Here is a 60,948-nt window from a genome sequence, read left to right as displayed (position 1 = left end):
ATTCGGCCGTTACCATACCTTGTCCTTTACTAGATATGTTTCCTTTGTCAAAAGTTATGTTTTTATAATTTTCAGTAATATTTCTAGTATAAATACATATACCAACAAATGTTACCTCCAAATTATGAAGACCCTACTTGAGGATTGTTCTTATGTCGTATGTAACCCCCCCCCCCCCCCCCCCCGTCAAAACAGCTATTGAATTATTTGCAAGCGAGGAAATGTGGGAATTAAATGTTTTATTTTTAAGAGGAAATACTAATTCTTTCAATTTACTTCTCCCTCCCCGTCAAAGTTCCTAAATCAGCATTTTAAAAAAAATATTGTAATGACTACACACGCTAACACTAATTCCCATTTACATTTTACATCCATTTGATTAAATATTAATGGGAATTTGGCCATTAAAACTTGTTTGAATGCAAAGAAAAGTTCATTAGTAATGGATTGATAATTTTAAAACCAGTGTCAAAAAGTTAATTGCTCTTATTTACAACTCCTTTCGTAAGGGGGGAGGGGGTTAGAAAATTTTATTAATTGAAATCAGGCTTCAAAACAACACCAGATTTTCAAATTCTCATGGAAATGGATAAATTATCATTAATGTTTAACTTATGTAAAATTCAACATATCAGACATCGTCGCAAACAACGACTAAAATTTATGATCCTTTCCCGCCGTGGAAAGAGCTATATGCGGACTCCGAATCGTGGCTTGAGACGAAGCATATCAGATTAATAAAGTACATTTTTTACTTGTTATCTCATTTGAAATTGGTAATAAAATACATGTGACTATTTTTATTGTTTTTGTCTGTAAACATACCCCCCTCCCCCGGGAAACAACAAAAAACCCTTTGGTATGAGTTTGTGAAAATAACAATTCATAATACCTGTAAAAACATATTGTTGTTTCACGGGGGGGGGGGAGGGGGGTAAATCTCCGTATTCCGTTGATTTGTATGGTGATAAACACAAATTTTACCAAAATTATAGACTTAACTCTTCGATTTTCCAAATAAGTTATTTTTAATGAAATTTCACATAAATTTCTACATAAATATAAAAAAAATCATTCAAATATGTCATAGGATTTATTCAAGCATGCGTATTAAAGATATTAAGATATGAAAATATAGGCAATATCATCTATAAGCAGTAAGCAGTTGGCAGTAAGCAGTGAGCAGCTGGCAGTATTCAAAGCAGTTGGCTGTCGTATACGGAATTCCATATAATTTAACAACTTTTTAAGTGTATTTAAAGTAGAATCAAAATTTTATTAATTTATTTTACATTTAACAATCGGAAGACAAGCTCCAATGCTAAGGAAAGGCTATTTTGTCAAAAGTCAACATTGCAAAAAAATGGTTTCTTAATTCTGCTTTATTTACATACATAGATCTACTGAATTGCTTCACAAGTCAGCAAGGTACTAGATTCGAGATGATGAAAAATTTTCGCGCATCTTTTTTTCAATGATAGGGAGGAGAATGGAAAAGAAAAGATGGTAGAAGACAAAAATGAAATCAATTTGGAATATGAGGCGGTGCCTTAAAAGTATCGCCTATTAATAGCAGAAGGTAGACTAGGTATCCTTATAAAATTACGTGTGCAGTTCCTGTCTTGAAATGAATTTTGCTCAACAAAACTTGCATGAAACTACAGCAATTATTTTGCTCACTTAAAAATGAATTATACTTTAACCGATTTTCGAAGTTGGTTGTAAGCTGAGAAATCTTCAGTGAACTAGAAGATAGATTTATTGGGTACGAAATTGTTAAGGGACAACTTAATACCAAATGTAGCAAGTACGCATGCGTATCCATTGTAAACATGGCGAACAGCAGCAGGGATGCAAGTTCTGCCGAGGAAAAATATTATGGAACGTGGAAGGCATGGCACAAGTTAACTCATATCCACATTCTCGTGATAAATTGAAAGTTTTTTTTTTAAATTGCATTCTTTTTCTCTTGCAGATTGTTGAATGCGTGTCTTTGGCAGGATCAGTTGACACCAGTGGAATAGAAGGGTGCGTTTATTTATAACAGCGTATTTTATTGATTTTTAACCTATTTTTGTTTATTTCTTTTGTTTATTGTGTACTTTTTATTAAATTTTTAAATTGTTAAAGATTACAAAATTTATGTCTCGAAAAAGGGATAATGAGTCGTATCTAAAAATAGAACATTATCTATGAAGGTTTAGCGGGAAAATTGTAAACATTACCTTTATGACTAAGACTTCCGTAACAGTATACTTGTTTGTAAAATTTAGGGAGTGACAGCTTTAAAGCTTACTTTTACTCACCTGAATTTAGTTATGGCACTGAAATAAATGAAAGAAGTTGCAAGCCCATTATACAGTTCACAAGGACTTGGGATAGTTATCAGTTTTCTAAGAAGTTACCATTTTTGCCAGGGAAGAAAATAGGTTACACAGAAATATTTATTTGATATCATCTACAGCAGTTTTGCTTGAACATAACTCAATAGAAACTAATGGTTAATAAAATCAGTTGTTTCACTTGAAAGAATATTTCAATGTAGGAAAAGAATGACAGGATCTAGATTCTTTAGCCCAGTATGGGTTATCTAAAATGATACTATTATTGTCAGAATTACTTACTTATAAACATACAAAAACTAAAATCGTGTTACATGTGTGTGACATTTTCATTGAAATAGAAAATAAGTGTATCCTTAAAAATGGCTTTAGATGCTCAAATACAAGACATTACATATTAAAATTCTATGATAAAAGAGTAAATACATTTATAAAATGAGTTTCTGAGAATTTGCCCATGGCATATTTGTGAGGAAAATGAATGATTACAAAACTTCACCCTGCCCCAGCCTTTTCTGAGAGAAGGTTGAGTGACCCAAGTATAAATTCATTTTATTAAAAAAAGATCTTTGGAACAATTTTACATGTACTTTACATGATGCTTTTTGATCCTTTTTTAGAGGATAAATGTATATGAATTCAGTCTCTCGGCAATTTGAAATTTTTGTGAAAGTGGAAGGGTGTTGAAGACCAGAAGTGTTTATGCATTGATAAGGCTCAAGAATCCCTATCCTGTCTTAAACAATTTTTATGCTCTAAGATAGAAGATTGGGAGTGAGGGTTGGGGGTGTATTGGTTGTTGTCCTGTCTGACCACCTGTCATTCTTTTATTCTTTGAACCATGGAATGTAGAGATTTTATTTTTGACAAGCTGAGTGCATTAATATTTTTCATCAAAATTTTAACTCACCCATTTTTCTGGAGAAGAAAAATTATAAAATGAATTTTAATTTACATCTGGATTGACATGCTATAAGAGGAGTTCACATGGTTGATACTCTACGTGATTATACAAATGGTAGATAATTGCATTCTTCTTATCTAAATCATGATTTATCTCACTGCTTTGGATGGTCTTTGTTGTTGTTCACTTTATGTTGAAATGTTAATCAGTTGTAATTACTCCGTCATTTCCGAGAACGAAAAGTAAATTTGAAAGACCGAGTAGGGGTAGTACCAAAGACTTAACATGTATGTCTCTTGTTGAACATTATTATTTTTTGTGTATCATAAGATGGTTTTTTCATAATGAATTTATAAGCATAATAATTATTGATTTGTTTTTTATGACATAAATCATCACTGTGGTAAATCAAAGGGCCTTGGTAGTTATGTATGGCACTGTTCAGTGCAGTTTCATACAGAGATTCAGGAATTTTTCAAATCTGGGGGAGGGGCCGGGGGATTCCTGCAACATTATTACAACAAGGAAGGTACATGCAACTAAGGTATATGTGCCATGTTTTTGCTAGGTATAATGGAAATTCCCCAACCATATAGACATTTCCACTCTCACTTATTTTGTAATTTGTTGATCTACTATATTACACCATGTTAGATATGAATATTTCTGTGTATCAACTTTTAGTGAATAGAACTAGTATTATTGAAATAGAATAATGTGATATTAAATTCACTTCATACTGCAGCTTGATTTCAACTCTGATATTGCACCATTCTGGTCAGTATGGGGAGACATACCCTATTGCTTGCAATAATAAAGTTTCTAGTTTGAAGTTGCTTTTGTAAATCCCTAAAAACAAAGCAACTCTTTGTTTGTCACATTGTTCCTTCACATTCAGTGACTTTACAAGTCTTCAATATTTTTTACAGGTGTCAGTTTCATTTGTATGAAAACAATGATGTTTCATGGAAGGTACCAGATGGATCAGAAATCATGCCATTCTTTAACTCCGATACTTACGAGGTTTGTAATCATTTTAATACATCTGAAATATTTATTGATAATATTATACTCATATTTACAATGTATTCTTAAATTAGAAAGAAAAACACTATATGCCTATAATTCAGATTTTTTTTTTTAATGGCTTTGTCATTATAGTTTGTTAAGAGAATTAGGCCCATAAAAGGGAGGCATGAATGTGATGTCATATCACTGAAGTTTTTTGGAACCTGTGCTGAACATGTCATTGAATTCAAAGTGGAAACATCAGAGGATCTGATGCTGCTAACATGTGAACGATGTTGTATTCTTCAGTGTCAGAAGGTATTAGAATTATATAAGTTTATAAAACTTAGGAGAAGCAAAAAACTTGATTGGACAATGTAAACTAATTCTTATGGATTTTTTTCTGTGTACCATTGTGAATGTGTTACATTTCTGTCAGATCTGTATTAAGTTATAACAGAGTATTAGTCTAGAATTAAATAGTGCAATTCATATAAATGTATTAGTGCTTTAATAAGAGAGAATAATATTCTAAAGATGTGGTAAATATATTTTCAGATAAAATCAGAAGATGTGGAATTGGACAGTTCCTATTGTTTTATGCCTGCTTTGGAGGAAGGATTCTTCTCTGATCTGGTGATTAAATCAAAGAGTGGCAGGGAGGTAAATAGAATTTCTTAAAGACTTCCTTTTCGGAAGGGACTAATTTGTTAATTTGGATAGAATTGATAATTTTTACGTGATATATAGGATCTATCACTTTATTTCAGCTTAAGTACTTTGTATAATCCCGAATCTCTCTTTCAATTTAATTTGCATTCTGTAATCCTAAATATGTCAGTACAATAATGTAAAATATTCAGTATCTCTTTATTTCAGTTTTAAGTTACATTCTTTAATCCTAATTACAGACCTGTTTACTCTTACGATTTCGCCATATTTTGTACGGATTTTGAGTCCAAAATACGTCTCACGTCTTGCAATTATGAAAATACGGAAATCGGAAATCCGTTCATTTGGATTTTTAGCAGTTAGTTCTCGTTATGATATGTCTAAGTTTGACGCTTTTTAATAGCTAAAAAAGAGAAATATTTCAATACACTTCAGTGTTGTCGGGTTTCCAGAACGCGGTGATTTAAATAATGACAGAAATGGTAATCAGAAATGTAGTTGTTCTCTAGCAATGTATGTAAAATCGGTGGAAAGTGAAATCTTACTCGCAAATGCCAAATCTCACGGACAAATCTAATAAAAAATACTGAGAGACAACAATATGGGTAAACAGTTCCGTAATTATGACAGTACAATATTGTAAATATCCAATATACATGTCTTTGTCTTAGTTTAAATTACATTCTGTGATCCTGAATCTATCCATCCCTCAACATGACTGGAATTCATCTCCTCTTAATGGTATGGCTGACAATATTTTGACCACCATTTTCCATTATCTGTACAATGAATGTTTGCCTTCGGGATTATCGGAGGACACAGCAAAGGATTGTATCAAAGTGCTGGAACACATGCCAGAGTTTAATGCTTTCACTGTTCTCTGTCAAACATTCTTACGGAATACAGCTCTAAAACATCGTAAGTTTATAAATGTCATTGCCAGGTTTAAAACTAATTATACATATGTTTATATACAGTACTGTAAATGTACTTATTATAGTGGTAGTCATATTTTAGCAGCTTTCTTGCTGTTTTATGTTCGCTAAGTCATGTACACACTAAGAGTGCAATGATAAACCGTTTGACGGTATATCGTGGTATATTTTTCCACGATTCAATTCACGATACACTAAACTGATACCGCGGTTCGGTTCAATCGGTCCAGAATTATCCGAACCGTCCGTTTTTTTTCCTTGTTTACAATTTCAAAATGGCTTCCGCGCAAAACCTGAAGTCGGCATAACGCATTAACGGCAGTTAAACTCACCTCCAGCATCTTACAGACCTCGGATTTAACACGGAGAAGGACTTTATATGATTAAAAGTTATAGATGTTAAGACAAATGATAAACCCTTTAGATCTAAACATATTCTTTGGTAATACACGATATCTCATCACGCGTGTATTTCAATGAAAAATCGCTGTCTTGTTGACTAAAACGTGTCAACACCAGAAATATGACAACTGGTTTTCTAGGTAAATAAAAGGAATAAAAGAATGAATGTCTTCCTTTTTCATTCCAAATTAAAAGGAAGACTATTAGGAAAGGTCCCCGTAGTTCCATGTAAATGTTCATCACTGGTCTAGAATATTGTCACAACTCAAAGATCTACCTTTCAATCAAGATAACAAAATGATATTTTAATTATTATCAAAAATATGAACATTTGATATAACCCTGTCAAGTTTAAAAAAATATTATGTCAAACTTGAAAGACTTTTTAACCTTTTCATGTATCGTGATACGTATCGTATCGTGAACTGAATACCGTGATACGTATCGTATTGTGAGGTTAGTGTATCGTTGCACCCGTAGTACACACTAATACATGATTTAAACTCCAACTTGCTGTTTTCAAAACTCGAGTGAGCAAATTAATGAGTGCACTAATATGTTGAATAGGAGAATTAATATGCTAAATTTCGTATGCGCTTATTTATGTTCGTTGACTGAAATATAACCAATTGTGTAAATTTTAAAATCTTGCATATCCTTTTCTCTTTGCAGAAATAGTAAGTCTAATTGATGATATGCATGCATGTGCCAACAGAATCATAGACCTTTTCAAATGTAAGAAGCCTCATAGTAAAGGAGTGATGCCAGAGGATGCCTTGGTTGCCAATCCTCAGAAGTTGTGTTATGTTATCAAACAGACAACCCGAGAAGGGGCTGTAGGTGAGAGAACAATCACACTTATCATGTGTATTTTGATAATTCAAGTGTAGTATACATCCAAGCATTTGATGTTAATGTAACAAGAATATTGCCTGCATAATTTTAAATAATTTAACATGGTTACTAATCATTACAGATGATTTATCGCATGTTTCTCAATTACTTGAAATTAAAAGTGTATCATGTTCCTTATGATCACAGTTTATAAAAGTTGTGTTTTTACTGCTGATACAGTGCAGTAATTAAACACTTGCCGAGTCAGATGAAAACCCCTGAATTAAAAATCCAAGTTAATTAGATAGCGATCACTTGATCGTGTGACTTCAAAGGTGACATTGGCTGATCAGCTGTTTACATTTATCTTACTTAAATATACATGATACAAACTAGCTTTTCTATGTTCTGGACAACCAAAAATCACTTATTTTGTTGATATGAAGTTGGATACTAAGCCTTATATATTTGAAATGTCATCAATAGAAAATCTGCAAAATCTGTAAACATGACAAAATTAAGAATGATGATAGGAAGGAATACATGGCGAGGACAAATAAACTTGCCTTTACAATACAAGTTGAATTGTCATCTTATCACATGTATAAAGCTTTTTCATTCACAAATTTAGCAGATAAAATTTATGTTAGTGTTTATTTATAATATAATTTCAATTTATACAAATATAATGTTTATTTTTTAAAGGATGGCAGTCTGGAAAAATAATTTCCCCCTCACAAAACATTACTGTTATCAGAGCTGCAGGGATAGACATTTTAACTTTTAGATTCACTTGCCCGAAGGGCAAGTAATCTCAAACTTTGACTTGCCCAACTGCAAAACTTGGTTGCCCAAATTTAAGAAAGAAGAAAATAGCTTAAATCATTGCTGAAAATTCTCTATGATAAGAAAAAAGTATGACCAGATACACTAACTGTCTATTTGGCAGGTTGAGCTACATGAAAAACAATTCAATGCTATGTTTGTACATGAAATTCAATGTTTACCACTGTCCTTGTCAATCTAACCTGGAAACACACACTGCCATCCAGCAAAAACCCAACCCCTCTTGTTAGCTCTTCTGAGCCAAAGGCTCAAACAGCTAATGCTATGGCCATTTGTGCGGTGTGCGGTGTGCGGTGTGCGTAAACTTTTTAGAATATGGGCCATAACTCAAGAACCCCTTGGCCAATTATTGTCAAATTTGTCACAGGGTATCCTTGGCCCAAGGGCTCCCTTTTATACTAAAACTGGGGTTGTGACCCTTTAACAAGGGGAGATAATTAGGAAAATAGAAAAAAAAGTACTGGTTGCTAAAAAATCTTCTTCTCAAGAACCACTGGGCAGATTATCACCAAACTTACACAAAAGGATGAGGATATGTTGTAGATTAAAATTTGCACGGGGATTTACCCTGGGGCAAAGGGCGTGGTCTCAAGGTCACTTCAAAGTTGACCAAAAATTACATTTTATTAAAATGTTGATATTTTGCTTACTATAAGGACTAGGATCATCAAATCTTGTCAGTTGGTGCATCTAAGGACCTCATATCATGTTGACTCAAAAGTAGGTCACGGTGACCTACTTTTTAAATTTTGTGGCCATTCTTTTTCAAAATGATTTAGAGGCATATTTTGAACAATTTAAGGCCTATGATCATCAAACTCTGTCAGTTGATGCATCTTGGGTCCTCAAAGTACGTCAACTAAAAAGTAGGTCACCTTGACCTACTTTTTGAATTTTATGGCTAATCTTTTTTAAAACACTTAAGGTCATTAATTTGAATACGGGGAGGCTTAGAATCATTAAATCTTGTAAGATGATGCATCTTGGGGCCATAAAACATATTTATTAAAAAGTAGGTCACAGTGACCTACTTTTTGAACTTTGCAGGCATTCGATTTCAAAGTGTTTTAGAGGCATAATTTGGACATTTTAAGTCCTATGATCATAAAACTTTGTAAGTTGATGCATCTTGGGTCCTCAAAAAAGGTCAACTGAAAAGTAGGTCACCATGACCTACTTTTCAATTTATATGACTATTATATAAATAGTGCATGTTTTTGAGGGTAACAGTTGAAATTGACACCCCAAGGAAAACCATTGTCAACCGACGCGTCAGCGGAGGTTGACAATGGTTTTCCGAGGGGTGTCAATTTCAACTGTTACCTTCAAAAACGTGCACTATTTATTTTATTATACTGAATGTCTTATTGATTTCGGATGTCAAAAGAAAAATTCGGAGATCGTCGTTGAGTTCACGCTTAGAAAGCTTTCAAACTCCCCGCTTCTATTTTTCTCAATAAAAAAGCTTCGGAAAAGATTTACCAACCTTTTTATTGTTTGTTTGCTACTCAAAAAGTCCTTTATCGTCTAAAGTTTGCATTCGCAAGGATGTTTCGTCTGTCGTTTGTTGTTTTCAAGTAAGCTACATCGGACGCAAGCTTTTATTGACGTCATTTATTCGGCTTCTTTCAAACGCACAACTGACGCTTTGAGAATTCTACGGTGAACCGTACGCGCATGATTTGAACGCATGTGATATTTTCGTAATGTTACCCGTTGTCAAGTGTGTTGCTAACGCTGAGGGTAACATTACGGATTGTTAAATGCGTCTAAACCAATCAGATTTTAGTATTTAACATGAAAGTATAATAAAATTAAATATTTCAGGTACTAATTGGCTTAGAATCATCAAACTTTGTCAGTTGATGCATCTTGGGTCTTCGGAGTAGGTCGACTAAAAAGTAGGTCACCGTGACCTACTTTTGAAAATTTATGGCTTTAATTAGATATTTTGGATACTAATTGGCTTAGAATCATCAAACTTTGTCAGTTGATGCGTCATGGGTCTTCGGAGTAGGTCGACTAAAAAGTAGGTCACCGTGACCTACTTTTGGAAAATTTATGGCTTTAATAAAATATTTCGGGTACTAATTGGCTTAGAATCATAAAACTTTGTCAGTTTATGCGTCATGGGTCCTCGGAGTACAACAACTGAAAAGTAGGTCACAGTGACCTAGTTTTGAAAATTTATGGCTTTAATCAAATATTTCGGGTACTAATTGGCTTAGAATCATTAAACTTTGTCAGTTGATGCGTCTTGGGTCCTCGGAGTACAACAACTGAAAAGTAGGTCACGGTGACCTACTTTTGAAATTTTATGGCTGTATTTAATATTTTCAGGAATTATTTGGCTTAGAATCGTCAAAATTTGTCAGTTGATGCACCTTGGTCCTCGGAGTAGGTTGACTGAAAAGTAGGTCACTGTGACCTACTTTTGAAAATTTATGGCTGTAATTAAATATTTTGGGTACTTATTGGCTAGAATCATCAAACTTTGTCAGTTGATGCGTCATGGGTCTTCGGAGTAGGTCGACTAAAAAAGTAGGTCCCCGTGACCTACTTTAGGAAAATTTATGGCTTTAATAAAATATTTTCGGGTACTAATTGGCTTAGAATCATAAAACTTTGTCAGTTTATGCGTCATGGGTCCTCGGAGTACAACAACTGAAAAGTAGGTCACGGTGACCTACTTTTGAAAATTTATGGCTTTAATCAAATATTTCAGGTACTAATTGGCTTAGAATCATTAAACTTTGTCAGTTGATGCGTCTTGGGTCCTCTGAGTACAACAACTGAAAAGTAGGTCACTGTGACCTGCTTTTGAAATTTTATGGCTGTATTTAATATTTTCAGGAATTATTTGGCTTAGAATCGTCAAAATTTGTCAGTTGATGCATCTTTGGTCCTCGGAGTAGGTTGACTGAAAAGTAGGTCACTGTGACCTACTTTTGAAAATTTATGGCTTTAATTAAATATTACAGGTACTAATTGGCTTAGAATCATCAAACTTTGTCAGTTGATGCATCTTGGGTCCTTGGAGTAAAACAATTGAAAAGTAGGTCACTTTGACCTACTTATAAAATTTTATGATTATAATTTTAAAAAACATTTTAGGTATTAATTGGCTTAGAATCATCAAACTTAGTTGATGGGTCCTCAGAGAATGACAAGTGATAAGTAGGTCACCATGACCAACTCTCAGGTACTAATTGGCATAGAATCATCTTGGGTTCTCAGAGTGTGAATTGGAATTTCAAGGGTTTATGTAAATATACAGGATACTTCGAAGCTTCAAATAGAAGTGATAGGTTGTACAGTTTATCAAAAGAGCGATTCAAGGCCCATGGGCCTCTTGTTTTCTTTACTAATAAAATTTATACTTGTAAAAATTATTTTTGGGAAGATCCTTCTCTGAATTTGGATTTTCGAGATAACTAAAGGTAGACACTTGCTATGAAACATACATGTCTTGATCAGGATACCTTGTGTTACTTATATTCTTTGAGTGAATAAGTAATTTTAATATTTGCTAATAAGTAGGCAACAGAGTTGTTAGACATAGAGCATAATTACCATGAAAGAAAACAATAAGAACCCCACTTTTAGATGAAATTATAATATAGAATGCTACCGAGGGATTCCAAATGCAAAAACAATGTCAGGCACGTACCTGGTGGAAATCAATTTTTTAATTAATTGTTTTATTTATAAGCTAATGTAATCTACATTTCTATCAGAAAAATTCACTTGCCTGATTGGACAAGTATGTTGACATTTTCACTTGGCCGAAGTGAGATTTTACTTGCCCTGGGCAATAGGGTTGGATACCGGTACTTGGTACCAATATCGTACCGAATAGTTATTTCAAAAATACCGGTAAAATACCGTTTTATTTAATACCGGTACTATAACGGTATTTCTTAATCTTTGAAAGATTTTAATACATTCAAAATGAATTTTAAAAAAAGAGATTCCAGACTCGCTAAAATAAAATTCCCCGCGCATTGAAAGGGTAGGCTAATTAACGAAATGGATGCTTAGTACGGTACTTGCTTTTGACTGCCGATATTCGAGGTAAATCAATACGTATATTTAAAAAAAAAAATCACATTAATCTTGTTTTAATTTTATTTATAAAAACTGATAATAATTGTAACTAAAAAATGCAAAATGTCGCAAAAATGTGATGTGCATCTCTATCCATTTTTAATGTTTCGTCGTTTAGTGCGAACAAACAAAATGGGTCCTGGCAAGAGGCAACCGGGTGAAGCGGTCAGCTGTATCTAGTTAAATTAATTTGTTTGAGATTCAATTTATTTGTTTTGTTGATGATTTATTAAAAGATTGAAATATAACATAGTTTATAGGGTCATTTTAGATTATAACATCGAATGGTTGCGGATTGGTGAAAACACATTTGTTATAAAATGAGCCCTCATTCTCATTCATCGAGGTAAAGTACCGTATCGTTAAAAATACCGTATCATTTTAAAAATACCGGTATGGTATCGTACCGTTTCATCCTTAACGGTATCCAACCCTACTGGGCAATCGGACAACCGTTATGTTGATCCCTGAGCTGGTGATGCAAATACATATCGGGGGCTGCAAATAACCACTGGCCCAATAGCAAATGCTGGTAATCTTGTCTGTGGACAAGTTATCGAGGATGCAGTCGCCCACATGGCTAGTAGAAATTTTATCAAAACTTTTTTCAGAACACGACCATACCTTGGTTGTACAATTACATGCACTCTCATTTTCCCTGTTTCCTTCCTACAAAAAGTTTTCTAGACTGTACCACCTCAATGCTATAAATTTGAGAAATAAAGGAAAACAAAATTTCATGCAATTTCATTAAATTATCATGGAATGAAAGACTGTAGAGATTAGGATACAGAAAGATCGAGAGATTTTTTTTGTACTAACTGGTGAGAAAATTGTGGACCTCAAAATATCAATGTGGGCTAGTAAAATTTGTAAAGTTGGGGGCCAGTATGGCCCCTAAGGTTTTAATGTTATTTGCAACCCTGCATACTATAACAAAAAGAAAAAGCAGAATAATTTATAAAACTACTAGATTCAATAAAATGAAATAAATTGAAAACTAGTTTTTACAAAACATTAATTTTAATCCATTTATATTGTAAGTAGGGGACTGATTCATCTTCGATTTCAAAGGGTATTGTAGATTCTAAATTGTTCAAATCATGGCCCTTTGGGTTAAGGTGGGGTCACAATAGGGGATCAAAGTTTAACATTGGATTATTGTATATAAGAAAAAAAAATTTAAAAATCTTTGTAAGAACCACAATAGAACCAATAATTTGCAAACATTCTCAACTTGTGTGGATTGAATTTGTCTTCTCCTCAGATGATGGACCTGGAGTTGGTTAAAATCAGAATCAAATTTTATGTAATGCTTGTATACAAGAAAAGAATTTTCTTCTGCAAAGCTGCACGGCCATGTAGTCATATTGATATTGAAGCATCCCAGTGTTTTGTGGATTTAGAGATCTGTTGGGGCTAGTAGGCAATAATATGGGGATCACAATTTTTAATGGGAATATAAAAATCTTTTTAAAAATCTTCTGAAGAACAGCAGTGCTAAAAGTTACTTAGGTGAGCATTGTGGCCCATGGGCCTCTTGTTTTATATGTAGTTCTTTAGATAGCCAATTTTAAGTTACTGAATCATGTTTTCACTATTACAATAGTGGAATGTAATGAATTATAATTTTGACAGCATGTTCTAAGCTGGTGATTCTGTGTGACTTGTTTGCCAGGAGAAGTGGGGAACTACCTCAGGAAGAAAGACATGATATCATTAAATATGCACATTCCAGGTAATAAAACAGGACTTTCAACTGTACAATTGAATTTTCATATGTAAAAGACAGAATACTTACATATACTTATCTCCTTCCAGATTACCAATGTTTATTAAACAAGTACAAGAATTTTTTGAAGTCTTTGAATACCAGTTAATGCTGATGGGACCAGATCAAAAACAAGATATAGCAACTTATATATTACCAGAAGTAAGTGATCTTATCTATCTTTGTCCTAAACTACTATTTGATAACATTGAAAACTATTAAATACTGATATTCAATATCTGTTGATTACAGATCGAGGAGTCCCTGACAACTCTAACCAATTTTGTGGAGGAATTCCAAACTGCCCTTGATGTTGCCATAACAACAAACATCTCAGAAAAGGAGAAATCCGAGAAAAAAGAGAAGCAGAAGAAAGAGCATGTGAAGGATGTACTTAGTAAAACACTGAAACATGTAAGGATTGGTAGGATCACAGGGTACAGTCCCTGAAACGTTCTACTTTCCCACTTGAACGGTGAGCGAACGCTGAACGAACGGTGAACGAACGGTGAACGAACGCAGAGCGAACGGTGAGTGAATGATGTGTGAACGCTGAACGCAACTTGGTGAACGATGTGTGAACGGTGAACGGTGAGCGAACGCAGAACGCGAACGGAGCGCAAACGCGAACGCAAAGTGAACGGTGAACGAACGGTGAACGCAAGATGAACGATATATTCGGAATGCCTCTGATCTTTTCCTTGCATTGAAACTATTTTATTGTATTATAATGTCAGGTGCCAAAAAAAAAAAAAATAAAATAAGTAAACCAATAAATGAATGAATAAATAAGTAAATAAAATAAATTCGAATTCTCCAAAATTGTCCTAAGAAAGACGATTCATGCACATAAGTTTTTAATCACACGATTTTTAACGCATTAAAACATTGCAATTGTTGCCGAACGCTAAAGTATAAAAGATATTTTTTTAGTTGGAAAATAAAAATGTTTATTCTTATTTGATAACAAATCAGAAAAAACTTCTGACTTATAGAATGAATTAAAGCGATTGTAACATCTATTCATATATGTATCTCCGTGTCAAGGCGATTTCATGTAAAGTAATAAAAAAATTAATTACAAAGGTCAGTGGACGTTTTGCATTTATACGCTCGTATTTTATATTTTTTATACAATAATATATTATGTGTCATTTCTATTTTTTATGATGATTTATTTAGCAGACTTCAATTTTCCAAACTTGATATTTAAGTAATATGCTGTTATAATTTTTATCAAACAGACAAATGAGAGAGAGAGAGAGAGAGAGAGAGATAGAGAGAGAGAGAGAGATTCCGTTTTAGCCCCCCCCCCCCCCCCCCCTTCCTTTCAGGCTTCACTAAATGTTTGCACCTATATCAAACAATAACTCTGATATTTTTTTCTAAATATATTAGACAGTGAAAGTAACTTTTTTTTTATCAACAAATCATATCCATCTGTTTGACAGTATTACTCATTTTTATTTTCCTGCTTGAAGTTCACACGAAGTCCACGTGCTTGTCCTGTCAATCAAAATCATTCGACACTGTGCAGGTGTGAAAGTTTCGTCACATCGAAGACGAAGTGCGAGTATTTCCAACAAGTTATAAGATTTATTTTTATAATTTCTAGATTTGATACCAACATTTGAATAATTAGTGAATAAAATATATTGGGCATTAACACTTGAATTTGAAACATACTCTCTGCCAATTTCAAATACCACCGCCAACACGTGTACATTTTGAACTACTATTGTTTTGTGACTTTTTTAGATGCATGTTTGTTTTGAGACTGAAATTTTTGTTCTAAAAAAGACCTTAACTTTTTTTTAACAGGTTAATTAAAATTTTCTGGAAATACAGTACTGACTAAGAAACCGATTTAGGGGAAAAGGGGGGAGGTATTAATCATATCGAATAGCAAACATATAAAGTTACGGTGAAGAAAGATTTTTTTCTCTATAACTATAGACTTTACATACATGTATTATAGTAGCGAATATTCTGTAGTGCATTACATTTTAAATAAATATTTCCTTTAAACACACTATCAATTTAATTCGCTCCAAAGATAATAAATTAACAGGATATCCGCAGTACTATGTATAACTCTCAGAACTAGTTCTATCATATTTTCTGTAGTAATTGAATAAAAAAACACGTTAGAAATAAATATTTTCGTAATTTTGCTGCGTAATTATTTGACTTGGATAATTATATCTCCATTAACGTTTTGTCGTCTTTAACAAAACATCAAAATGTTGCAGTGCTTGAAGTATTTGCACATTGGCCTTAGTTAAATTTAATATTTCAGCATCGTTCTACATAGGTACAGGATGTGCTTATAACAACATTTTTTTCCAGAGTAATTTAATAAATAACCTAATAGCTAAGTTAGAATAATAAAAATATATATCTTAGATATTTTCCCCCATGAAATAATGATTCTTCAAACACGATATGTTAGTATTAAATTAAACAATCTGTAACTCCTTACCTACAAAAAGATAAGTCCTTTCACTTGGGAGTTCCGAATGGCAATGACAACTGAACGATAGGTGAACGCTGAACGCAATGTGAACGGAACGAAGAGCGAACGCTGAACGCTTTGTGAACGGTGAACGCGAGCGCACGGTGAACGGTGAACGCAAAAGTGTGAACGGAGAGCGAACAGTGAACGCACGGTGAACGAACGGTGAACGCACGCTGAACGAACGGTGAACGAACGGTGAGCGAACGGAAAAATGGGAAAGTAGAACGTTTCAGGGACTGTAAAACATTGTAACATGTAAGGACTGGTATGATCACACAGTAAAACATTGAAACTTGTAAGGATTGGTAGAATCACAGGGTAACGCACTGAACATGTAAAGATTGGTAGAATCACCTTGTAAAAAACTGAAACATGTAAGGATTGGTAGGGTCACACAGTAAAACACTGAAACATGTAAGGATTGGTAAGATATCACCCATTAAAACTCTGAAACATGTAAAGATTGGTAGGGTCACACAGTAAAACACTGAAACATGTAAGGATTGGTAGCATCACCCAGGAGGGTTTCTAGTTCCCACAATCCTGTATAACATAAATAGTTCTCTCTCTCTCTCCCTCTCTCTCTCTCTCTCTCTCTCTCTCTGAGAGGGAGAGAGATGCTTACTACACTTACTCATAGTTACATGTTGTATCTTACTTATGAAAATTTTAACCCCTCTGTATCTTGTTTTGAGGGTATAATTTATGTTGTAGATTTTAATATAATACTATTTGTGATGAAATTTTGTGTTATATTTGTAGGCTCTTCATGTGCGAGAATTGAAGAAGCTCAGAAATATGCATGAAGCTGCATCTGTCAAATTGGAGATGTTCCTTAAAAAGTTGTAAGTAGCATCTTTACAGTAACTGATGTAGACATCTGTTTACTTTTATCTTAAACATATCTGGACATCTTTAATATAAGACAGCATATGCTTTTTAACTTATTTATTTTTTATTGAAGCAGATATAATGACATTACAATACATGTGTGAATGATTGTATTCCTGGAAAATTCTTGTATACAGTTTTCTGGCATGTTTAGGCCTACTTCATATAACTTTTGTAATGTAACATCTTGAAATATAACTAGATATTAGATATACAAATAAAGATAAACAAGCAGCTAACAACATACTGTATGTGTACTTTAAAAAGTGGGCTTCGTATTTTAGTGGCTTTGGCGCAAAGACTGATGCGCTAATTCATGATTACCGTTAATAAATCAGATACAACATGATGCTTTCATTCAATCCGCCATTACTTCAGGTCTCGGACATAGAGCCTGATTTAGTTGTTGCGTATTTCACCAGACAATGTATAGATACTTGTAAATATAAGATATCCATGATAAATTTTTTTTTTTTAAATCATTACAAATTCAATATAAAATGAGCTTGTTACTTGGACCATTCAGGTATAACTGTGTCGACCCGCATAAGTTAATCATTTTAATCATGTCCACCTGACAATGTAAGGTATTGGTTATGCAACGTTATTCTAACATATAATTACACACGATTTACCTCCCTGAATCAGAAAGTCTTAAATTAATTGTTTTTAATTACCAGGTATACGGTAATTATAAGTAACTGAAAGATTATTTTGTTAAAACAAAAAGTTTAAAATCTTTATTTTATAGCAGTGTCAATCTTTGTAAAATACAGGTACAGTGAGCATGATGAGTCATAAAATCCACCTCTGCTCTCTAAAAATTGGTAAACACACTTAAAATACTGATTCGTCCTTTTTATGGTCTACACACTTTTGTAACTGCATCCAAAATTCCAGTTTTTTCCCAACCACACTTAATTGCTTCTACAGAAACACTTTGGTTTGCAGTAACAAGCCATTTGGCATGAAGTGGCTTCATTGTTGTGAGACGAAGATCAACCTCTATCTCCTCCAGGGATTTACCATTTTTTTAACGAATCTTCAACACATTCTGAATACCACTCTTGAAACTTATGTTTTACAGAGTGTTTAAAATCTTCGTTTCCAGACAAATCTAGGGGTTGAAGTTCACTTGTGCAAATTGCCGGTACATAACGGAAGTTTATGCCGGCTGATCTAAGTTTTTCTTGAAAAGCATCGACTGTGTGTGCACAGTAGACATCAAATAAACACAGGGCTTGTTGATCGGATCTGGACAGTGGTAGCTTTTCATGAATATCTTCCACGTACGGGATTAAAACTTTTTCCAAGTATTCTAGCATTGTCTCTGAATTGCTCCAATGATTCTTGCTGTGATGTGTCCCCCATATTCCGAAAGGAGACACTTATTTTTTTTTTTAATTACATGTATTCCTTTTGCAGCACCAATAATGATTGGAATGGTCACAACACCTTCCATTTCCCTTAAATATTTAATGTAGGTCTGTACTTGCTCATCGTACTCCCCTAATAATATTGGTTTTCCTCTTGGCACTTTTTCCAGCACTGAGGGCTCCTTGCCAGTTACTTTTTTCATGGAAATAAATTTTTTCTTCAGATTATGAATATTTACTATTTCAGCATTTGCAGATGCATTGATTTCTGCATCATTGTCAGAGCCTGCTGAACGGGGATCCGGTAATAAGGGAGAGGGAGGGCCAGAGCTCTTTGCCGATACCAACCACCTTCATAGCATTTTGAGATTCAAATAAATAGTTTTATTAGACCTAAAGAACTTTGAAACAATGTTCACCGAAAATCTGCTCAAGAACCAAACTACGACCGTGCAATAAATACCTTAGGGCTATTTTCAGCCAGGTGGTCACGCTAATTGAACAGTAATAATCTAACACGATATTTAATTTTGTTTAATATATTAAAATTGTACTAAAACTCCTAGAACAACTTTTTATTATTTTTTTAGCACAACATGTGAGCGCTAATTCATGACTACGCCAACCACTCCATACCTGGAGATTGCGCTAAATTTTGAATACGTTAATTCATGTACACATACAGTAGTCTTTGTTTGTAAGGCTCATTATTAAAAATTACATTTTAGATCAACTTGGATTTAATTCTGCAAGTGGTAATCCAAGTTATAGTTCCTTTTCTAAGGAAGAAGTTCTTCAAAATCACATGTCAGTTTTAAATATTTTAAGATATTCCTTACAACCAAATTGATTTTAAATTACCATACCTATATTGGATTCCAAAACTTCATAAAAATCCTTACGAACAGAGATGGCAGGATAGTGGGATCGAGCAAATGTTCTACCAAGCCTCTTTCATTACTTCTCATAAAAATGTAAACAGCAGTAAAGGAGAAACTTCAGCAGTACTGTTAAACATCATATTCGTGAAATGAAGTTGATCGTATGTAGATGCTTTAAAACAAAGAACTTAAAGAAAATTTGAAATCAACATTTTACCAGAATCAATAGCATTAAAATGTGTGACTTTTCAACACTTTATACAACTATTCCCCGCAATAAATTAAAGACCAGGCTTTTTGACATCATCAACAACTGCTTTTTAATAAGAATGGAACTTGCAAATCTTCCTACCTTGTCATTTGTCATCTGCAGACTTTGTTAAAACACACAAGTAAATTGAAGTTGCTCTTAAAAAGGTGCATGAGTATACTTGATGCATTGACAATATGTATGTAATCTTTGAGGACTATGTTTTCTAACATTCTGTTGGAAATCCCATGGGTATTAATTGTGCCCCATTATTATGCAGACCTGTTTTTGTGTTCTTATGAAGCAGAATTTATTTGCAAACCTCTACATGAAAAGAAAAAGTCTCTTGCTGTGGCCTTCAATTTGACATTTATAAATAATGATGACCTTTTAACAGTGAACTTACAATAATTATTTTCACTCATACATTGATTCAATATATCCAACTGAACTCATGGGACACCACTGAGTCTGACACAATTGCTTCATATGTAGATATTTTACTAGAAAAAGACATTGATGGCAAACTAACTTATTTATGTAGAAATATACCATTACTAGTTGCATTTCATGGGTATATGTCTCGCAGTTGATTCAAAGTGCAAGAGGATGTTCTTCATATGAACAATTTCTAAAACAAGCCAGTCTGCTGACAAACAAGCTGATGATATGAGGGTATCCACAATCTCATTGTATGCCAACCTTTCACAAATTTTGTGGTTGATACAATGACCTTATTTGCAAATACAATCTGTCTTTTCGTCAAATGTTGACTGATGCCTTTCATACAAATTGTTAGGCCATTATTTTCATACTGTATTTAATATGGATTTCTCTTTTTACCCGATCATAACAAAGAGCACATGGTGGATGTGAACCGGTCAATAAGGGATGCTTACTCCTCTAAGGCACCTGAACATACTTCTGATTTAGAGGTCTGTGTTCGCTCTGCTCACAGTTTGCATTTTTCAATAGACTTTTGAGCATTACTCTTTGTACGTGTGTCATTTTTTTTCATTAGTGTAAATTTTTTTGCTGTCACTTCATGGAATATTAAATCGAAAGTTTATCTCTTTCAATTCTTTTTTTTGTTTTTTAGATTTTAAGATATTATTCATAAGTCACTTGATGGTGTAGATTCCAGAAGAGTTCTTGAATGTTATCTATCATTTGTGTTGTAAGCACTTGATGGTGAATTCTAAAGAATTCTTGAATGTTACTGTCATTGTTTTAGGCATGTATTCAGCAAGAAAACTGAGGCTGAGAAGATTCCCCTAATAGTGTATCTACTGGATGCCCTGAAGAACAGTGAGGTGGGTGGATTTATTTGTTGTGGTCTTTTGCATATAGAACACAAAACAATAAAAACTGGAGACCAACACCCTGAGGTTCAAATTGCGGAAGATTCTCACGTGTGGATACCGAAAGGTATTCAATAGGGTCTGTACCTAAAGTTATAAACTCTTTTTGCATATAGAAACAAGTCTAATGCATTTCTAGCATACCAGAACTATAGGACCAATTGATGGCTCAAATTCGATCTCGAGAAGTTCTTGATTTCTTGAAGTGAGTCTCTGGTCCCGATTTACTAAGCAAATTTACTCTTCATTTCTCAACTCTCAATCTCGAGAAACCCTTGAACTGTGGAAGTCAACATGCAGTCCATTATGCATATTCTATTGTAATTTACCCTTGAATACCTTTAAATTGCTATATATATATATATCAAAACTTGACCTAATTAGCACCTTTACCTGGACAATGAAATGCTCCAGACATAGACAGGCGACACATGTACTGGGATGTTTATACAAGTGCCACAGCACTAGGACTGCAGGGTGACAGTAATTATCAGCTAATTATCACCTGCACTTAAAATAATTAATATCAGAATAATGAAGATAATTTCAAAAAGAAATTTAAAAATATTAAAAACATACATATTAAAAGAAAAGGCGCTAATTTTATTGTGTACTTTGAATGACCATGATCAAGGCAATCAACTTCTTACTAGTTATATGTAAATGCAAAGAACTCAAATAAATGTCATAATACATGACTCTATTTATGTGAATATTTATGCAATGTAAACTGACACTTTATCTTTTGAATATTTAATATTTAATGGTGTTTGATAGCAAACAAACAATGTGACACTCTTTTGTCATTTTATTGGGAGTAAATACAAATATACTTTAATATGAGGAATTAATGGATAGAATAAGAATAAAAATTTATAAATTTATTGCCACATCTGTGTATTCACATTAAATACAAAGGAATGTTAAAGTAAACTGTAAAATTTTATTACCGTTGTGTATGAGAATAAATTAGTTACAGTTCAAATAATATAAAACCAATGAAGAAACTGGGTATTTCCACACTCTTTAAATGTCAAACTCGAGATTTTGAGAAGTTTTGTCCATGGTCCCGAAATCTTTAAAGTATTGAGAGTCGCCTGTAATTTATGCATCAAACCTAAATATACTTTGAATTATAACTGGTGAAATCATGGATTTTGTTGCAGGTGACAATAAGAGGTTTCTTTTATTTTCATATCCATAAGAGATTGCTGACTCAGGTTAGCATTATGACCCATGGGCCTATGGTTGTGTTTTACTCCTGTTGACAGCTTGTTAGTTTTCAGTGCATTTATTCATGTACATTGACATGTTTAATATTGTAGGCTCCTTTGTTTGTTGATCGAATGCAGCACTTGGCTCTTGTTTTAGAGGAAAAATACAAATGGAAAGAATGGAAGTATATGTTCAAACTGAGTTCCTCCAAAATAGTAAGTTATCTACAGAAAGGTATGTTTTACAGGTACTTATAATTCCATATCCAAACACAGATTAGGGGTACACATAGCCAAACTACGAATCTTACTGAAATTAGTACTCGCATCGCACATCGCACTGTAAGGAGCAAAAAAAAAAAAAAAAAAACTGGTAAAAAAAATCCTTCTTAATGTAGGCATGGGGTGTACACAAATTACGCAGCTATAAATCAACGCTTTCCAGTAGTATAGAACAGATGGTAAAACTAGTCAACAAAGAAGAATTCACGGCCACCCTGGCAGCTCTGGGGTTGTGGGACAAGGGAGAAACCACCTCCACAGTAGACACCAAGTATGCCAGGGTAAGATCAACTGTTTTAAACAGTTAAACAGGCTTAATTGACAACTCTTTTAATAAATCTGTTTTATATATCAGGCCCCAGGATCATGAAGCATCTTAAGCTTAAGTAAAAATAATGTATATGGTGCTTAAAATATGTAAAAGTAAAGCAGTTCAAAATGAAAATGCTTTACAATTTTGCATCATCAGACTGCTGTTAAATGCAAATTAAGAGTTTCATTTCACAAGTATGAAACATTTTATAAATGATTGAAATTTTGATTAAAGTCTAAATCTGTTTCAGGATCCTGGGCCTTGGAGAAAGTTTTTTAAGTGATGTTTTATTAAATGGGAAATTTGGAGATTTAAGCTTATGATTAGATATTCTGTTTATAATTATTCTGTAGATCAAGAACATTTTGCATTCAGACATTGTATAAAATTTTTAAAATCTACTTCAGTTAAGTTCTGTGGAATCTTTGTGCATTCCTCCTCCATCAAAAAAGTGTATGCTAGCACAGAATGCATTGGAGTTATTCAGGAAGAAACGGAATACTGACATGGTCTTTGAAATCATTCTTGTTCGAGGTCAGTAGAATATTTACCTCACAGTGTGGTGTACAACCTTCAGACTTGTATCAAAGATTTATAGTCTGTAGCATATTTAAAATCAAACATTACAGCATCTAAAATTGAAGTTAATATCATGTCTGTATTGAAAAGGTAACACAGGAAAGCTCCCTCTTACCTTTGTAAGTTTGAGGACTCATTTGAAAAATACCATTCCATGAATTAAATACAAGTGTAAGATAAGGAATCATGAATAAATTGTATATCTGTAGATATGGGAGACATTGTGATTGACCATACTCATGGAGATCCCATTGAGAGACAAGAGGATGACCATGATGTGGAGATCCATCAGATTCCTGCCCACTGTGTCATCTTAGCAGCCCGCTGTAACTGGTTCTCAAGGGCTTTACTCAGTGGGATGAGGGAGTCCATAGACAAGTAAGAAAAACCCAGCAGCCCTCCATAAATGGTTATCAATGGCTTACTTGGTGGGATGAGGGAGTTCAATGGCTTGACTCAGTGGAATTAAGGAAAAATTCCACAGACATTCTGAATATAAGATATTGGCTCTTTCAATTATGATAGAAAAATAAATTTAATCGTAAAGGGATTTTTGTTGGAGGAAAAATGAATTTTTAAAATCACAAATGGCTTTCTTTCTGCATCAAATATAGATTTAGAATTATAACTTTTCCTGATGTACTACCATGTTTGATGAAAGCAGTTCTCTTACTTTTTAATTTCTTGATGAACAATTGTTGCAGAAAAATAACCATCCACGATACAAATCCTGAGATCTTCACCATGTTTTTGGAGTTTTTGTACAGTGGTGGCATTCAGTCTGATTCCTTGTCGACAGATCAACTAACAGAGTTACTTACCTTGGCAGACAGATATGAGGTAATTCCACACTGAAAGCTTGAAATGAGTAATTGCATTTACAAGGAATTGATGTATCTGTATACATTATTTTTAAAAAAAAGTGGAATTTGTTGGGCTTATTCAGAAAATAGATTTACTGGGTTCAGAAATGCTTGAGTTCTGAAAATGGATATACATTGTAAAACATGTTTGGTATTTTTAGCTCACCTCGACGAAGTCGAGATGAGCTTATGCTATACCCCCGGTGTCGGCGTCGGCGTCCCGGTTAAAGTTTAAGGAGCAAGTCCCATTCCCAAGTAACTATAAGCCCTACCTGGACCAAACTTGCATGGATAATGCATCTAGGGACGGACACTACCACACTTGCTTCAAATGCTGGATCTGACCTAGATTTTCCAGATGAATGACCAGGTTAAAGTTTTTGGAGCAGGTCCATTCCCAAGTAATGATTAGCCCTACCTGGACCAAACTTGCATGCATGATGCATCTAGGGATGGACACTACCACACTTGCTTCAGATGCTGGATCTGACCTAGATTTTCCAGATGAGTGACAAGGTTAAAGTTTTTGGAGCAGGTCCATTCCCAAGTAATGATTAGCCCTACCTGGACCAAACTTGCATGCATGATGCATCTAGGGATGGACACTACCACACTTGCTTCAGATGCTGGATCTGACCTAGATTTTCCAGATGAGTGACAAGGTTAAAGTTTTTGGAGCAGGTCCATTCCCAAGTAATGATTAGCCCTACCTGGACCAAACTTGCATGCATGATGCATCTAGGGATGGACACTACCACTCTTGCTTCGGATGCTGGATTTGACCTAGATTTTCTAAATGATTGGATAGGTTAAAGTTTTTGGAGCAGGTGCATTCCCATGTAACTATAAGCCCTACCTTGACCAAACTTGCATGGATGATACATCCAGGGATGGACATTACCACACTTGCTTCGGATGCTGGACCTGAGCTAGATTTTCCACATGTAAGACCAGGTTTAGATTTCGGAGCAGTCCTATTCCCAAGTAACTATAAGCCCTACCTGGACCAAACTTTCATAGATGATGCATCTAGGGATGGACACTAACCAACCTGCTTCGGATGCTGGATCTGACCTAGATTTTCCACATGAGCGAATTTTTGCTATATTTTAACCAAATTAGCATGGATGATGTATCTAGGGATGGACACTTCCAGACTTGCTTTGGATTCTGAACAGGGTTCGACACTAACGTTAGTCCGTTAGTCTCAGACTGATACATTTTCATTCGGACTAATAAAATATGTGGCTAATTAGTCCGAACGGACTAATAAAAATTTCTGAAAAACAATATGAATAAAGTACCGATGTCCGATTCTCGACAACTTTTACTGGAAAACCCCGCGTGTATTTTTAGATTTCTAGCTTTTGGCGGGTAGTTACGCAATGCTGGGTCAATTCAGCGCTTAATTTTTCGACTAATCAATATGAAGTATAAGGTTTTAACAAACATGATTTAGTATGACACTTTTAAGAAAGATGTTGGACGTTTTGGATGTAAGGACAAAAGACGTTTTGGATGTAAGGACAAAAAAAACCGGAGATCTGGAATACAATCGTACTTGCTGATTGCGAGATTTCAATGAATCTGTAGAATAATATATTTCACGTAAATACTTTGTTTATTTCAAAAAATAATACTATATTGTCACGTTAAATTAATGTTAAAAAACATTGATGTTTCTTTTTTTTGACGGACTAATAAAATCGCGTGCGGACTAGTAAAAGTAATGAAGCACTAGTCCGGCTGGACTAAAGCCTTAAAAAGTTAGTGTCGAACCCTGCTGAATCTGACCTACATTTTCCAGATGAGTGACCAGGGTAATTTTTTAGAGAAGCTTTATAATATTATGGCCTTTTATGATTTAACTTGCATAGATGGTGCATCTAAGGATTAAAACTTCCAGACTTGCTTTGGATGTTGAAACTCACCACAATTTTCTTGATTACTAAACAGCTTAAAAGTTCTTTGAGCAGGTCTATTTCCAAGTAACTATAAGTCCTACTTAAACCAAACTTGCATGGATATTGATCTTGGGATGTACCCTAACTAGAAAAAAAATTTTTTTGTGAAATTTGCCTTACTTATAGCTAACATTGGTCGAGGTGAGCTTCGTAATCTTTGATTACCTATGTTTTTTCTTGAATCTGATTTCTTTAAATTTTCAAAGATTGTTACATTGAAATTGGACAGGTCTGTTACATGGTTATATCCCACCATGCAAACATACCAGGTAGTTTATAGTTATGTTATTTTGACCTGATATTACAGGTGAACAACCTTGGTCAGGTGTGTGAGCAGATCTTACTACACCATGTAGATGGTGACACGGCTCTGTACCTCCTCAGTATTGCTGACCAGTTCCAGAAAAAAGTTCTTAAGGTAAGTGCCTCGTCTGTGTAGCAGAACAGTGTAAGAAATAAGGTGTTACAATTCAGATGTCTTCAGAACACATGTACCTTAATGTGCCTCCTCAGTGTAACAGAACAGTGTAAGAAGTAAGGTTACAATTCAGATGTCCTCAGAACACATGTACCTTAATGTGCCTCGTCTGTGTAACAGAACAGTGTAAGAAGTAAGATGTCTTCAGAACACATGTACCTTAATGTGCCTCCTCAGTGTAACAGAACAGTGTAAGAAGTAAGATGTTACAATTCAGATGTCCTCAGAACACATGTACCTTAATGTGCCTTGTCTGTGTAATAGAACAGTGTAAGAAGTAAGATGTTACAATTCAGATGTCCTCAGAACAGATATACCTTAAGGTATTCAATGTATAATGAAGGGAGTTTGAACAATTTTGAATCATTTTAAACTAGTTAAAATTGCATTGCTAGATAATGATGAAAGTGAAATGAACCAAATTCACATGACTGATAACATAAAAGAAGCTGGTAATTTTGCACTTTTAAAGTTTTTGAAGAGTTATCTGCCCTTGATGCAAAGAAGAAAATTTAATTTCGTCAAAAAATATGTGGTAAATGATTAATTTTATTTCATATTTTAATAATTAGAGAGTGTATGCATATTTTCACCAAGAGCTTTTTTTGAATTTTAAAATACTTTTTACAATATCTTAATAATGCATGCATTGCCCATAGACTTCATTGTAAAATTCAAGGTGCAATTAATTTGACAATAATCAAATTTCTTAACATTTCTTTGGTGGAGTATTTTTATTTCACAACACCATCAAAATGATACCATAATTACAAATATATTTAAATTTTTTTTTTTTTTAAATATTTTTATAAGATACAAAATATGGTCGTTATACGTTGAATACCTTATTGTGCCTCGTCTGTGTAACAGAACAGTGTAAGAAGTAAGATGTTACAATTCAGATGTCCTCAGAACACATGTACCTTAATGTGCCTCCTCAGTGTAACAAAACAATGTAAGAAATAAAGTGTTACGATTCAGATGACCTCAGAACACATGTACACTGACATTTTGAGAAAAAAAGCTCTATTTGATATACATGTATTCTCAGAATTTCTAAACATTTTGTGAATTCATGTACAGTAAAATTCATTTAGTAGAAATATTGATATATTGAAATTACTGATAAAGTGAAGTTTTTTGAATCCCCAGCAAAATTCTTAGCCATTCCTTGTAAAATTTTATGGTTATAACTAACTTTGTTGTAGTGAATTTGGGATATAGGGAATTGATTTTGTGTCCAGTAGAGGTAAAAAATAACAAAATTTACATCTTTTATAAAGAATATTTTTAAGACCTCAAAATTCATAATAGTAAACTGAACATATTCAGTAGTCATAACTTGAAGGAAAACATGTATGTTGTGAATTCGCTATATATACTTTAATGAATTTGCTATACAGATGTAATGAATAACAGATTTAGTGAATTAAATTCAAAGGTCCACAGGACTTTGCTATACTGAGATTTACTGTATTGTAAATCACTATTTATTCACATAAACTTTATTTTCACATTATTAAGAGAGACGGCCTTATCATAAAATTTTATTTTTGTGTCTATTTGTATTGTAAAGCACTGTTATAACAATAGGCAAAATTTTTGAAAATTTGTCTTGCTTATAAATAACTTCCTTGCAAAAATATGGTGCTGCAAACATTTTGTGATCTACAGTACCTTAATATTTGAGGGAGAAATTCTTAAGGTTGGTTTGTGCTCAGAAAACCTGAATATTTTGTTAAGAAAAGTGTGAAGATGGATGTTTCCCCAGAATACATGAATATTTTGAGGAGGGAAAAAAAATTGTGAAATGAGCATGTCCTTAGAAATTTTTTGAGAAGAAAACTCTGAAGAATGGCACGTCTTAAAAAATATCTTTCATTTCTCGAAGAAACTTAAAATTGGCATGTCCCTATTATACCTGAATGTTCTACAAGGTAAACTTGGAGCAATATTGTATTAAATAATATGCTTCATGTAGGGAAGGAAGGATATTGTAGTAAGTGTTTTGTCCCTTTTTAGGACAAAGTTTTAAGTTACCTTGGAAACCATCCAGATGTGAAGAATGGTGAAGTCTTTTGCCAGCTACCCCCACATCTCCGTACAGAAATAGAGGATGTTATCAAGGAGGAAGGGTAATTATTGAAAGGATTTTGTGTATATATTTAAGGAATAACTGTCTAGTTTTTTTTGGTTTTATGTAATTTGCATAAATGCCGAAAGCATTGTCTTGTGTACCTGAACTATGTGTGCAGTGAGTGAAGCGACCTCAAAATTTTGTCACACACAAACTGACTGGATTAACAGAGTTTCTTTGAATGCATGTAAGCAAACAGGATTACAAAGGAAAAACACAGGCCTATTTTTACGTCAGTTAATGGGAAAAAAATATTTTTGCCCCCTTTGAATATAGCGTACATGTATATATGAGCCATTAATGCAATGTTGTGAATCTGCCAAATTTAGAAATATAAAAATTAATGTTATATAAGTAGACTATTTTTGTAATTTTCATTGGCTGAAAGGATGTCACCTGACATTCGTTCTTTAGTGATATTGATGCGAAAGCGCGTCTGCAGAATGTGATATCGCATGACCCAGCGTTCGGCTGCACCGGAGTTACGTCATAATATAAAAAGCATGTTTTTACCATTGTGATGTAATGACAGACAAGTCTTGTTCACTTAAGACTGTGTAGATTATTCACTTTGAGTGATTATATAATGTAACTATTATGGACTTCAGTGAACGGTCAATATATGGTTATAAGGACCCATGTCATGTGATATTGACCTCAGACACAGAAAATGATAGCGACTTCGCAAGCTTGGTCACTATAACTTTCTGTGTCTTTGGTCAGTATCACTTGACATGCATCCTTATAACCACATATCGACCTACACTGAAGTCCATAATTGTATAGTGTATACCATCTTAAAAAATTCCAGATTTATGGAAGAGATAACCTGTTATTTTCCAGTGATGTTGTGGGGAGTGGTCGAGTTGAGACCTCTAGCAGCTTATCAAGTCAGGAAGATGTGGAGGATTTGATTGGACAAGTGCAGGTGACTAGGAGCAGGGTAAGTTTTTCTTATACCCCAGGGTCTGTACAACAGGTGACTCAGGTGAGGTGTCTGAATTGAACCAGACAGAGGCTTTGTACCTGTTAACAGTTTGTACAGGCCCTTCCTTATTAACCTGGTGCAAAAGGATTGTTCTTGTTTATTTGTTATAGAGTTTTTAGCTCACCTGAGCCAAAGGCTCAAGTGAGCTTTTCTGATCAAAATTTGTCCGTTGTCTGTCGGCGTCGGCGTCGTCGGCGTCGTTGTTGTCGTAAACTTTTCACATTTTCATCTTCTTCTCAAGAACCACTGAGCCGATTTCAACCAAACTTGCCACAAAGTATCCTTGGGTGAAGGGGATTCAGGTTTGTTCAAATGAAGGGCCATGCCCTCTTTCAAGGGGAGATAATAAAGAATTAGTGAAAAATTAATAGCATCTTTTAAAAATCTTCTTGTCAAGAACAACAGAGCCAGGGAAGATGAAACTCATGTGGAAGCATTCTCAGGTAGTGTAGATTCAAGTTTGTTCAAATCATGACCCCCGGGGGTAGGGTGGGGCCACAATGGAGGATCAAAGTTTTACATAGAAATATATAGGAAAAACCTTTAAAAATCTTCTTCTCAAGAACAGCAAAGCCATGATGAGTCATATTTATATAGAAGCATGCTCAGGTAGTAAAAATTCAAATTTGTTCAAATCATGACCCCCGGGGGTAGGGCGGGGCCACAATGGAGGATCAAAGTTTTACATAGAAATATATAGGAAAAATCTTTAAAAATCTTCTTCTCAAGAACAGCAAAGCCCTAATTGGTCATATTTATATGAAAGCATCCTCAGGTAGTGTAGATTCAAGTTTGTTCAAATCATGACACCCGGGGGTAGGGCGGGGCCACAATTGAGGATCAAAGTTTTACATAGAAATAAATAGGAAAAACCTTTAAAAATCTTCTTCTCAAGAACAGCAAAGCCATGATGAGTCATATTTATATGGAAGCATCCTCAAGTAGTGAAGATTCAAGTTTGTTCAAATCATGACCCCCGAGGGTAGGGCAGGGCCACAATGGAGGATCAAAGTTTTACATAGAAATGTATAGGAAAAATCTTTAAAAAATCTTCTTCTCAAGAACAGCAAAGCCCTGATTAGTCATATTTATGTGGAAGCATCCTCAGGTTGTAAAAATTCAAATTTGTTCAAATCATGACCCCTTGGTGTAGGGCGGGGCCACAATGGAGGATCAAAGTTTTACATAGAAATATATAGGAAAAATTTTAAAAATCTTCTTCTCAGGAACAGCAAAGCCCTGATTGATCATATTTATTTGGAAGTATCCTCAGGTTGTGTAAATTCAAGATTGTTCAAATCATGACCCCCTGGGGTAGGGCGGGGCCACAATGGAGGATCAAAGTCTTAAATAGAAATATATAGGTAAATATCTTCTGATGAAGAACTGTAAAGCCATGATTAGTCATTTTGATATGGAAGCATCCTCAGGTAGTGTAAATTCAAGTTTGTTAAAATGATGACCCCCCGGGGATAGGGATGGGCCACAATGGGGGGTCGAAAATTTTACATAGGAACATATAGGAAAATATCCTCTTCTCAAGAACTGAAAATCATGTTTAGTCATTTTGATATGGAAGCATCCTCAGATAGTGTAAATTCAAATTCGTTCAAATGATGACCCCTGGGGTAGGGTGGGGCCCAATGGGGGATTGAAAGTTTTACATAAGAACATGCAGAAAAAATATTTCTTCTCAAGAACAGAAAAGCTATGTTTAGTCATATTGAAATGGAAGCATCCTCAGGTAGTGTAGATTCAAATTTTCAAATATTGACCTCTGGGATAGGGAGGAGCCACAATGGGGGATCAAATTTTTACAAAGGATTATATGGGAAAAATTTTTCAAAATTTACTCAAGTACAACAAAGCCATTTGTTATATTGACATGGAAGCATCATCAGGTATCCCCCCCCCCTCCCCCCCGGTAACCCTTTCAATACTGAACTGATTTGTGCTTTTGTGCTTTTGCCTAGCCAATGTGCTCAGGTGAGCGATGTGGCCCATGGGCCTCTTGTTATTTTACTGTTTCTTGTTTTAAATGTTTGTTTACATTACTCTTAAGAAAATAACGAACACTTTTAAGCATATGACATGAACTTTGTGTGGAATAAAGTATATACTAAGGAAAAACTTAAAGAAGAACTGACTATTTTAAGACTTGGTATTGAAACCAAAAATTATAAATTAGGTAACACAACTACGTGTACCACTATACATTTATGATGTATTTCAACAAAAGATTTTAACAAAAGTGTGCTGCATTTAGATTTGTGAGTTGAAATTATTGTTTAAGATCAGTTTGAAGATGGACATAACTTTTGATGATAAATTGTTTGGCTATACAGGTCAAGAGAAGGGCTGTGTATGGAGACCTTTGAGTTATAATAAATCTGTCTTTACTTTATAGAGGTATTCGTCTTCTTCTTCCTCTTCTTCCTGTTTTGACGAGTACGGCGGAGTAGGCACAGATCATGCCCGGCTAGCTGAGTGTATCTCCGCCCTCCGTGCTGTGATTGGGGATGACGTACCAGAGGACGACCTGATTCAGTTTGCATTAGCTGCTGATTACGATGTCAGTCGAGCTATAAATTTCTACTTTCAGTCAGCTTAATGTAAACAAAAAATTCCACCGAACATTCTTTCAGGGTTCTGAGCAAAACCTTTAGGCTTAACAAGAGAATTTGTTGTTTAATTCACTGTAAAGCTTGTTTAAATTGTATTCAGTTAATTTTAAAAGTTTTAATTAGGCCAATGACATATGAAATAAGGTTTGATTAGGGCCCACATCAAGAGTAATCACTTTGTCTTTCTGCCATACTTTTGTGATATTATAGTTTGAGTTCTTTTCATTTTTACAACATCGTTGGGGAATGATAAGGGGTGACATTTGCAGTGTCTGAAGTTACAGTTGAACTTCGGTATCTCGATCACTGATATCCCGAATACCATGGATATGTCAAAGTGAATTTGAAGTCCCAAGTGCTTATTTCATAAGTATTATACCCTGGATATCTCGAATCCTCTGATATCTCGAAGTATTTTCTTAGTCCCATCAAGTTCGAGAGAACGAGGTTTAGCTGTATTTGGTCAAAAGTTGAGATCATTTTTTTCATTTTCAACTTTTTTAAAAAGAATTTCTCACAGAAAAAGCACTTGTCTAATCAGACAAGTGCCTAGCAATATTCATTTGTCCGTGAAAAATTTTACTGGTACCAGACAAGTGAACAAATGTAAATGTCGAGCCCTGGCCGTTAAGAACATTTATGTGATGCAGTGAGATACAACAGTCATTTGTACTGCATAGGTGGCAAATGGTCAGAGGAAGATACCTACATGTATTGATTTTGAGGTTGATGGTAAAATTTGAGGGTCAGAGGTCAAGATTGTGCAAATTATGCTACAATAATAACTGTTATTGTTTTAAAGCAACTTTAGTGCAATGACATACCTTTAGTATAATGTTATACACGTATGTGCACTAAATAATAATGTATGCTAGTTTTTTCTTCCAACGAATTTATTACTTTTCTGGACACACTTTGTTTATCCATTACATACTACAATTGCTCAGCCAGAATATATAAATTTCAATATTTGTAAGGAAATCCATGGGCCTGTGTTATGTTCATATTTAACTACAGTTGAACTTCGGTATCTCAGACACTGATATCTCGAATACCATGGATATGCCTAAGTGATTTGGAAGTCCCAACTCCTTATTCTTTTAGTATTTTAGCCTGGATATCTTGAACCCTCAGATATCTCAAAGTTTTTTCTCGGTCCCATTGAGTTCGAGATAACGAGGTTTGACTGTAATTAATTAAGAAGTACTAACACTGTGCATTGCACATCTCAGATAATTTTATGTGTATGCATTATCTTTATTTTGTGCATTTCATTATTTTTAAAACTAGGGATGATATTATTGTCTCGTGGATATTGTCACACTTGATTTATCTTGAAGTGCTTTGTCGAGTTTCATGATGTGCTTCACACACTGGGATGGAACTTAAAATAATCAAATTAAAAGCACAGTTGATAACGAAATCATGCATATCAACTGTGGTACAGTACAATTAGCTCGTTATAATTGTTTATTTGTCAGACTATATTAATAATAAGCAATGTATAAAAATAAGCCATTGTTGGTGTATAATCAGCATCTCCTGAAATGCCATACTTGTGCTCATTTTAATGTTCATTTTGTTTTTGCTATTCAGGTTTCCTTGACTGACATACTGATTATTATGAAACACCAAAAACAGTGAATATACTGTACATCAGTTTTTAAGGGAGTAATGAACTTAAATGTCTCAGCTATAAATTCTACACAGATATACTTAAAAGTAGACAAATGATGACACTGAATATCATTGTCATGTTTCTGCTATAAATTCTACACATATATTCTTAAAAGTAGGCAAATGATGACACTGAATATCATTGTCATGTCTCTGCTATAAATTCTACACATATATTCTTAAAAATAGGCAAATGATGACACTGAATATCATTGTCATGTCTCTGAACTCGTTGGATTGGTGTTTAGTCATTCTCCCTGTAATTTTTCTTTCCTCATCACTTTGTGATGATTTTCCTAACATGTACTGGATCAAGCAATGTGATGACATGCTTTGCAAGGAAGCTCTGAATTATGTATCTTGCTGATGATTTTCTTCACATCCTCACTTCTGTAGCTGGATTTTAGATTTTCTAATGATACATTAGTTGTAAGGTTGAATCAGAGTGGTGTTTGAGGGAAGAAATTCCAGAGATGTTGGAGAGTTTTAGGGCTGATTCCTTAGGATGAGTAATACAGTTGTCAACAAACAGGATCAATTTTCTTTTCTGTTGATATTGTGAAGGTGACAAGCATTTCCATTAACCATGCTGAAAAGAGTGTCTCTGATGGACCAATTAACTGTACTTTTCAAATCCTACAGAGCAGTTGCTGCTCAGGCGGAAAACTCTCTGTGGTAGTCATAAAATGTTTGCCTGCATGTACACATTGGAAATTTCTATGTATTTCCTTTGTACCTGTATAATTCTTTCATGGAAATTCACTTATTTTCATGGATTTATGAAGGCATGGGACTAATGTCTTCAGGATACTGAGGCTTATGGTGAACTGTGGCACAGATTTGTCCACCTTGTATTTTGGTATTAGTTAACTTGCTAGACAGACATATCTTCTTTCCCTTTCTCATATTTTCGTTTTAAGGGAACCATTTACAATATCTTACTGTGGTAAACATTTGACAGAAACTTCTCATCTTGTATTCCTCCATTCTTTATTTATACAGTACACTCATTATCAATGTACAGTTAATAAATAAAGTGAACAAATTGATATGTAAGTTGTAAAAGTTAAAAAACTGACTTCATGAAATAAATGAGCACTGTGTCCAGAGTTGAAGTACATGTACTAGAATTGCATTGGAGCATAATTAATATTCTTTCATCCTTCCATTGTCTGTAAAGTGATAGACAAGTGACGGATAGGTGTCTAGCAGAAATTGGAATTTTTTTTTTGAGAGAGAGACACCCAGGGGTGAAAATGTGAAAAAAATAGACAACTATTTCTTTTCTTAGTTATGGGAGTGTACACTTTTATTTAATATGATAACATACAGAATTTACTTAGCGTATTAAAAAATTTTGCCTAAAAATCTATTATTAAATATAAACAACTTATTATTTTATTAAACTGTTATAACGAAAGGCAAATTGTACTGCATATATTTAAAAAAAATTGTATTCAAGAACTTTGAAAAATAATATATCACAGAAATGAGTCAAATCCAATTTCTTTATGCATGAATGACTAACGAACACAAAACACACAAAATCCAACCGATGGATTAAACTTTCTAAATTTTGATAGAATTTTTTAAGTAGTGCTAAATTATATTTGTACCAGAAACTTTGCAGGTACCTTGGCACTGAAGTTAGTTTAGTGAATTTTCTAATTTTCAGTATATAGGTGAAGAATGCCATGGAAATGGAACATACAAATTTGGGAGTCATTTTGTCAAAGAACAAGAGGCAAGGTTATTTATATGGTGATTGTGATGCAATGGCTTGAATTGCTTCAGATGCACAATTTTTATATTAAATACACAAATAAAAATGGTTAATTAATTTAATTTTGGTTCATTTTTAAACAGGGGTCAGCACTTAGGGGACACAATATATTATATAGCTATTTTAGGAGATGCAATTGCTCAAAAAAACTGTCTGCATTTTATGTGCCCCCCCCCCCCCCCCAAAAAAAAAAAATTTATACAAAACTTATTTCAACATGCACTACACAATAATAAATATCAAGGCAAATTCTTAAAAGGTCAAGTTTATTGATAGAAGGCCACTGCAGGGCCCCTTTATGACTTAGTCACTTTTCTAGTTTAAAATAATTGTGATTGACTAGAGTTAATTGAAAGTAAATGCTGTAAACAAATTAAAAAAAAAATATTTGTCAGTTTGAAATCAATCTGTGACTATTAGTTTATGCAAATGAGGAAATATTATAGTATTACATAGATTACATGTACGCTTCTTAAAATATTTAATGATTTATGGCTTGAATTATTTGTTAAAGAAGGTTGCAAAACTTTCAGATGTTTACTTGCATGTGAATAAAAGTTGGTTTACAGTATATGGGAATAATTATGTCATTAACAGATGTTTATGATTTTTACTGTTTCTCTGCTTTGTCATTAAAATTTTATTTATTTATTGAATCATCTGTGATAAAAGATATTAGGCTGTTCTGAACTGAAGAGGAATCTCAGATAAATATTAATGCCCTCACTTGAGCTTATCTGTTTACAACAACATTTTTATCATGTCATACTGAATATACCAATTGTTTATTGCTTTTAATCCACTGCCTCTTTATAAATTTTGTATTTCCTGAAAAGTTTTTTAAAAGAGTTATTTAAATTAGTGTTAATCGCAATTTTATCTGTTTAGCGTATATATATTTTTTTGTAATAAATTGAACAGTTCTTTTGTGTTGTCAACAATTTCTAGTCATTGAGGAATATTTATTGTTTTGAGCACTTTTTTCTCTATAACTTTTTTTTTTTTTTTTTTTTTTTTTTAAACAAAAAAAAAACTGTGCTTTTAAAGTATGTTTTTGCATAAATGTTTAACTTCACAATAAAATTTCTAATGAAAATGACTTTTTTGTACATTAGTAAATTTTCTTCTACATGTGAATTTATGTACCAGATTAGATCATCTATCCATCAAGTCTGACTAACTCAAAACTGAATAATGTAAACATGGATAAAACTAAATGAAACATGAATAATTAACACCTAAATAATCATAGATATAAATATATGGCATACTTCTAGAATGGTAAGTCATAATTTTAAATCTGAATCAATTTTTTAGGTCAACTGAGTCACTAAGGTGACCTTTTGCTATCTGTTTTTCTGTGTGTTGTCAGTTCTAAAATTTTGAACGTTTTTAGCTTCTTTAGAATGGTTGAACCAGTTTCAGCTTTGGGTTAAGGAGAACAGGTATTGTGAATTCATGCTCTCTTGCCTCCTTGGGGCCCAAGAGGTGGGGCCAAAACCATCAAAATAAATGCAGTTTTCAAAATCAGCAGTAGAACTCTTAGCATGATTATAACAAGCAATGATTGCTTTACCAAAATTGTGAAATTCATGGCTTCAGGATGATGGTTCTGGTGGTAGGGCAGGGTTCTATCATGTGTAGTGAAAATGCATAATTTTTATGCCCCTCCATGAATATGGCCGGGGCATATAGTGTTTGTCATGTCCGTCTTCCGTCCTTCCGTCTGTCCTTCTGTCACCATTCAAAATATTTTTATCAAACTTAATATGCTGATACGTATTTATGAGAACTATTCAACTGCATCAAAAACATTTGACCTTGAACTTTTCTGGGACCTTGACCTCACTTTTCTTAAATTTGCAATTTGCTTAATTTTAAAGAAACCATTTAAGATATATTTATGTAAGCTTATGCACTTAAACATAATTTAGTGAGAATTTATCATCTATATCCAAGTTTTTAGATTTCAATTTTAAAGAAACTATTCAAGATATTCTCATCAAATTTCATACACTAAGACAAATTTTCATGTTTCATTAATAATATACCCTCGGCGGGGCATTCATGTCCTATGGACATATTTCTAGTTTAAAAAATCTTCTCTGCTCCTGTATACTTAGCAGACAAACTAAGTGCATGGTTATAATGAGCAAGAGTGCCTCTTCCAAAATTTCAAAGTTCATGGCCATTACGGTACTATAATTAAATGAAATTAATGGCTCATGGGTCAGGGGTTCTGGTGTTCGGTTGGGGCCCTATTGATCATGTAGCAAAAATGCATTAATTGTTTAAAAATCTACTCTCTGCTCCTTGGTATTCAGCAGACAAACAACAGGGTAAGTGCATATTAATGAAGAGTAAGAGTACTTTACCAAAATTATGAAACTAATGGCCTCGAGGTCAAGGGTTTCAGTGTTGCAGTCGTTTGACCAGTTGCGAATAGAGAACTGATTAGGCGGTGCTATAAATATATGACAGCATTATTTCAAAATCTAATTTGTTTGTCAAAGTAGTTCAATGACTTGTGGAAATAAATGTTTCATAAAAGTTCAGCCTTTCAAAAAAACTTTTTATTTTAGCAAGTTAATATTGGTACTCATTTCACTAGTTAAGAATAAGCCGACAAGTTCCGAATACCTTAGCGGTTCCCATGCAGTTTGACCCTAAATTAAAAATATCCATCCCACACATTATCAATTGACATGCCTAGGAAAAGTTGAAATAAATGCTTACCAGTAAGTAAATGGTATTTCCAAAGGATAAAGAGAAATAACAGTCACATTTACAATGAAGAAATAACAGAAAACTAACATATTATACAGTGTTTATAATGGGTATTCGGAACTAGTAAAATAACAACAGGAAAATATTCAGATATCTTCTGGTGGTCTAATCATTTATTTTCAGCAAGCTTTTGGTATTTGTTACCAATTGACTGTTATTTGGTCTAATCATTTATTTTCAGCAAGCTTTTGGTATTTGTTAAAATACATATGAAACCTACTTTTGATATTAAAATGTTTTTTTAATGTGAAAAATTGACGTCTTTACAGACGTTTTTCTGCAGACAAATGCTTCGTGGTGATTCAGATTTGTTGCATAGTAAAAGTATGTCACCTGATTCAAGTATGATAGCAAACACAAACTGACAGCAAAAAATAAAAACTTCACATAATTCTAACACTCATAGAATATGTATGAATTTATGTTTACACTATTGAATTTATTAATTATCAGCTCGTAAATTATTAAGTATTCGGAACTGATCAAAATTCTGAACTGGTCAAACGACTGTTCGACAAGGCTCTATCTTCTGCTGAAAATGCATTGACTGTTAAAAAAATCTTCATCTCTGCTTCTTGTTATTTAGGAAACAAACTAAATACATAGTTATGCTGAGTGTTCCTGTGCCAGATTGTGAATTTCATGGCTCCTGGGTCTGAGGTGTTAGAAAGGTGTTCTATTGAATTATATATGAAAAATGTATTAATTTTTCAAATCTTCCTCCCTACTCCTTTGCATCTAGCAGGCAAACTGTGTACAAAGTTATAATTCATTTTAGAAAGTTTGCCTCTAGATTTGTGATATTCATACCACTGGGTAAGGGAATCTGATGCTTCATTGATTTTGATTCAAGAGGATTTGATAAGACTTTTGGAAATTTCAATTTATTTAGGTATTGGGTGTGTTTGCTACCATAACAACTCTCTCCTTGTACCCCTTCTCCCATACATGGACGACAGCTAGCCATCTCTCACCCCCACCCCCAACCCCCCACCCCACAACACACTTTTTCATTGTCCAATACTGTTGAATACTGTTCAGATCCCCAACCCTTGTACTTTTTATTTTGCCCTGTCAAAGCCCAAAAAAAATTAATAACTTGGTTCTCAGGCCCGTTTTCTCAAAAATAAATGCGGGAGGGAGGCATGTTTTTTTTTTCCTTTGCACTTCATAAAAAACAGACATGGGATTTTTGATTTTTTTTTTAATTTAAAAACTAGCCACTTTTAATAAACAGTGCTCCAACATTGAGTGTAGAAATCAAGATCATTTATTTCCTGCTTCTTTCCCTTTCCTATTGCATTTTTTTTACATTCCGATGATTCGTGCAATGAAACAACGGCATCCCAACAACCAGACGTGTTAAACTTACAGAGGCTGACACTTTTAGTAATGCATGTGGTTAATTGCTTACGTATCACGACTAATCTAAGAGTGTTTCAGCACTTTAAATAGCGCTTATGATTTTGTTAAACATTGTCAAATTTATCAGTCTTTGTTTTACCCACACTAAATGAAAACGGCCAATCTTGCTGAAGTTTCTCTGGAAACGTCAAAGTTGCGAGGTTGAGGGAGCATCTTTGATAGGGTTATTGAGTTCTAGCATGGAACAACCTTCAGAAACCCCCACTATATGCTGTGGAAGTTTTACAGTAATTCCCTTATGAATTTGCACTGAAATCAATGCCATCATGACCAAACTTAATCTTGATGCGTTAACCATGTTAACTTGGTAACTTGACAGCCATATTTGCAAGTTATAACTAGGCCACTAGTCTTGATCATCTTGTTGTTTGTCAAACATTTTACTGATGAGAATATTTTATTTTATTCATTTGAGGATAAAAATGGGTAATGCTCATTGTTAAATGAGATGCGGGCGGGCCTGAGAACCAAGTTATTAACTTTTTAAGGCAAATTGTTAATGGGATTATGAATTCTAAGCCCTTTACAAAAAATATACAATTTGTGTCCTTCTGGTCCAGGAGTCTGGCCCCAAGTCGGGGATAACTTAGTCATATATTGAAATTTTTTATACAGTGTACTTTTAGGTATCTTATTCTGAACTTCTAGGTAACAAGTTGCAAAAATAAGGTAATGAATAACAAAATCCTTACAAAACTGTAAAATTTTTGTCGCATGAGTAAGGAGTTCCTATTCCGTGGCCATATCTTGAGAAACTCCTAGCACTACAGCTGACCAACAAAACCCATGGATTAAGAAGTCATAGCCTGAGAAACTTGTGATACTGATGGGTGACTATCAAGATCTCCTGTTGCAATTCTAGTCAATTGACCAAAATGAACTCTTACCATGTATTATTTAGATAATGGTGCAGGATTTATTTTTTGCAATTTTTGCCCCCCCCCCCCCCCCCCTCCCAAAAAAATATCCATCAGTTTATATATTACATGTTATTTCTGTTTGAATATTTGATTTTAGTCAAAATACTAATTCAAACTGTAGAACAGAATGATTGAGAAGTTATAGTAGTACAGTAATAAAGATTCTAGGTAACTGAAGGCTTTAAATATTGAGGGATCAAATTGCAAAAAAAATCAAGCTGCAGAAATTGCACCAAGATACAGTAGTATTATAAAAGGATAAAGTTAAAAAACTTATATGAATGAATTATTAGAGGTTTAGCCTGTAAAGGTTATGATTCACAGGATTATTTTAGAAAGTAAAGCACATGCATTATACTAGTTTGTTGCACCTTCAGTAAAGTTTGATAACATATTGTTGCCTAACATTGATTAACTTGAATTTCTGGAAATCTTTAAGGTCAATACCAGGAAGCTGGGAGTGTGGTATGTTATCAGTTGGACTGAGATAACGCTATCTAGCGGAGGGTGTTATCAATAGACCAGAGTACATATGAATGGACTAAAACACAAGTTTCCCTTCTATGGATTAATGTGACCTATTCTTATTTACTAAGGTTAGTCTCTGAAGTCTCTAAGAAATGTATTCTGTTTAATTACTTACTGCACACTTGGTAACCTCTTGTTTGAATCTTGACAAGCTTAACCAGTTCTAAGAGCAACTTTGATAGAATTGTACAACAGTTGCAGTTTACTTTTGCATCAGTTATTGGTTGTTATATTTTATTTTGTTACGTTTTTTTTTTTTAACTAAACATGGATGTAATATGCTACGTAAAATGAGATAAGGAAAGATGTAAAGCTCATGCATGCTTGAGAATAAAGACAGATTCTAGTTGTTGCTTAATACTGCCACACATACTAGTCTCAGATAATTTGTATACCCAGAAAATTAAGCAGTGTTCTTGCCTTATGGCTGTTGCTATATGACATGCCACAACAAACTCAGAGACAGAAAAATCTTATGTATTTTAAATTTCTTTAATTTCCTACCACAAGTTAAACTTTTAGAATCAAATATGGAGATAACGAACAGTAATCAAGCTTAAAAGTCCATAGAAAAAATACAAATCAGGAGCAGAGCAAACACAGACCTCTAAAAACTTCAGAGGTGGGATGGTGCCATGAAGGATTAAGCATCCCCTGCCGACCGGTCACACCTACAGTGTGTTCCTTGTCATGATAGGGAAAAAACAGAAAAATTCACAGACAATTCAATGTGTAAATAATGGTCTAACAATAAGTATGAAAAACGTCAGTCAGCATTTGACTTGATGGTAGATTTTATTTGCTGACAAGGTCCTTGTATCAACCATAGAACTTGCGAAATGATGACTTTAAACAAGATTGTTGATAATCTTGTTTCATCAACTTGTTTGTTAATAGCTTGCCTCATTTAAGAAATTGTCTGTACATAGACATGTTCTTGCATAACTAATCAACTCAGAGATATAAACCCCATATGTTGGTGATTAGGGGATATTGCTTTTTAAGTAAGGGGAGTTAGTGATAGAAAAGTTGAAGTCATCATGTTATCTAAAGATTTGTTGTTAGGTTACCATAAATGTTTTTTTTGTAGTATAATATCAAAATATGACACAGATGTGTCAGACTCTGTGGTATCTTTTATTTCAAGTTTACTGAGATATATTGAGTCGACATATGAATGGAAGTAACTATTGTTAATTGATAATAGGTCGTCTATACATGTATATGTAAATGTCGAGTTGAAAGCCACAGCAAGTGTTTTCTTCTTCTTGTGTACAAGTTTTTGAATAAATTCTGCTTCATATGAATGCAAAGATAGGTCTGCTAATAATGGGGCCCAATTGGTACCCTGGAGAATTCTGACAGATTGTTGGACGACCTGGTCTCCAAAATCAACATAGATATTGTCAATCAGAAACGCAAGCATCTTTTTAATATCAACCTCAGAGTACTTGTGTGTATAATATTAGAATTTTTCCTAACAAAATAATTTTGTAAATGACAAATGACCAGGTAAGTAAATTTACAAGTTCCATTTTTATTGAAAAAGCAGCTATGATGTCAAAAAGTCTGGATTTTAATTTATGAGTGCAATCACAAAAAATCAGATTTTAATCCTTTTTTCAATTTTGTCATTTAAATCATGATTGTTTAAAATAGATTTGTTATAAATATACTTTACTATTCTTAAAATTCATCAAAAGAAGTTTTGTGTTAAAAGAAAAAAATATCTAGCAAAATATATATAACATCAATGTGTTTATTTTCTTCTGGGTACTTGTGTCATGAGGTCTCAGAACTCCCATGTCATAATGACGTCATCTTATTGCTCATTCACTTTCAGTATTAATAGAAATTGGAACCCTCATCCAAGCATCTTTTAGAGATGTGATGAATGAGGGTCATTTTCTGAATTTAAGCCAAAAGGCTACGAGGGTTTAAATGGAATATTGTATCCCACTAAGACCCATGTTCCTTATTTTAAAGTTTCAAAGTAAACAGTATTCACACCCGAGTGCTTCTCACACCATGCTTTATGAACTTCCTGCTGACCATTGTCTGAGTCTAATTTAAAGCATGATAGTTATCTCTAAATAAGTTATTTTCAAATTTGTTGTCAAGCGGTGGGACTCAAGTAATAAAACTTATAAAACTGTTATCATTGAATCATAATATATAACGATGGGAGGGTATTTAAACCCTCGTAGCCTTTCGGCTAATTTGGAAAAATGACCCTCATCCATCACATATCTAAAAGATGCTTGGATGAGGGTTCCATTTGACCTCATTGAGTCTCCAGCTTTACTCAGGTTTAAGTGGAATCTTTAAAGACTTGTGACAACAAATTTAGAAAATAATTAACAATGCTGCAATCAAAATTACAAAAATTAACAGAAACTACATGTATAAGAAGTATACCAATACAATAATTAAATTTATTAAGTGAAGTTACATAATTATGTATACAATTAATTACTTTGAAAAATTTTTATTCTTAATACACAAGATACACAATCATAAAAAATCTCTCAAGAATAACAATAATTACTGTTTTGTCACACATAATTAAAATCACTGAATTGTTCTTAAATCACTTACGTGTCCATCTTTATTACAAACGGAAGCCTATGTTAATCCTACGTGCATGTCCACCAAGATCAAGGATGAGAAATTTCCTTTCAAATCCACCATTATGAAGAAGAAGTTCGCAGAACAGTGTTCGAAAAGGAATTTGATAGATCTCTTCTGTAGAAAGTATAAAAAGTTTTAGCATTAGCCCAATTTGCAGTTTCAAGAGTTTCTTTTATTTGAACACCACCAGCAAAAGCTGCTGAGGTTGATGCACTTCTATAAGAATGTGCTAAAAATATTGTGTCATCAATGCCAGATCTCTTTAAAATTTCTTTTAACCAATGAGCCACAGTGCTTGTTGAAATTTCATTGAAAGTTTTAAATGAAATTAATAATTTATTTGATTTACATTTCTCTTGAGTAATTTTTAGATATTCTTGTAAAGGGTGTAACACACAACACCTCTTGTCTGGAAAAGAACTGATCTTTAATTGTTGTACTTCATGACCTGGTCTTGAAGTTTTTTGTAATTCATAAATTGTGAACACTACGTATTCACCATGATCAGCCATTTGATTTATTTGTAAAGAAACTAGAGTTCGAACTCTCTGAGCTGTGATCAAAGCAATCAAAGAAGCTGTTTTCAAAGTCAAACTTTTAAGGTCCAAATTTTCTAATGGATAAAGTGATTTCAAATACTCAAGCACTTTACCAACATCCCAGGTTGTGCTGTATTTTGGTTTTGGTTTCTTAGCAAGAAAAACACCTTTTTGAACAATTGTATCCTTATAATTAATAGTATGATACAGTCCCTGAAACGTTCTACTTTCCCACTTGAACGGTGAGCGAACGGTGAACGAACGGTGAACGAACGCAGAGCGAACGGTGAGTGAACGATGTGTGAACGCTGAACGCAACTTGGTGAACGATGTGTGAACGCTGAACGGTGAGCGAACGCAGAACGCGAACGGAGCGCAAACACGTGTGAACGGTGAACGAACGGTGAACGCGAGATGAACGATATATTCGGAATGCCTCTGATCTTTTCCTTGCATTGAAACTATTTTATTGTTTTATTATGTCAAGTGCCAATAAATAAATAAATCAATCAATAATAAATAAGTAAACCAATAAATGAATGAATAAATAAGTCAATAAATTAATAAAATAAATTCTCCAAAATTGTCCTGAGAAAGATGATGCATGCACATTAAGTTTTTAATCACACAATTTTTATCGCATTAAAACATTGCAATTGTTGCCGAACGCTGAACTATAAGATATTTTTTTAGTTGGAAAATAAAAAAATGTTTATTCTTATTTGATAACAAATCAGAGAAAACTTCTGACTTATAGAATGAATTAAAGTGGTTGTAACATCCATTCATATATCTCCGTGTTAAGGCGATTTCGTGTAAAGTAATGAAAAAAAAAATAATTACATAGGTCAATGGACGTTTTGCATTTATACGCTCGTATTTTAAATTTTTAATACAATAATATATTATGTGTCATTTCTATTTTACATGATGATTTATCAGGCCCGTAGGAAGCAAATTCGGTTGGGGGGGGGCACAGCTATACATTTTCAGTTGATAGTTGAGGGGGCACTACCAAAAATTTCCTGACAAGCAAATAAAAAAAAAAAAAAAAAAAAAAGATCATCAGACTTTTTATTGCGGGGGCACAAGCATATAGTATCTATGTTTACTATAATAATCTATATATCGGCAAAATTATTGGGGAGGGGGGCACACCCCCCTTGCCCCCCCCCCCCCGGTTCCTACGGCCATGTTTACTGAGCAGACTTCTACATTTATCTGTAGATGGCCGTGATTATACTCGGACAAGATAATACAAAGATACATATCCATATTATTTGTTATAAATTCAATTTTCAGAACTTGATATTCAAGTAATATGCTGTTATAGTTTTTATTGAACAGACAAATGAGAGAGAGAGAGAGAGAGAGAGAGAGAGAGAGAGAGAGAGAGAGAGAGAGAGAAATATTCCGTTTTAGCTAGCCCCCCCCCCCCCCCCCCCCCCCCCATTTCAGGCTTCACTACATGTTTGTACCTATATCAAACAAAAACTCTGAAAAATTTTTTCTGAGTATATCAGACAGTGAAAGTAACTTTTTTTTTTTAATCAACAAATCAAATCCATTTGTTTGACAGTCATACTCGTTTTTATTTTCCTGCTTCAAGTTCACACGAAGTCCACGTGCTTGTCCTGTCAATCAAAATCATTCGACACTGTGCAGGTGTGAAAGTTTCGTCACATCGAAGACGAAGTGCGAGTATTTCCAACAAGTTATAACATTTATTTTTATCATTTTCTAGATTTGATTCCAACATTTGAATAATAATTGAATAAAATACATAGGGCATTAACACTTGAATTTGAAACATACTCTCTGCCAATTCCAAATACCACCGCCGACACGTGTACATTGTGAACTACTATTGTTTTGTGACTTTTTTAGATGCCTTTTTGTTTTGAGACTGAAATTTTTGTTCTAAAAAGACCTTTACTTTTTTTTAAAATGTTAATTAAAATATTCTGGAAATACAATACTGACTAAGTAATCGATTTAGGGGGAAAAGGGGGGTATTAATCATATCGAATGACAAACATATAAAGTTACGGTGAAGAAAGATTTTTTTTCTCTCTATAACTATAGACTTTACATATTATAGTAGAGAAAATTCTGTAGTGCATTACATTTTAAATAAATATTTCCTTTAACCACACCATCAATTTAATTCGCTCTAAAGATAATAAATTAATATGATATCCGCAGTACTATGTATAACTCTCAGAACTAATTCTATCATATTTTCTGTAGTAATTGAAAAAAAAACATGTTATAAATAAATATTTTCGTAATTTTGCTGTGTAATTATTTGACTTGGATAATTATATCTCCATTAACGATTTGTCGTCTTTAACAAAACAACAAAATGTTGTCAGTGCTTGAAGTACTTGCACATTAATTGCCTTTAGTTAAATTTAATATTTCAGCATCGTTCTACATAGGTACAGAATGTGCTTATAACAACATTTATTTTCCAGAGTAATTTAATAAATAACCTAACAGCTAAGTTAGAATAATAAAAATATATATTGTAGATATTTTCCCCCATGAAATAATGATTCTTCAAACACGATATGTAAGTTATTAAATTAAAAAACCTGTAACTCCTAACCTACAAAAAGATAAGTCCTTTCACTTCGGAGTTCCGAATGACAATGAAAACTGAACGATAGGTGAACGCTGAACGCAAGGTGAATGCAAAGTGAACGGAACGAAGAGTGAACGCTGAACGCTTTGTGAACGGTGAACGCGAGCGCACGGTGAACGGTGAACGCAAAACTGTGAACGGAGAGCCAACGGTGAACGCACGGTGAACAAACGGTGAACGAACGGTGAACGAACAGTGAGTGAACGGAAAAATGGGAAAGTAGAACGTTTCAGGGACTGTAAGAGAAATCATTTTCTCCCAACCATGAAAGATAATTTATGATCTGATTACAAGAAGGTTGCAGGGGATTAATTTTTCTCTGATAGCACCAAATGACCCACTTATTCCAAATAAAATCATGCTTCTAATTTTTCATGTGTTTGTGCTAGGTCTCCATGAGTTTGTAATATTTTCGATAGACTTTTCTGATAAGCCTCTACTTTTGAGTTTAAGCCTGACACAGGACAGGCGAAAAGAAACATCTTTCTTTTGTTCATAGGATGCAACTGATTGTTGTGTGCTAGACGTAACAAATTGGGTATTACTGGTAATCGAATGGGGTTCCTTATTAACCTCCCTAACAGTTTTGGATACCAGGACTGGGTGCCCCACTTTGGAACAATCAGAATTGCTTTTCTCACCTTGTCTTCCTCCAGTTTTTGCAGAATTCTTCCAATCAAGCTAAAAGGAGGAAAAATAAAAGGTTTAAATTCAGTCCAAGATATAGAAAATGCATCAGATGTGATTGCCATTGGATCTGGAAACCACAAAACATAATTATCGAACTGTTTATTCAATCTCATCTTCACTAGCTAAGGGTTTCTGATCCGCTATGCTCCTCATAATCCCTTGGCCTACGGTGCTGTCAAAAGTTGGGATTTTTTTCTCAAGTTGTGATTGGAGTTGATTGATATAGATCAACCAATCAGCAATTGTTTTTATACCCCCACTCCGAAGGAGAGGGGGGTATACTGTAAATTCCTTATTTTACACAAGTACTTAATATTGCGAAATGGCCCAAGGGCGTCAAATCGCGGGAATAATAATTCGCGAATCAGTGATTTATCTAGAGATTTTACATACATTGAAGCACCATAAAAATAAAAGCGAGTAATTTTATTTTGCGAGTGGTGCTCCTCGCGTAATTACACGATAATTTATTCCTCGCGTATATTTAGGAATCTACAGTACTCTTTTACCCTTGTGTGTCTGTCTGTCTGTGTGTGTGTGTCTGTCTGTAACAAATTTTGGTCGTAGTTTTCTCAGCAACTACTCATCGCAGATGCTTGAAATTTTAGCACAAACTTTGTTTAGGCATGCCATATGGTGGGATTCATTTTTGTATGAATCCAATTTCAACTTCCTGTTTATCCATGCGTCTGTCTGTACCATACATAACAAATTTTGGTCACAGTTTTCTCAGCAACTACTCATTGCAGATGCTTGAAATTTTAGCACACTCTTTATTTAGGCATGCCATATGGTGGGATTCATTTTTGTACGAATCTGATGTCAATTTCCTGATTATCACTGTGTCTGTCCATAACTGAACTTAGGTATTCACATCAGAGCGGGGGTATTGCTAGTGAGCATTTGCTCACAGACTTCTTGTTTGTAAATGAAGATATCTGCTTTCGGGATATATCGTGACTCATTATAGTCTTGGGAATGAAAAACACAAACTGAATGATGATCCGTAAGATAACATGTCATTCTATAAATAGTTATGGTATGATCCAATCTTAAGTTGAAGTGCAAATAATGTGACCTGGAATCGATATTACAGATGTATACTTGCACCCTAAATTAGTAAACATCGCTTGATACCTTCTCGTTAATTATTCTCTAAAGACTTTAATGTTTAAATTTGCTTTTTTATTTCTATCAATGACACAATCTGTGCATGAATTCGAAATCAGATATGATGTAAATTATTAACATTCCCGTCTTTTGACAGCACCATTTGCCAAGGGTTTGTGAGGAGAGTAGTGGATCAGAAACCCTTGGCTATAGTGAAGATGATTCAATGTAGAGGCAATCAAATCTATATCAGGATAAAATAATGCTTCACAATTGTGATCAAAAATATTTTCATTCAGTTTCCATTCTGTGGAGTCACTAAATGATCTTGATAAATAATCTGCAGTAACATAAATTTGTTTTTTTCCTGCTCTATGAACTACTGAAATTACAAAATATTTCTTTCATCACACCACAGAAAAATTTCTTCTGCAATCCTAAATAAAGAATCACTGAACCACCTTCATTATTTATGTAACTGACTACTGAACTATCAATGTCAGATCTTATGCAGATATGAGTATCTTCGATTTGATTACATAAACTCAGTAATGCAAATTTAATGGCTAATATTTCTAGAACATTTATGTGCAATAAAGGTTCAGCATCTGTCCATCTACCACCTGTATGAACTCCTTTTAAATTTGCACCCCAACCAGCAATCGAGGCATCTGTTTCCAGATATATGTCAATTTTTGGGTATCTTATCCATTTACCATTTCTCTTTTTAATATTATCCTTCCACCATGAAATTTCAGTTATAAACTCTTCACTCAAAAAAATTTCACCTTCGTAATCGTTTTCAGAGATAGTTAAAGCATGAACTTTGTCTCTGTCTAAATATCTAAAATGTAATGCACCTAAATTTATTGCATATAATGATGATGTAAATAGAACCAATGAGCTTTGTAATTTCCCTAATTGAATGCCTCTTCTTATTCTTTAATACAGCTTCATAATTTAAGATAATTTTTTCATCAGGTAAATAAACCTTGAATTCAACAGAATCAATAATGTGCCCCAGGTAGGAAATTCTGGTTGATGGCACCAACATAGACTTTTTTCTTTTTACACTAAATCCTAATTTTTGTAATAAGTTCACCAGAAAATTTGCATTGATTTGCATGCTTTAAAAGTATCAGCTTCAATCAGAGAATCATCTATATAGTACATGTATAAAGAAGAAATTCCTTGCTGTCTAAGATAAGCAAATACAGGTTTCATTATTTTAGTAAAAACTCTGGGTGCAGAAGCCAGTCCAAAAATCAGAGCATTACAATGATATAAAATTCCATTCCATAAAAATTTTGAATACTTCCTGTCCTTGTTATTAACAGGCACTGACAAATAAACATCTTTTAGATCAGTACTCACAAGGAGTAAGTTTTTCTTTATAGATGATAAAATTGAATCCAAAGTCTCCATTTTAAAATGATGATATTGAACAAACCCATTTAATTTTTTCAAATTTATCACTGGTCTATATTTACCATTCTTCTCGATCTTCAACTATAAAAATGTTCGAAATGAATTGTCCCCATTCATAACTCCCAGAGCGGTCCCAGAGCAGTCCCACAGCGGTCCCAGAAAGCAGTCCCAGTGGTCCCAGAAAGCAGTCCCAGCAGTCCCAGTGGGCGGGGTTAATTAATTAAATGGGCAGAGCTTACTCAGAAATGAGGTTACCAATAAACAATGTAACTATAAAAGGCAGTGGAAATTGATGATGCATTTCTTTCTGAGCAGTAACAACAAATATTTACAATTATTATGTGACAGTCATTTCTGAACTGTTAGGAAAATTACAGTACGTGTATAGCAACAAATAATTAATATTGAATGAAGAAGACATTCACACCTTCTAATAATATGATTATTTAAATAAAGTTATGTGGTATATTAATTTTTCACCAAAATAAATCCATTTTTTTATTATCTGTGATTGATATTGGTTTCCATATTTATTTATTTTTATAGAAAATTAAACTTGAATTATTTTTTTTTCTATCAGCTGAATTAGTTTAAATAGATTTTATAATTATGGAGCAAAGCCGATTCCCATACTACTGTGAATGTATTTTTCTTACTGGAAAATATCGCGGCTTTTGAAAAATTCTTTGTAAAATTTTGCCAAGTATCATATTTCAGTCATGATTATTTTTACTGACATGCCAATTTGATTATCGTTAGATTCTCTATGTAACAGAAAACAATAACACTCAGTTTTAAGTGTTTTAAGTGTACATCTGAGTGTACATCTGTACGCGAATGGAACCCTCAGATTATGTTTAAAATTAATTAATTCCGAAATAAATCTATACACATTTATTTAAACAAAAAAAATTTTGCAGTCCATAGATTGTCATTGTCATTGTTGACCAGCATGTTCAGTGATGTGTAACACTGATACCATTCATTGACTTTCTGCTAATCATACCCAAAAGCGATTGAAACTTCAAGTGTTGACACCACACAATTCCCGATATTTTCAAATGTTTATTTTTTAAATAAATGTACCTTTTTAATAACTTGTTTATAAATTAAAAACTAATTCATACATAAATCCCCAAATACTTTCATGTTCACATTGTTTATATGTCGGAAGAATGGTAGAATAATTTTATTTCATGGTCATTTAATAAATTAATTATTAGGTTTTATTTGAGGGCGGTAAAAAATAGCATGGAATGCGCTTCTTTTTAAGCATGCATGGTTTTACTTTTTCAATTAAAAAAAAATCCAGTACAGTACTCCCTCTGAATATCTTACTGTAATAACGTGTTTGTTTTTTGTGCTAATGCAAACTTTTAGTACATGATTTGATAGCATAAATTAATTAAATAGGCCTAGATAATTTTGTTTAAAACACCTGTATTAAAGTTTAATTTAAGGGATAAAAATCATCCCCTGACTTCCCTTTTTAACTACATGTACTTTCATTTTTTAAAAATCAATTCTAGACTGCAATGGTGTAAATTTAGAGCCCCTTAAGACGTATAGTAATTACATGTATATCTATCTCTACTTGTTAAAATTTTGTAAGAAATCCTTGTTTTTTATTTTTTATCTTAAACACCTCTCTGCTGAAAGTAAACAAAACAACAACAGGGAGACTGCAAATTCAGAATACACAAGGGGGCGGAGCTATCATGTCACTCAGAACCTTTTTCAGGCATGAGTGAACAAAGCAGTCCCAGAAAACAGTCCCTGGGACTGCTGGGTCTGCTTTCTAGAGCAGTCCCACAGCACTCCCAGAGCAGTCCCATAGCGGTCCCGGGGACTGCTTTCTGGGACTGCTTAGGTGTCAGGTTGGGTCTGGTTGGTATTGTATATCCCATAATAGACTACAAGATCCAAGGATCTTTAGTAATTTCTTTCCATTTTTCTAAATGTTTTGCTAAAAAGCATGCAGTAAATGATGGACTTTTAATTTTACTTACATTCAATATCCTTGATATGTCTTTCTTAGGGCTGTTCCCCTGTAGCCTCTTGACCGGCCTATTCTTCTCCCTCTGTATGAACCTGGTGCTGTGCCTCTGTACCTGCTTCGGAAGTTTTTTGAATTATTGAAGTTTTTTAGAATTGACCATATTTTGACCTGTAATGAGCTGTTTATTAATCTTCGAAGCGTCTGTCATCTCTTTCATTCTTTTTGTAACGTCTGATGGAAATAAAGTTTTTTCTTCTATAGGCGTAGATGCCAAACAAAATTGTTGAAATTTTTTATGTAAATAAGGCCGTAAAATGTAACATCAGGATCTCCTGATGTTGGTTTCATACATTGCGTTACAGGCTAGAGTAATGGCATCAGAGACATGCTTCTTCACTTGTTTCATATCAAATTTATTTTTTTTAAACATTTCAGCCAAGTTATCATAGGAACAATAGCCGTCCAAGAATTTTCTGAGCTTCCTGAATTGTTTTGTCTCTTTGCTGAACATTGACAAAATGATTATTCCAAATTTCAGAGTTGATAAATGGGGGTACAAAATTTTTGCAGTTCTCTGGAACTTTTATTTTGTCCAAATATTTTGACACATCTGCTTTCTGAGTGCAACCCATTTTTATGAATTTTGCCAAATTATCAGAAATGAGAGAACAAAATTTTGTTTCATCCTCAAAAACTTTAGGCATAGAGAATTTGTTATTATCTTCATCAAAAATAACTTCCGGATCATTATCAATAGAAACAAGATGTGTGCGAATCACTGATGCCCCCGTATGGCAGCTTATGGCGAAGGTTAAAGTTTCTCAAATGCAAGTCAAACTCCAGGTCAAGAGATCAAAAATGTTGGTACCCGAAGAAAGGTCTTGTTTTAAGGAATATATCTGTGAAATTTGAAAGACCTAGCTGTATATTCCTTAAAACAAGTACTTGTGAAATATGAAACCCCTAGCACCAACTGTTGAAAAGTTATGGCAAAGATTAAAGTTTTTTTTAAAAGTAAGTAAAACGTCAAAGTCAAGGTCAAATGGTGCCCAAGGGAAGGTCTTGTCACAAGTGATACACATGTTCATGAAATGTGAAAGCCCTAGAACCAAACGTTATTTCAAATGTTATGGCCGAGGTTAAAGTTTTTCCTAAGTAGGTCCAACTCCAAGGTCAAGGTCAAAGGGCCAAAGTTGTTGGTATCCAAAGGAAGATCTTGTCACAAGGAATGTACATGTGAAGTATGAAAGCCCCAGCACCAACTGTTTAAAAGTTATGTTGAAGGTTAAAGTTTTCAAAAGTAGGTCAAACTCAAGGTTCAAGGTCAAAATGTTGGTATCCAAGGAAGGTCTTGTCACAAGGAATACACATGTGAAGTATAAAAACCCTAGCACTAACTGTTAAAAAGTCTTGACCAAAGTTAAAGTTTTTCAAAATTAAAGTAGGTCAAACTGTAAGGTCAAGGTCAAAAGGTCAAAGTTGTTGGTATCCAAGGGAAGGTCTTTACAAAAGGCATATACATGTGAACTATGAAAGCCCTAGCTCTAACTGTTCAAAAGTTATGGCCAAGGTTAGGGTTTTTTCAAAAGTAGGTCAAACTCCAAGGTCAAGGTTAAAGGGTCAAAGTTGTTGGTATTGAAAGAAAGGTCTTATCACAATAATACACATGTAAAGTTTGAAAGCCCAAGCACCAATTGCTCAAAAGTTATGACTTTAAAGTTAAAGTCTCACAAAATTTTGCAAAAGTGGGTCAAACTCCAAGGTCAAAAGGTCAAACATGATGTTAGTAGATAAGAAAGGTTTTGTCACAAGAAATACACATGTGAAATATGAAAGCCATAGCTCCACCCAATCAAAAGTTATGGGCGAGGTTAATTTTTTTTTCCAAATTAAAGTAGGTGAAACTCCAAGGTCAAAAGGTCAAAGTTGTTGGTATCTAAAGGAAAATCTTGTCACAAGGAATACACATGTGAAGTATGAAAGCCATAGCACTGACTTGTCAAAAGTTATGGCCAAGGTTAAAGTTCTTTCAAAAATAGGTCAAACTCCAAGGTCAAGGTCAATGGGTCAAAGATGTTGTTATCCAAAGAAAGATCCCGTCAAAAGGATTATGCACATGAAGTTTGAAAGCCCAAGCACCAACTGTTCAAAAGTTGTGGCCAAGGTTAAAATCTCATAAAATTTTGAAAAAGTGGGTCAAACTCCAAGGTCAAGGTCAAAAGGTCAAATATGATGGTACCCAAAGAAAGGTCTTGTCACAAGGAATACACATGTGAAATATGAAAGCCATAGCTCCAACCAATCAGAAGTTATGGGGAAGGTTAAAGTTTTTGCAGACAAACAGACAGATGGATGGACAGGGCAAAAACTATATGCCCCAGAATCTTCAATTACGGGGGCATAAAAAGATCAGTTAGATCTATATGGGTTTCATTTTCCACCAGAATAAAATCTTCTATCATATCTTGCTTTTCACATGCAATACCAGAAGTACTCGCGTCATCTCTGTTTTCTGAACGTTTTAATAATTCTTGTAACATGAAATAAGTTTGTGAGGAAATAAAATCTTACTTTTGTTTTTTATTACCTGATACTGGAACCTTGTCATGTTTTCGTTTTGTTACGTTTTTACTCGCTGACTCTTTGCCTTTTTTATTCTTTCCCAGAACTTTCCCAGGCCCGTTGCTTGTAATTGTAGTGTTGATGGGAGCCAAGTTATTATTGGACACACTTCTTGTGGTCGGTCTCTCATTCTCATCAAGTTCCTCTTCAGAAGCCAATAGTTGAACTATATCGGCAGTCTGCTCATCCCAGAACTTGACTCTGATAAATTTCTCAGCACAGTTAACTCGTAACAAGCCAATATAAAAAATAATGCAGTTAACACAACGTGCTAACAAAGTATACGGGGCCTTTTACACGAAAGACTTGGGCAGTGGTTAGCAGGCAGTTTATATAGCATGGTGTGAGAAGCACTCAGGTGTGAGTACTTTTTATTTTGAAACTTTAAAATAGGTACATGGGTCTTAGTGCGACAGGATATTCCATTTAAACCTGAGTAAAGCCTGGAGGCTCAATGAGGAAAAAAGAACTGTTGGTTATTATTGATCTGGACTTGTGTAGACCTTTTGAAGTAGTTAGTAAAATTCAGGTTGCAGAGATCAGATTTACAGATGAACTTCGGTATCAGGAATATCAATATCTCTAGCATGGATATGTCAAATGTCAGCTGTAAGATCTTGGTCTGTTTTTACCCCAGTATCTGACATTTCTTAATTCCTGGATATCTGGAAGTTTTTCCTTGGCTCCACCATGTTCATGATAAAAAAGTTTGAATGTAATCGTGGTACGAAAGGGGGACCAGAATCTTTTTTCTTGAAAGGGATAATGTATGTTTATCATTCAGCATCCTATTTAGAGTACTCCTGTTATGATAATTATCAATCGCATCCTGGGCAAGCATTGCTCTACTCAGTTAGGATTACTCTGCTCCTTACACAGGTGCTACTGAATATAGCGCATATACTAAGGCAAACTTGCTTTGCCCTCATCATTCATGTATCAGATGCTAGTATGTTTCATGCTAGTGGACATAAATCATGTAGGCAAGCATTCCTTACCCTCAGCCTTCAAGTATCAGGTGCTAGTGAGCATTTTTCATACTAATGGAGTATGTTTCAATTAGGCAAGAGTTTTGCTTGCCCTCAGACAATAGTTTATCCCATTCCACAGAGAAATTTCTATATTGTTTCAGACATAACTTGATCAAGTCATCTTTTTGGATGCTGCAATTAAATACTAATTGTTTGTTAGATTGCCTAACTGCATGAGTCCTAAAGTATTAGATTAATAAAAATGAAACTTAATAGAATCTCTTTGTTGTTTTGTGGTTATAAAATACCATAAATCTGGAAATTTTATGTCGATTTATTTTCGCGAATTTGGGTCAAAAAGCTGTTGATTAATTTTTACGTTTCAAAATTTTGCAAATTGTCATTGGCTCTAAAATTAAAAAGCGCTAAAAATTTTCATAACAGTTTATAAGTTACGCATGTACATATGATAAATCACGCATGTACATACAATATTAAATGATGCCAACGTTCAATAATCAGATTATAAATTATGCATGTACATATACAATAAATTAAGCATCTACATACAATATTAAACAATGCTAATGTTCAATAATCAGATAAAAAATACATCAAAACTGTTTAAAGTTTTCTTACACTTTATTAAATCAAATTTCATTAACAATCTGTTGTAAAAGGGCTTCTTTAAATGACCACTGCTTACAAACACTTGTTCACCGGGTTAAAAATAGACACCAGCTGTCAGCAAAATTTTTGTTTATATTTTTTGTTGCTGATTTATTTTTAATAAAAATATTTTTGTGAATGCACTACACGTGCAAATTTGCTAAAAATTTATCTACAGTAAAAATTTCCAGATTTACTGTAGAAATAAATTGGAAACAAGACGTGTTTGTGAAACACTGATGCCCCCGTATGGCAGCTTATGGCGAACTTAAGGTTAAAGTTTCTCAAATGCAAGTCAAAATCCAGGCCAAAAGAGAAAAAATGTTGGTACCCAAAGAAAGGTCTTGTCTCGAGGAATATACCTGTGAAATTTGAAAAACCTAGCTGCAACTGTTCAAAAGTTATGGCGAAGATTAAAAGTTTTTTAAAAGTAAGTAAAACGTCAAGGTCAAGGTCAAAGTGGTTGGTATCCAAAGGAAGGTATTTTCACAAGGATTACATATGTGAAGTATGAAAGCCCTAGCACCAACCATTCAAAAGTTATGACCAAGTTAAAGTTTTTTGAAAGTAGATCAAACTCCTATGTCAAGGTCAAAGGGTCAAAGTGGTTGGTATCCAAAGGAAGGTGATGTCACAAGGATTACATATGTGAAGTATGAAATCCCCAGCATCAACCATTCAAAAGTTTTGCCAAGGTTAAAGTTTTTCAAAAGTAGGTCAAACTCCTAGGTCAAGGTCAAAGGGTCAAAGAGGTCATTATCCAAAAAGGTCCTGTCACAAGGATTACATATGTGAAGTATGAAAGCCTTAGCTCCAATCATTCAAAAGTTATGGCCAAGGTTAAAGTTTTTCAAAAGTAGGTCAAACTCCTAGGTCAAGGTCAAAGGGTCAAAGAGGTCGTTATCCAAAAAGAAAAGGTCCTGTCACAAGGATTACATACGTGAAGTATGAAAGCCTTAGCTCCAATCATTCAAAAGTTATGGCCAAGGTTAAAGTTTTTCAAAAGTAGGTCACACTCCAAGGTCAAGGTCAAAAGGTCAAAGTTGTTGTTATCCAAAGGAAGGCCTTGTCACAAAGAATACACATGTTAAGTTTGAAATCCAAAGCACCAACTGTTCAGAAGTTATGGCCAAGGTTAAAGTCTGAAAAAATTTTGAAAAAGTGGGTCAAACTCCAAGGTCAAGGTCAAAAGGTCAAATATGATGGTACCCAAAGAAAGGTCTTGTCACAAGGAATACACATGTGAAATAACATAGTCATAGCTCCAACGAATCAAAGGTTATGGGCAAGGTTAAAGTTGACAACAGACAGACAGACAAATGGACAAACAGACAGACAGGACAAAAACATTATACCCCCGGGACCTTTCGATCCAGGGGCATAATAAAAATCATCCCAAGCACAACAAAGTCGTGATGAGTTATATAAATATGGAAACATTTCTCAGGCAGTGTAGATCGATTTGAGTTTATACACATCATGGCCCCTCACAGTTTGCATTCAAATTTTTACATTGGTATATAAAGGGGGTAAAAAACTTATCAAGAACAGCAAAGCCATAACTAGTAATGTGGAAGCTTCCTCAAGTTGATTGAAGTTTGTTTAAATCATGACCCCTGGTAGTAGTGTTTCGGCATCAAAAGGCGATCCAAGTTTTAAATAGGAATGTATAGGGAAAAAAGAATAGTCATGATGAGTTATTTAGATATAGAAGCATCCTCAGGTAGTGTAGATGTAAGTTGATTCAAACTTTGGGAGGGGGGGGGACACAATAGGAACCATAGTTCTTCATAAGAATATGTAGGGAAAAAGTCTTCTCAAGAAAAGAAAAGCCAAGATTAGTTGTATCATTATGGAGACATTCCTATGGTAGCATAGATTCTAGTTACCTTTAGTGATCATTACAAAACAATGTAAAAAAAACTTTTGAAGATGCACTTAAATTTAGTTTTCAGAATTTCTGTTGTGTAGGTTTGAGGCCTGGAGGTGAAGCCATGGACTGTAGGTTGTTACTTTTTGTCAGCTTGTTTGTGTATGTCTCCAGTAGTGCAGTTGATGAGAAGCATCAGCAGCTTAGGGTTGCAAACAGTGCCGGTATGTAGCACATTAGAAATATGATTTCCATTTGAAAATCTTGATATATTTTGAATTGTTCTGTATATGAACAAGTCTATTAATTTCATTGGATTCCAATAATAAAATATTCTTGCAATGATAAAGTAATAATTCATAAGCTTCTTTGACTATTTAAATGAAAATTGAATTAAGCAAGTTGCAGGCTAGTGAAATTAATCAAAATATCTCAAGATCAAAGAAATTGCTAAATTTTTTTTATGATAATGAAAAACTTAAGCACCATCCTATTTTTATGGTATGTATAACTTTAATCAGAATTATACTGAAATAAGTTCTGCCTGGTCAGTATTTGCATTGTTTTGGTATCTAATGCTGTGTGCTTCTCATACTGTGGTTCTGATACCATGGCAGTTTACATTCCATTATTATAATCACCATATGATTATTAGCTCACCTGAGCTGAAAGCTCAAGTGAGCTTTTCTGATCACATTTTGTCTGTAGTCCGTCTTTCCATCTGTCTGTCCGTCTGTAAATTTGTCACATTTTCAACTTCTTCTCCAGAACCACTGTGCCAATTTCAACCAAACTTGCCACAAAGCATCCTTGAGTAAAGGGGATTTGAGTTTGTTCAAATGAAGTGCCATGCTTTCATTCAAGGGGAGATAATAAAGAAATAGTGAAAATTTGGTGGCATGTTTTCAAAATCTTCTTCTAAAGAACCACTGGGCCAAATAAGTTGAAACTCAAAGGAAACCTTCTTTACATAAAGTAGATGCAAGTTTGTTCAAATCATGACCCCTAGGGGTAGGGAGGGGCCACAACTGGGGATCAAAATTTTAAATAGGAATTAATAAGAAAAAATCTTTTAAAATCTTCTTCTCAAGAACATTAAAGAAATGATTAGTCATATTTATTTGGAAGCATTCTCAGGTAGTGTTGATTTAAGTTTGTTCAAATCATGACTCCTGGGGGTAGGGTGGGGCCACAGTGGGTGATCAAAATTTTTACATAGGAATAAATATGAAAAATCAACTTCTCAAGAACAGCCAAGCCATGTTTAGTCATATTTATATGGAAGCATTCTCAGGTAGTGTAGATTCAAGGTTGTTCAAATCATGACCCCCTGGGGGTAGGGTTGGGCCGCAATGGGGGATCAAAGTTTTACAAAGGGCTTTATAGGAAAAATCAACTTCTCAAGAACAGAAAAGTCATGACTTAGTCATATTTATATGGAAGCATTCCCAGGTAGTGTAAATTCAAAGAACAAAAGTCGTTATGTGTCAAAATAAGCCCTGTAAAAATGTGAAAAAATAAAGTAAAGCGAAATATGATTTCATGGTCTATAATATATGTCCAGGACACTAACTTTAAAGATTTGGTATAAGTTTGGCAGAAAGCGCGAGCGGTTAGTAACAGTAAAAGTCAAAACCATGGAAGTATTCCGGAAATCTACGTTTTTTTTGCATATTTTTTGTTTATTCACGCATTTTTGTATGTGTACGCATCCGAGTATGTATTCCAGACTTTTACAAATGCATCATTATATCATAATCATTAAATTAAACGCTTAATTTCAACCTTACAAAGATGCGGACATGACGAATTTTAATAATTTGCGTTCTGCAAATAACATTAAATCATGGCTATCAGTGACTTTTTTCTTCATTTTACAGATCTATTATAATCTTTTTACAAGTTAATTTGTATTAAGCTTCATTCTTACAACTAAAAATACTTACAACTAATTGTTTATAAAATAATTGTTTATAGGCCTGTGTATTTTAATAAGTTTACCCAGGTAACGGTTTTATCTGTACATGGTATTTTGTAAATTAATTATAATGTAAATAAATGACACTTGTGTTGAATAAATCCCAAATAATCACCCTGAGCTTACTGAGAACG

At 33.9% G+C, this 60,948-nt stretch overlaps 1 protein-coding gene and 1 long non-coding RNA gene across 2 annotated transcripts; one reads left to right on the top strand and one right to left on the bottom strand.

Annotated features, from left to right (window-relative positions):
- The first annotated feature begins 1,975 nt into the window (after positions 1-1,975).
- LOC133199671 (uncharacterized) lies at positions 1,976-32,527 on the top strand. The gene is made up of 20 exons (XM_061335545.1): positions 1,976-2,028; positions 4,176-4,269; positions 4,408-4,572; positions 4,813-4,917; positions 5,598-5,844; positions 6,936-7,103; positions 13,689-13,788; positions 13,872-13,983; positions 14,074-14,235; positions 17,102-17,184; positions 20,972-21,050; positions 22,424-22,528; positions 22,711-22,875; positions 23,315-23,441; positions 23,696-23,864; positions 24,191-24,326; positions 26,621-26,731; positions 28,814-28,926; positions 29,772-29,871; positions 32,324-32,527. The coding sequence occupies exons 2-20, from the start codon at positions 4,240-4,242 to the stop codon at positions 32,525-32,527; spliced, it is 2,481 nt and encodes an 826-aa protein (XP_061191529.1). The 5' UTR covers positions 1,976-2,028; positions 4,176-4,239.
- An 11,816-nt stretch (positions 32,528-44,343) lies between these two features.
- LOC133199325 (uncharacterized) lies at positions 44,344-53,019 on the bottom strand. Its single transcript, XR_009722788.1, has 3 exons — positions 52,715-53,019; positions 48,119-48,158; positions 44,344-44,405 (listed from the first exon to the last, which is right to left on the bottom strand). It is a non-coding gene; the product is annotated as an uncharacterized LOC133199325 (long non-coding RNA).
- Between the last annotated feature and the right edge of the window lie 7,929 nt (positions 53,020-60,948).

Source organism: Saccostrea echinata, unplaced genomic scaffold, assembly GCF_033153115.1.
Source record: "Saccostrea echinata isolate AGI-Se365-2 ecotype Australia unplaced genomic scaffold, CSIRO_AGI_Sech_v1 ptg000034l, whole genome shotgun sequence".
NCBI classification, from domain to species: Eukaryota; Metazoa; Mollusca; class Bivalvia; order Ostreida; family Ostreidae; genus Saccostrea; species Saccostrea echinata.
This window is presented reverse-complemented; position numbering and strand designations above follow the sequence as displayed.

What these genes read in the sequence shown, in the direction of transcription:
- LOC133199671 (XM_061335545.1), top strand. Translation starts at nt 4,240, where the DNA reads ATGCCATTCTTTAACTCCGATACTTACGAG. An exon ending in ATGCCCTGAAGAACAGTGAG is followed by an intron (nt 21,051 to 22,423) that starts GTGGGTGGATTT and finishes TTAATATTGTAG; the next exon opens with GCTCCTTTGTTTGTTGATCG. An exon ending in TCCAGAAAAAAGTTCTTAAG is followed by an intron (nt 26,732 to 28,813) that starts GTAAGTGCCTCG and finishes GTCCCTTTTTAG; the next exon opens with GACAAAGTTTTAAGTTACCT.